At 36.5% G+C, this 72,089-nt stretch overlaps 3 protein-coding genes across 4 annotated transcripts in view; all 3 read right to left on the bottom strand.

Moving 5' to 3' along the window:
* The window catches only part of LOC148940629 (facilitated trehalose transporter Tret1-like), a 54,486-nt gene extending 45,221 nt beyond the window's left edge, over positions 1 to 9,265 (bottom strand). The window contains exon 1 of one of the 2 annotated variants that reach the window (XM_089105195.1): positions 9,003 to 9,265. In XM_089105195.1, coding sequence (XP_088961321.1) covers positions 9,003 to 9,222 — 220 coding nt within the window. In that variant the 5' untranslated portion in view covers positions 9,223 to 9,265. The remainder of the gene's footprint in view (positions 1 to 9,002) is intronic. The other variant, XM_089105194.1, reaches the window with a different exon arrangement.
* Positions 9,266 to 22,325: 13,060 nt separating this feature from the next.
* LOC148940628 (uncharacterized) lies at positions 22,326 to 23,622 on the bottom strand. The gene is made up of 2 exons (XM_089105028.1): positions 23,437 to 23,622; positions 22,326 to 22,871 (listed from the first exon to the last, which is right to left on the bottom strand). The coding sequence occupies exons 1-2, from the start codon at positions 23,620 to 23,622 to the stop codon at positions 22,326 to 22,328; spliced, it is 732 nt and encodes a 243-aa protein (XP_088961154.1).
* An 18,928-nt stretch (positions 23,623 to 42,550) lies between these two features.
* Positions 42,551 to 67,833, bottom strand: LOC148940627 (trehalose transporter 1-like protein). The gene is made up of 3 exons (XM_089104795.1): positions 67,437 to 67,833; positions 51,588 to 51,830; positions 42,551 to 43,798 (listed from the first exon to the last, which is right to left on the bottom strand). The coding sequence occupies exons 1-3, from the start codon at positions 67,831 to 67,833 to the stop codon at positions 42,852 to 42,854; spliced, it is 1,587 nt and encodes a 528-aa protein (XP_088960921.1). The 3' UTR covers positions 42,551 to 42,851.
* Between the last annotated feature and the right edge of the window lie 4,256 nt (positions 67,834 to 72,089).

Here is a 72,089-nt window from a genome sequence, read left to right as displayed (position 1 = left end):
ACGTAGGGTGAGGAAACAGTTCTTATCACATTCTTTTAAGCATGTTATGAAATGTTTTGGTGACATGTTTCCCAACTGTATCTACATTCTCCTTCACAGAGCTAACTCAGATTGCAAGCTTCCCCTATGGCTGACTGCATCAAGACACAAAAAATTAGTCAGAGTATCCGAAATATCCTTTGCTTTTTCTTCGTTGAGGGAAATACAGTGCTGAGGAAGTAGGTATTGCAGTGTTTCCAGCGGCTTTCGGTGACTAAGGAATCTCTGACGCAGCTGCTGCAGAAAGTAGTCAATAAGTGGGATAAGCGGTAATACGTTTTAGGGTCCTTTTAAGCTCTTCTGTAATTATCCCTATACGTTGTTTTGCACCGAAATATATTCTTTTGACTGTTCACTTCTTTCTGTCCACTGGCTGAAATTACCTTTGTTGTCTTAGTCTATTTTTTAGTTGTATTTTCTCATACTTTGTTTCTTTCTGTCATACGTTATGTATAGCTAGTGTGGTCTTAAAACGTATTTACGTGATAAACAGGGGCGAATCTCCAGCATTTTTATTGGGAGGGGGAGGCCAAGAGGGGTCCATATTCAGATGGTCAGGAGCATGGAATATATAAAAAAATTATGCATATTTTTTTTTGGGGGGGGGGGGAACTTACCGCCCCCCTTGCCCCCGCCCCCCAAATGCTAACCTGGTGATAAAGACCAAGACTGCGCAAGGAGTTCTCGATATATATCTTTGAAGGCAATGAAGATGGTTCTTAGTCACATGCTTATCTAATAATCCGTCTACCCATTCCCAACCTCCCCACTGGTTGTTTATATAAATATGGTGTACCTCTTTCCACTTATGCTGGTTCAGGGATTATTTAGGGAAAAGTCCTAAAGTGTGATGTGTTAATCATTAGAAATCATTAAGATCCCAGTGCAGATGTGAAAATTAAAACCCCCTCTGTACACACTTTTACAAATTGTTCTTGATCAAACAGTTCGTGGTAAGGAACTGTAAGTAAGGAGCGACCCGGCTCAATGGTAACCGAAACTCTAAAAAACAGAATTTTGATACCAATAGATAAATCAAAAGAATTAGATTTTAATTCCGATTTCAAATATATAAGTTTCATCAAGTTTAATTTTACCTATCAAAAGTTAAGCACCGGAGAAAATTTGGCTGATTTTCGAAAAAAGGGGTAAAGACCCCCTAAAAGTTATAGAACCTTAATGAAAATCACACCATCATATTCAGCGTATCAGAGAACCCTACTGTAGAGGTTTCAAACTCCTATCTACAAAAATGTGGAATTTTCCATTTTTTGCCAGAAAGATCACGGATGCGTGTTTATTTTTTTTTTTGTTTTTTTGTTTGTTTTTTTTCCAGGGGTGATCGTATCGACCCAGTGGTCCTAGAATATCGTGGGAGGGCTCATTGGAACAGAAATTAAAAGTTCTAGTGCCCTTTTTAAGTGACCTAAGAAATGGAGGGCAACTAGGCCCCCTCCCACGCTCATTTGTTTCCCAAAGTCATCTGATCAAAATTTTGTGATAACCATTTTGTTCAGCATGGTCGAAAATATTATAAGTATGTCTTTTAGGATGACTTAATCCCCTGAAGGTCCCGGGAGGAGGGCTGAAAGTTATGAACTTTAACCAATGTTAACATATAGTATTGGTTATTGGGAAGTATACAGTACAGACGTTTTCAGGGGAGATTTTTCATGGTAGTGGGGGGGGGTGTCGGGCAGGGAAGTACGCAGGGGGGCCTCCGGGGCCTCCCCCCCTCCCTTAAAACTCACGATTTTTTTCATTGTCCCATAATTTTCTGATTTTTCTCACAAATTATTGGTTTGAAACTATTTGGCCCCCCCCCGAACCACAGTCTTGCGTACAGGACTGAGCCCGGGGGTTCGGGGGGTGACGCTGTTTCGGAAGGAATTTTTAATGGAGGAATGGGTATTTCTATGAAGGGGATGCCAGACTTCCCAGCATTATTTAAAAAAGATCAGAAATTAAATATATAAAAACAAGTTTTTCAACTGCAACAGCAGCAACATCAAAACTTTAAACGAACAGAAAATATTACATAAATGATTGGGTTCACCCACTTGTCACTACCTCAGTCTTTAAGCCAGAGATGTTTTAGTACTTTCATAAGAGCTATTTATTCTAATTAACGGCCTTTGTGATTAAGCAGTCAGTTTTAAAGAATTGGAACAAAATTTGAACTTTCGCTTAAAGAGCAAGGTATTGACTAGGGGGCGAACCCCCTAATATATATATTAAAAATATATGAATATAGAAGTTCGTTACGTAAGTTAATTCGTAAGTTACGTATATTTAATACTAATAAAAACCTTCGTAAATAAAATGAAAATTTTGTTTTAATTATTCATGTACTGTGAGCCAAGATCAAAACCTGCATTTATTCAAAAATGTTCAAAAATTAAATAAAAAAACAAGTTTTTTTAACTGAAAGTAATGAACGACATTAAAACTTAAAACGAACAGAAATTATTCCGTATATGAAAGGGGCTGTCCCCTCCTCAACGCCTTGTTCTTTACGCTAAAGTTTGACTTTCTCACAACTCTATTTTTTTTAAACAATAAAAAACTTTAGCGAAAAGAGAGAGGTGTTGAGGAAGGGGCAGCCCTCTTATATACAGAATAATTTCTGTTCGTTTTAAGTTTTAATGTCGCTCCTTACTTTCAGTTAAAAAAACTTGTTTTTTTTATTTAATTTCTACCAAAGCTGATATAAAAGAGTTACTGAGCTTGACCTTTACTTTCATTTGAAAAAAAATGTCTTTTTCTATTTAGTAAATAAAAAAATTAAATTTTCTATGAAATTAAAAAAATAACTTGAAAACTCAAAACGAAAATAAATTTGATCATTTAAAGGTGTGCAGCCTAAAGCAAGCAAAAATTATTATGAATGATCATGCGGCCTGTGAAATTAATTTGAAAATACTGCAGAGTCATTTCACACTTGCCAGCCCCTTTGACATTTGGCTTAAAATGCCACTAAGTCAACTAATAGGAATTCAGATAATGAATATTGTTTAATTTTCAGTCTAATTTATTAATTTCATATTTGGAGCTAAAAATTACTGGGATTGGAGGAATTATCTTAGGCAGCGCAATCGCGCTGCTGGACAATGTTGACAATGTTCCAAGAACAATGTTGGAACAATGTATTATTTATCTATTTTTTTATTTTTTCTTTAGACCAGGGCACTTTGTATCGATGGAGTTGTCGTAGAAACTTTGAAAAGGGTTCATTCGATTGGAAAATGGAGTGGCTTATGCCCTTTTTATAGTCAAAAGTGATTAGAAGGCAGCTCACACTCCTTCCATCCCCACTATTTTCCCACACACTCTAAACCAAAATTTTGAGACAGCTCTTTTGTTCAGTACAATTGATTTCCATATAAAAATTATGGTTTTGAGAAGGACACTCCCCCACGGCCCCAAGAAGAGGGGTCTGAAGTAATGCTCTGGGGATAGGCAAGATTTTTATAGAAAACGTTGTAGTAGAAACTTCAAAAAGGGCTCATTTGATTGGAAATTAAAATGGCTAGTGCCCTTTTTAATAGTCAAAAGTGATTGAAAGGCAACTAACACCCCCTACACGCCCACCGTTTATCCATACACATCCAATCAAAATTTTGAGATAGCCATTTTGTTCAAAGTAGTTGAAAGGTCCGGAAATTAAATCTTTGAAGATGACACCCCCTCCCCCACAGCCCTTACGGTAAGGGTCGTAAGTTATGCCCCGGGGGCATATAAGGTTCTTATTGAAAGCGTTGTCGTAGAAACTTGAAAAGGGGCTGATTTGATTGGAAATTCAAAGGGCTAGTGCCCTTTTTAATAGTCGAAAGTGGTTGGAGGGCAATTAACCCCCCTCTCACGCCAACCTTTTTCCCAAACCCATCCAATTAAATTTTTTATATAGCCATTTTGTTCAACATAGTTAAATGTTTGAGAAATTAGGTCTTTGAGGAGGATAACCCCCTCAGAGCCCTCGGGGCAAGGGTTGTAAGTGATGCTTTGGGGGCATATAAGGTTTTTATAGATAGTGATGCTGTAGAAACTTCAAAAAGGACTCATTCGATTGGAAGTTATGAGCGCTTGTGCCCTTTTTAATAGTCGAAAGGGATTGGAGGACAACTAAGACCCTTCTCACACCCACCATTTCCCCAAACACGTCCAATCAAAATTTTGAGATAGCCCTTTTGTTTGACGTAGTTAAAAAGTCCGGAAATTATATTTTTGAGGATGAAACTCCCGCAACAGCCCTCAGGGCAAGGGTTGTAAGTTATGCCCTGGGGGCATATAAGGTTTTTATTGAAAGCTTTGTCGTAGAAACTTGAAAAAGGGCTCGTTCGATTGGAAATTGAAACGGTCAGTGCACTTTTTAATAGTCGGAAGTGATTGGAGGGCTAGTAACCCCCCTCTAACGCCCACCATTTCCCCAAACACATTTAATCAAAATTTTGATACAGTTATTTTGTTCAACGTAGTTAAAAGTTCTTGAACTTAGTTCTTTGAGGATGACAACCCCTCCCCCCAGCCCTCAGGGCAAGGGATGTAAGTTATGCCCTGGGGGCATATAAGTTTTTTATTGAAAGCGTCGTCGTAGAAACTTCAAAAGGCCTCATTCGACTGAAAATTGAAAGGGCTGGTGCCTTTTTTAATAGTTGAAAGTGATTGGAGAGCAACTAACGGCCCTCTCACGCCCACCATTTCCCCAAACATGGTCCAATTAAAATTTTAAGATAGCCATTTTGTTTAAGGTAGTTGAAAGTTCTGGAAAGTACGTCTTTGAGTATGACAACCCCCTCACAGCCCTCAGTTCAAGGGTTGCAATTTATGCCCTGGGAGCATATAAGGTGTTTATAGAAAGCGCGGTCGTAGAAACTCAAAAAGGGCTCATTCGATTGGAAATTGAATAGTCGAGTTGAGACCCTTTTTAGTAGTCGCCCACCATTTCCCTTTTTAATAGGAGATTGAGACCCTTTTTAACAGTCGAAAGTGATTGGAAGGCTTGACATTTTTATAGTAAAGATAGATGTAGGTACAATGTATTTTTTTTTTGTTTTTGCTTAAATCAAAGTACCTCTTATTAAAAGAGTTTTTTGAGGAACTTCAAAAGGAACTTACTTGGTTGAAAGTTAGAAACACTAAGGTTTTTTTTAATCGCTAAACGGGACGAAAGTTCAACCAGTCCATCATCTATGTCCACTCTTCTCTTGGTCCCTTATTTTTGAGATTTAAATATTCCCTTGATATCAAATCAAAATGCATTGTGTTAATGCTAATTCCCAATAATTATCAGCAGTATTCCAAAAACGACTGAGGGTATTATGTTCAAACTTTTGGGGCTACTTCTGCTCTTAAAATTTAACCAAATCAAAATAGCGTAAGTGTATCCAAGCTATCCAATAAAGTAAACAGATTTGTTTTGCGAACGGTATCAAATTTTCTATTTCAGGGCAACTAGAGGAGGTATAAAGTAAATTAAAAACTACTATTTGTTTCCAAATTTTTAAAAGGGTGTATGTTGTTGAAAATTGCTGAAAATTTTTCTCCAGCATACAAATAGCAGGTCAAATTAGAGAGTCTTAAAAAACCAAAAGATTTAAAGAATTATTTTCTTTTTCCCTGAAAAGATTATGTCAATATAAAACGAAAAGAAATTAATAAAAAAAATTTCCACAAAATAAGTTTTTCAAAGAAAATTAAAGAACTCCATTAAACCAAAAATGATCAAAAATAAAATAAAATAATCTACTATGCGTGAAACTACCACAAATCAGCATCGATAAATAAATTAAACCCAAAACAAACAGAAATTACAATAAATAACCGAGTCAAACTGAAAACGAGCAGAAAGTAACATGAGTAAGGCTCAAAACCCTTATGTCTTCCCAAGGCCAGAACATAATTTGCACCCAACTGAAAAAAATACAAATGAATGTGCATTGGCAGTTTAATATACATATACTGATATGCAGTAATCAAAATGTTAATATTATTTAACTTATTAAAGTCATAAAAGTAAAGACATTTATATCAAACATTTATATAAAAAATACCCCCTGAAAACTTCTGTATGCTTCCCAATAGCCAATACTATATGTAAACATTGGGCAGAGTTCATAACTTGCAGACCTTCCCCCGGGGAATCCGAGGGATTAAGTCATCCTCAAAGACATGGTTATTCTATTTGTCGACCGTGCTGAACAAAATGGCTATCTCAAAATTTTGATCGGGTGACTTTGGGAAAAAATGAGAGCGGGAGAGGGCTTAGTTGCCCTCCATTTTTTGGTCACTTAAAAACGACACTAGAACTTTTAATTTTCGTTTGAATGAGCCCTCCCACGATATTCTAGGACCACTGGTTCGTTACAATCACCCCTGGGGAAAAAAACAACAACAAATAAACACGCATCCGTGATCTTTCTTCTGGTAAAAAATGCAAAATTCCACATTTTTGCAGATAGGAGCTTGAAACTTCTATAGTAGGGTTCTCTGATACGCTGAATCTGATGGTGTGATTTCCATTCAGGTTCTATAGCTTTTAGGGGGTATTTGTCCCTTTTTTCGATTGAGGTCTAGGGGGTGTTTTCCTCTTTTTTCAAAAATCAGGTAAATTTTCTCAGTCACGTAACTTTGGGTACTGATGCGTAACTGATGGGTACGATTACACTTGATAAAACTTATATATTTGAAATAAACATAAAAATCTGATTCTTTTGATGTATCTATTGGTATCAAAATTCAGTTTTTTAGAGTTTCGGTTACTATTGAGCCGGGTCGCTCCTTACTTACAATTTGTTATCACGAACTGTTTGATTCCTAATATGTATAATTAATTGAGTTCAATATTATTCATAAAGAGCTAAGAGCCTGAGAATATTTTCCTGATTTTCAAAAAAGGTTGGAAAGGAATCTTAAAGAGAATCGCACCATCAGATTCAGTATATCAGAAAACCACACAATAGAGGTTTCAAACTCCCATCTGCAAAAATATTGAATTTTGTAATTTTTGCAAGAAGAAAGATTACGAGTGCGTGCTCATTTGTTTGTTACTTTTTTGTTTTTGTTCTTTGTTTTCCGCAGGGGTGATTTTACAGAACCAATGGTTGCTCCAGAGGATCGGGAGAGGGCTAAATCGAGCGGAAATTAAAAGTTCTAGCACCCTTTTTCAGTAACCAATAAGATTGGAGGGCAACAAACCCCCTCTCACTTCTCTTTTTCATCCAAAATCATCTGATCAAAAATTTTAGACATCCATTTTGTCCAGAATAGTTGAAAAGTCTGATAATACGCCTTTGGGGATAACCTGACCCCTCCCCTCCCATAGCACCTGGAGAAAAGGCTGTAAGTGATAAAATTTGCCCATTGTTTTTATGCAATATTTGGCATTGGGATGTATATAGACATTTTTCAAGGGAGGGGAGAATTTTTAGTTCGGGGGGATTTTCCACGGGGAGGATTTTTCGTGGGAATGGTAGATTCTGGGGGTGAACCTTCCAGGGAAAATTGTACACGGATAGAATTGGTCAGAATTCCTAAGCAAAATTCTTTTTATTTATCTTACTTTGTCTTTAGCGACTAAATTTCGTATGTGAAGTTGTTGGGCAAAAATTGTCCCGGGAAGACTCTCAGCGGGGTTGGATTTGCCTGGGGATTTTCCGCAGAGAGGGGGGATTTTTCGCGGGAAAAATTTCCATTGAGGGAAGGGGACCCCGGGAAAATTTTACACGGAGGAGGAGATTTCCGGCATGATTTGCAAAAAAAAACAAAAAAAACAAGTCTCTTTTCAAATGAATGTAGGTTAAGGAGAACCTTCCAGGCGGAATTATCCGCAGGGGAAATTTTCAGTAGGGATAGAATTATCCAGGGGGTTTTAAGCAGGAACAACCTTCCACGGAGAATTTTTTCATCCTGGGGGAGTTTTCCATGGAAAAAGGTGGTGGATTCCCACGTATTGTTGAAAAATGAACAGAGATTGATTAAAAAAAACAACCTGTTTTCCATCTGAAAATAAGGAGCAACATTAAAATTTAAGACAAACAAAAATTATTCCAACACCCCCTCCACGCCCCTCCACGTCCCTCACTTTTTAATTTAAAGTTAACAATGTCCCATTTTTTTTTTAAGAACGACTCCTAAATATAAGAACGGTTTAATTAAAATAAAAACTTCTTAAAATACAAAGAAACTTGAACATGAAGAGTGAGGGGTTAAGGAGGAGATATCACCTTCATATATGGAATAATTTCTGTTTGTCTTCTGTTTTAATCCAGCTCCTGGCTTTCAGTTGATTTTTTTTTAATTAACGCTAAAATTGAGCTGGGTTTTATAGCTGGGTATAAAGTAGGAAGAAAGGGACTTAAGCGAAGGGGCTCATGCTAACGCCCAAAAAAAATACCATCACAGAACACCTAGTAATGACTTTCTTTTAATGCTAAACTGCGTTAATAATCTCTTCAGTATAATGAATCAGATTTAATTAAGGGTGATACCAAAGCACTGTTCTGACAATTCTGAGACAACCTCTATTTACCAACTCTTGTAATTTCTCAGACTATATGGTTTTCTCGAAAGTCCAGTTTAAAAATAATGTAGAAATATAATCAAAAAGCTGCCCTAGCCGAATGGTTGGTACACTGGACATCCAATCCCTTATCCATTGGATGAGGTGATCAAGTCCCGAGGGCGCTGATTATATATGTTAGCGACAAGGGTCACCCATTTAACTTTACTCATGGGTTGACTTAGCCAGAGTCGACCTAGCTACGAATGGGTGCTTGGAGAAGTCTGGGAGAGAAATATATATATATATATATATATATATATATATATATATATATATATATATATATATATATATATATATATATATATGTAAAGATGCACTTCAAAAAGAATAATAATCATATGGTACCCATAATTAGGTATTGCGTTAACGTAAAAAGAAAAAGTGTAAATATAGATCTTACCAAATTTATCCATACATGGTCCTGCCAAAAGAGCGCCAGGAATTGCTCCAAGTGGCGACAAGCTGCTAATGATGGCAACCTCTGATTGGTTAATTACATTGTTACTCAGCAACGAGGGCACTGCGGGGGAGCTCCAACTCCGCACAGCTCCAAATGATAAAAATGAAAAAGATGCTGCTATAGCGACACCAAGTTGGAGATAAAATGGCTTTCTTAGCATTATATTCCTAACGAAACTATTTGGTCTCTCGCTTTTATGTTACTGATTTAGCCGACGATGCTGAAGCAGTTTGACCTCCAAAAAGAGTGTTTCACTGATGGTGACTAAGCTCTGGGCACAATACCTCCATGAATTGCAATTTTAGAATGCCATAAAAAACAATTAATTATTTTTCCAAAACGTCATTTAGTTTCTGTCAGTTTCTCTTTGTTTTTCTCATCGTTACAGAATTGTTTAATATTATAATTGCTTCTCTAGGACTTCAACTGATTATATTAATGTCACGGAGCGTCAATAACGGATGGAGAGTCACGCTAAATTTTGGGGTAGAGGAGCACTTGAAAGGAGGTGTTTCCAGATTGGGAGCGTAACAATTGTTACTGGGCTAATAAATACTGCTTTTTACTTTTGATGATTTTGCTAAAATAAAAAGCACTACTCGGAAAACAAATTCATAAAAAAAAAGAATTGTGTAAAGAGAAATTTTACATTTAACTGTAATATTAGGCAATCAAAATACCACAGTTCCAATGTTTATTCCAATGTTTATTCCAAAGACCTCCCTTCTAGTTTATTCCAATGTTGCCCACTCACCCTGAAATGTAGTCCCAAAATAAATTATCACATACGTGATGGTGGAGATGCATTTTCTCGCTTTAAGATTTAAGAAACGACGGAACAATTGATTAAACTTTACTCTTATGTGGGACAACAAACCTTTTCTCATAGACTAATAAACATTCAGCAGTAAGCCATTTAGTAAGCCATTACTACATTGCAGCATCAAGCTGCTGAAGCCAACACATTTGTCGCACACTCCATCTCTGCTCCAATCTGATTAAAGCTTCAACTACTAAACTAATTACATAGAAATACACCGGTGTCTAATGTGAGTGAAGTTATGCAATGAGTATATTATCATACATTTTTGTGAATCCTATCATTTGAATGTTCTGAGTTCAATCAAAATGTAGGGTATGATTTCAGGCATAATATTTCTTAGAGAATAAATAAGTAACATAATTATTAAGCTTTCCATACAATCATGGATAAAATTTACTATTCTTCTTGGATTGATCTATATTTTTTCTATAGTTCCTTTGTTGATGGTTTTTTTTTAGAAATAAGTCTATAAAAATTTATCACTTATTTACAAAATTATAATCCAATTGACTAGTTATCCCCGTGTTCAACAGAGCTTATTGCAATTGATAGCAATTACTTATTAAATCATCGTAATTACTGTGCTCAATGAACGCTGTCTGAACGTCAAAATAAATCTCCTACAAAAAAATAGAAAAAAAAATCATGCAAACCCATCAAACCTTTGAAAATAACCAAAGTATTGTTAGCATAAACATTCCAAGAAGTGTCAATCAGAGGCATTTATAGCAAAGAGTGGCCGGCGTGTACCCCCCCCCCCCCGACGACTAACCCCCCGGAAAATACCCCCCGAAAAATACCCCCCCTCCGCGGAAAATACCCCTTGTAATAAACCCTCCCCCCCGGTAAATACCCCAGGAAAATACCCCCACCCCCCTCCCCGTAGAAAATAAGGCTTTCCAAATTTGAGAGTTTTATTTGAGTTTTTTTTTATTTCCGTAGGGGGAAGAAATTTTGGTACCTGTGTATTATGCGCCACTCACTCAAGTTTACGCTGTGTAAAATTCGAGAACTCACCAGTTTTTTCGTTAGTTTCTTCGTTAATTTAAAAATAAATTTTGGCCTTATATTTGCATATTAAATTTGCATATTTGCAAATTTGAGGAGTTTATTTGAGTTTTCTTTTGATTTCTGTAGGGGAAAGGAGTTTTGGTACTTGTGTGTTATGGGCAACTCACTCAAGTTTCCGCTGTGTAAAACTCGAGAAAAAACCGGTTTTTTCGTTAGTTTTTTTTTCAGCTTAGCGCGAGACTAGTCAAAGACAAGTGACAGAATATATGGCAAGTATATAATTTGGGCTATATATTTGCACATAACGGGGGGGGGGGGGGTAAAGTATTTGGTAAGTTTGATGTCATAATACAATTCTTTCTAAGTATGGCCACTGAGAAATTACAGAAGAATAGCTAGGAATCTGGAACTTTTGTTAACTAAAAAAAAAAAAAAAAAAAAAAAAAAAAATCCCAGTATAAAGTAATTGTAATGTTTCATTTAAGTGTTTTATGATAATCGCTGATCAAAGTTTATCTTATTTTTGCCTTTCATTTATGTTATTTTACTATGTTCATGGCCGTATATTTGGCTTTAAAATGTAGGCTATTTCTCTATCTATCTATCTAATATAAAAATAATATTACCAAAAAAATTCAAAAAAAAAAAAAAAAAATAAATTGTAAAAAAACTGGTGTGTTCTCGAATTTTACACAGCTTAAACTTCAGAGAGTGGCGCATAATAAACAAGTACGAAATTTCCTTCCTCCTACGGATTAAAAAAAAAATAAAACCCAAATAAAATTCTCAAATTTGGAAAGCCTTATTTTCCATGGGGGTATTTTCTGGGGGGGGTATTTTCCATAAAATCCGGGGGTATTTTATGGGGGTATTTCCACGGGGGATAATTTTCCGGGGGTTATTTTTTTTGGGGGGGGGGTGTTTCGGCAGGGGATATTTTCCGGGGGATAATCGCCACGAGAGGCGTGTGGGGGGGGGGGTAAACGCCTAGAACAATAGTAAAGAGCCATAAAACTTCAACGTTTTATCATTATTTATTTATCTTTTCCCTGAGCCCCTTCATATGGAATGGATAATCACATAAGCTTCAGAGGGGGCTCATTCGATTGGAAACCGCAAGATCTAGTGCCCATTTTAAAAGTCAAAAGTGAGGGCAACTAGCCTCCACGCCTTCTTTTCCCCAAATGCCTCCGGGGTTGCCTCCATTTTTTGACAAAATCCCTTACAGCCCAGGGGCAAGGGTTGTAAGTTATGCAAGTTTCCCATTGTCAACACATAAGGTTTTTATGAAAGGGATGGTCTTATAAACTTTGAAGGGGACTTATTGGATTGGAAATCGAAAGCTCTAGATCCCTTTTTAAGAGTAAAAAGTGATCGGAGGACAAGCTGCCCCCCACGCACTCTTTCCCCTCCAAATGGAATCATTAAAATTTTTGAAATAGCCATTTTGCTGGCAAGCGCTGTAAGTTATTCAAGTTACCCATTGTAAGTTGCCACTATTAATATATAAGGTTTTTATGGAAAAAGTGGTTTTGGAGGAGGCTATTTTAAGAACTACTGAGGGTGTTAAATTGAAACTTTCTGGACATGTTGAGGGGGATATTTTAAAGCAGTTGAAGGGCTGACAGCCCCCTCCAATGCTCTTTTTAGCTGATCTCACTCCAAACACTCAATCGCAATTTTGAAATAGCTATCTTACACAAAATAGTTTAAAGATTAAATAATTATGCCTATGGGAATAAGATGACCCTCCACAACTTTGAAGATGAATGCCGAGCATAATCAAAACATACTGTGCATGCTGTTTGTCAAAAGGGCGTATTAGCAATATCTAAGGAACATGGGCGCCCATAAGATGAATTTTAGGGGAGGGGGGCTTACTTGGTCTAATCGGCACTTCCAATGCTGTATAATAGAAATAAAAAAACAAATAGGTAGCGCAATAACGCTGCCTAAGTAAAGCACGATGTGGGCGTAATGTTTTTTTTTTTACCAGGGCACTTCTTATAGAAAGAAATGTCTTAGAAATTTCAAATAGAGCTCATTCGATTTGAAATTGCGAGGGCTGGTGCCCTTTTAATGCCCAAAAGTTATTGGAGGGCAACCAGCACCAATCCCCCGCGCCATCATTTCACGATTCACATCCAAACAAAATTTTGAGATAACCATTATGTTCAGCATAGTTTAAAGGTCCGGAAATTATGACTTTGAGGATGACAACTCTTCCTCCACAACCCTCAGGGCAAGTGTTGTAATTTTTTCCCTGGGGCATATAAGGTTTTTATAGAAAGGGTGCGGTCGTAAAAACATAGGAGGGCGCTTATTTGATTGGTACTCAGAAGTTCTAGTGGCCTTTTTAACAGTCAAAAGTAATTGGAGGTCAACCAGACCCCTTGCCCCTCTATTCCGACCATTTTCCAAACACATCCAATCAAAATTTTGAGATAGACATTGTGTTCAACATAGTTGAAAGGTCCAGAAATTATGTCCTGGAGGATGAAATCCCCCCCCCCCCCCATAGCCCTCAGGACAAGGGTTGTAAGTTAAGCCCTGAGGACGTATAAGGTCTTTACAGAGAGGTTGGTCGTATAAACTTCGGAGGGGGCTCATTGGATTGTAGTCAGAAGTTATAGTGCTCTTTTTAAGAGTCAATGTAATCAGAAGGCAAATATCCCCCCCACACACACGTCGTATTTTCCAGAAACGCATCTGATAGAAATTTTAAGATGGTAATTTGTTGTCGTAAAAACTTCAAAAAGTGCTCTTTCGGTTGACAATTGAAAGGGCTAGTGCCCTCTTTAATAACGAACGATGTTGGCACAATGTATTATTTATTTATTTTTGGTTTGCTTCTTTTAGACCAGGGCACTTTGTATCGAAGGAGCTGTCGTAGAAACTTTAAAAAGGGCTCAGTCGATCAGAAAATTGGAGGGGCTTGTGCTCTTTTAATAGCCAAAAGTGATTGGAAGACAACTAACACCCCTACCACGCCCACCATTTTCCCAAACACAATTAATCAAAATTTTGAGACAACCCTTTTGTTTAACGTAGTACAAAGATATGGAAATCATGTCTTTGAGGAGGACACTTCCCCAGAGCCCTCAGGGCAAGGGTTGTAAGTTATGCCCCGGGGGTATATAAGGTTTGTATAATAATTGTTGTTGTAGAAACTTCAAAAAGGGCTCATTTAATTAGAAATTGAAAGGGCTAGTGCCCTCTGTAATAGTCGTAAGTGATTGGAGGGCAACTAACACCCTCTCATGCCCACTATTTCCCCAAACACATCCAATCAAAATTTTGAGATAGACATTTTTTCAACGTAGTTGAAAATTCTAAAAATTAAGTCTTTGAGGATGACACCCCCCCAAGAGCCCTCGGGGTAAGGGTTGTAAGTTATTCCGTGGGGGTATATAATATTTTTACGGAAAGCGTTGTTAAAGAAACTTCAAAAAGGCTCATTCAATTGGAAATTGAAAGGGCTAGTGCCCTTTTTAATAGTCGGAAGTAATTGAAGGACAACTAACCCCTCTCACGACCACCATTTCCCCAAAAATGTCCAATCAAAATCTTGAGATAGTTACTTTCTTCAAATTAGTTTCAAATTCTGGAAAATATGTCTTTGAGGATGAAAACCCTTCCCCCCCCCAGCCGTCAGGGTAAGGGTTGTACGTTATGCCCTAGGGATATATAAGGTTTTCATAGAAATTGCTGTTGTAGAAACTTCAAAAAGTGCTCATTCGATTGGAAATTGAAAGGGCTATTGCCCTTTTTAATAGTCATAAGTGATTGGAGGGCAAGTAACCCCCCTCTCTACGCCCATTATTTCCCCAAACACGTCAAATCAAAATTTTGGGATAGCCATTTTTTCAACGTAGTTGAAAATTCTAAAATTAGGTCTTTGAGGATGACAACCCTCCCCCAGAGCCCTCAGGATAAGGGTTGTAAGTTATGCCCTTTGGGCATACAAGATTTTTACGGAAAGTGTTGTTAAAGAAACTTCAAAAAGGGTCATTCGATTGGAAATTCAAAAGACGAGTGCCCTTTTTAGTAGTTGAAAGTGATTAGAGGGCAACTAACCCCCCTCTCACGCCCACTATTTCCCCGAACACGTTCAATCAAAATTTTGAGATAGCCATTTTGCTCAATGTAGTTGAAAGGTCCAGAAATTATGTCTTTGAGGAAGACAGCCACCCCCCATCCTCCAGGGCAAAGGCTGTAAGCTATGCCCTGGGGGGCATATAAGGTTTTTATAGAAAGCGTTATCGTAGAAGCTTCAAATAGGGCTCATTCGATTAGGAATTGAGAGGGCTAGTGCCCTTATTAATAGTCGAAAGCGATCGGAAGGCGGATGCCCCCCCCACGCCCATTATTTACCAAAACTTTCGATCAACATTTTTATATAGCCATTTTGTTATACGTAGATGAAGGGTCCGGAAATTAAGTCTTTGAGTATGACAAGCCCAGGGCTAAGGTTGTAATTGATACCCTTTGCGCATATACGGTTTTTATTGAAACTGTTGTCACAAAAACTTCATGCTCATTTGATTAGAAATTGAGAGGGCTATTATCCTTTTTAATATTCGAAAGTAATCTGAGGGAGTATCACCCCTCACCCCCATCATTTCCCCAAACATTTCCGATCAAAATTTTGATATGGCCATTTTGTTCAGTGTAGTTTAAAGCTCTGGAAATTATTTCTTTGAGGATGATAACCCCCCCCCCCCCCATAGTCGTCAGGACAAGGGTAGTAAGTTATGCCCTTGGGCATGTAAGGTTCTTATAGAAAGTTTTGTCATAGAAGCTTCAAAAAGAGCTCATTCGATTGGAAATTGAGAGGACTAGTGCATTTTTCATTAGTCAAAAGTGATCAAAGGGCAAATGCACCCCCCCCTCTACACCCATCATTTCCCCAAACACTTCCAATCAAATTTTGAGATAGCCATTTGTTTCAACGTATTTGAAAGGTCTGAAAATTATGTCTTTGAGGATAACAAATCACCCATTCCTCAGGGCAAGGGTTGAAAGTTATGTCCTGGGGGCATATAAGGTTTTTAATAGAAAGCATGGTCATATAGACTTCGGAGGACGCACATTGGATTGGCAATCAGACGTTCTAGTGCTCTTTTTAAGAGTCAAAGTGATGGGAGGGCAGGTACCCCCCCCCCGTCACACAGACGCACACACACGTCGTACTGTCCCGAAATGCATCTAATAGAAGTTTTGAGATAGTCTTACTTTAGACCTTAGATCCTCCTGTGCCTCCATAGGCATTTAGGGCATTCAAGAGGAGTCGTCAGTCATCTCTTATGCGGTATGGCCACCCAGACATCTTCCCATTCACGTGGACGTCTTCCCATCAGGAGACATCTTCTCATCAGGTGAGATAGCCATTCTATTCAAAATAGTCTAAATATCATATAAAATGGCTTTTGGGGTTGAAACAAATCCCAGAGATTAGGGGCAAGGGTTCTAAGTTATGCCCAGGGGTTATTTAAGGTTTTTATGGAAGGGATGATTGTTTAACTTTAGAAGAGGCACAGTCTTTTTCCCTGAAAAAGACTTTGTCAATATAAAACAAACAGAAATCAATTTATAAAAAAATTTCAACAAAATAAGTTTTTCAAAAAAAATTAATGAACTTCATTAAAACAAAAATGAACAAAAATAGAATCAAATAACCTACAAAGCATACAACTACCACAAATCAGTATCAATAAATAAATGAAACCCAAAACAAACAGAAATTAAAATAAATAACAGAGTCAAACTCAAAACGAGCAAAAATTAACTTGAGTAGGCTTCTAAACCCATATGATTTCTAAAAGCCAGAATATAATTTGTACTTTACTGAAAATTTTTTTTAAATGTTTTCATTTTTATAACTTTAAGGAATAAAAATTAATTAAGAATTTAAGGAATAAATATAAGGATATGTAGGCCTATATTAAACTGACAATGCACATTTTTTTCATTAAATTCATTTGGATTTTTTTCAGTAAAGTACAAATTATATTCTGGCTTTTAGAAAGCCTAGGGGCTTAGAACCCTACTCATATTAATTTCTGCTCGTTTTGAGTTTGACTCTGTTATCTATTTTTATTTCTGTTTGTTTGGGTTTCATTTATTTATTGATACTAATTTGTGGTAGTTGTATGCTTGGTAGATAATTTGATTCTATCTTTGTTCATTTTTGGTTTAATGGAGTTCTTCACTTTTTTTTCTGAAAAACTTATTTGTGAAAAAGTTTTTTTTTTAATTAATAATAGTCAAAAGTGATTGGAGGGCAACCAGTCCTCCCCCCACGCCCATCATTTCCCGAAACACTTCCAATCCAAATTTTGATATAGCTATTTTGTTTGACATACGGTACTTTAAAAGTCCAGAAAATATGTCTGTCAGGATGAGACCCCCCTCTCCCCCAGAGCCTTCAGGGCAAGGTTTGTAAGTTATGCCCCGAGGGAATATAAGGGTTTTTATGGAAAGTGTGGCTATATAAACTTTGAAGAGGGATCATTGGATTGGAAATCGGAAGTTTAAGTGCTCTTTTAAGAGTCGAATTTATCGGAGGGAAGCAACCCCCCCCCACCCACCCAAGATTGGTCAGTGTCAACTCGTTCCGGGGACAGAATCTGGACTTGAGCAAGGTGATAAAGGAGGTTAAAAAATGCTTTCGCTCGAGATAATTTAAAAATTATTAAAAAAAGGGGAATAATATGGAAATTATGCTTTAATTACTAAGGTCTACCCGCATCTGACATCACAGTATCCCTGTTTCTAGCGCTCAGCTAGCAAGATTCCCACCCCTGGCAGCCCACCCGGGATTCCAGGCGTTCTATTATTTCTTCTATATTGGCATGATTCCTAGCCATTTTACTACATTGTTTTTCTGGAAGATCCCCCGGATTTCCGTGACCAAGTCTAATATGAATGACGCCAGTGTATCTCACAAGCTAGATGAAAAGGACCCCATGGGGGAATCCCCCGAGCATGGCACACACACACGGGTGCTGCCTAATAACGGAAGGGCTTATCTTAAGCAACAAAACCTAATGGGAGAGGTTTGAGGACAAGTAGCTCATCTTGCGAGAAGAGTAGGTGCCCAAACCGTTAAAAAGTATAATTATAGCCCACAGTGGAATGGCACTGCCAGACTGTTTTCACACTGGCACCAGCCCTCATCATCCCCCAATCATCCATATGGTACTAGCCCTCACCCCCCCCCCCCTAAGGCATTTTCAATCTTCTCACTCCGAAATCAAACTACGGGAATCATATTAAACATTATATTTTTGAAACAGAGAACTCACCCCCCTTGCTTTGCTAGTGTTTGATACTCTAAGCATTTCACATCACAATTTCAGACTATTACTGCCTCTGTGACACACCACTGACATCGCCCCATCTCCCAGAAAAAACTTTTCAGACATTTCTTTTTCAAAGTTTTACTTCAACTCATTCATTCGGGTTTTCGCAAGAAATTCAGGCCACAATACCACACTCTAACTACTTTCTAGCACCCCTATGACACCCATCATCATCATTGTAAGCGTCTTCAAACATTTGAAGCACACACACTCAAACATACACACACACAAAAAAAACACAAACACACACACAAAAACACACACACAAACACAAAAAACACACACTCTAACACACATACACACACACACAAAAACACACACAAAAAAAACACACACACAAACACACACACACACAAAAACAGACATTCACACACAACTACACACACACACACAAATAAACACACACACACACAAAAACAGACACGCACACAAAACACACACGAACACAAATATACACACACATAATACCAAGCCATTGGAATTTTTTCGTTGAACTGTATGACTTGGAATATTTTTATAGTGTTATATCATGATTTACCTTGTCACTTTTACACTCTCTTGATGTTTCAAAGTTCATTTTGGAATTTTTTGTTGAAATGTAAGGCTTGGAATATTTGTATATTGTTGTGTCGGAGCTTACCTTGTCTGTGCTACATTCTGTTGATGCTTCAAGGTTCATTTTAGGATTTTTTTTCATTGAAATGTAACACTTGGAATATTTTCATAGCGTTGTGTCTTGTCACCGTTACATTCTGTAGATGTTTCAAAGTTGAGTTTGGAATTTTTTTGTTGAAATGTAAGACTTGGAATATTTTTATACTGTTGTGTCGTGGCTTACCTTGTCAGTGCTATATTTTGTCGTTGTTTCAAAGTTCATTTCAGGATTTGTTCATTGAAATGTAACACTTGGAATATTTTTGTACCATTGTGGTTTGTCAACGTTATATTCTGTAGATGTTTCAAAGTTCAGTTTGGAATTTTTTTGTTGAAATGTAAGACTTAGAATATTTTTATACTGTTGTGTCGTGGCTTACCTTGTCACCATTACATATTGTCAATGTTTCAAAGTTCATTATAGAATTTTTGTATCGAAATGTAAGACTTGAAATATTTTTGTACTGTTGTCTCGTGGTTCACCATGTCAGCGCTACATTCTGCTGAAGTTTCAAAGCTCATTCCCGGATTTTTTCGCTGAAATGTAAGATTTGGAATATTTTTGTACTGGTCTACCTAGTCAGTGTTACATTCAGCTGATGTTTCAACATTCATTTGGGATTTTCTCCTTGAAATGCAAGTTGGGAATATTTTTCGTAGCGTTATTTCATGATTTACCTTGTCACAGTTACACTCTCTTGTGGTTTAAAAGTTTATTTTCGAATTTTTTCATTGAAATGTAAGACTTGGAATATTTTGTAGTTTTGTGTTGAGGTTTGCCTTGTCACTCCTACATTCTGTCGGTGTTTCAAAGTTCAATTCAGGATCTTTTTCGTTGAAAATTAACACTTGGAATGTTTTCGTAGCGTTATTTTTTGTCAACGTTACATTCTGTAAATGTTTCAAAGTCCAGTTCGAAATTTTTTCGTTGAAATGTAAGACTTGAAATATTTTTGTAGTATTATCTCATGACTACTTTGTCACTTGATGTTTCAAAGTTGATTTTGGAATTTTTATCTCGAAATGTAGAACCGACTGACGGAGATACTAGTGACTCAGATGAATATTACTTACAGTTACAGGAGCAATTAGACAGGGTCCAAGGTCGGAATATGATGTTCTTACTGGGAGATTTTAACGTCCAGGTTGGTAGAAAAAGGGACAGATAGTGCCCTAGCCTTGGTAAATTTGTTGTAGAAAAGAAAACAGTAATGGATACAGACTTTTGCAATTTTGTAGGTATAACAATCTAGTTATAACCAATACGGTGTTTGGTTAAAATGGCTCATAAGTTAAAATGGTATTCACGTGATAGTAAGACAGCAAACCTTATTGATTATGTTATAGTAGACCGAAGACTGGCAGGATCAATACAAGATACTAGGGTGTATAGGAGTGCCGTTATTGATGTTAAGAGTAAAGATCACCATCTAGTAGTGTCAAGGGTTAATTTAAAGCTGAAATATCGGAAGGGTAACTACCTCCCGGGAAGTTATGATGTAGGTAGACTCCAGGATAAGAATTTGAGAGAATTTTTCCAGGAACAGTTGAATACTAAACTTGAGAGTTTAAAATTTGATAATGTGGAAGATGGTTGGAAGAATTTTGGAAATATAATTTGTGAAGTTGCTGAAGGTGTCTTAGGGAAGAAACCTAGAACTGCAGCTAAGAATATTAGTGAAAAAGCTTTATGTTTGATTGAAAGGAGAAAGGGCTTGTACAAGAATTATCTCAGTGATAGAGCGTATGAAAACAAAAGGAATGTAAAGAAAGTGGAGAAAGCATTAAAATATGAACTAAGGAGATGTGAAATGGAGGCCATGGATAAAATTGCTGATGATCTGGAAGATGCAGCTAGACGGCATAATAGTAAAATATTGTGCTGGCATGTTAACAAATTGAGAGGGAGTATTCAATGCGGACTTGGCCCAGTTAAAGATAGGAATGGGGCTGCAATTAGGGATAAGAAAAATAATAAAGAGAGATGGGCCGAACATTTTGAGAATTTGCTTAACCGAGATAGAGTTGAAGGAAGAGATATAGAGGAAAATGAAAAATTTTATAATACCTTGGATGTGAAGGAAGATTTATTTTGTGAGGAGGAATTAGCGACACTACTAAAAGGACTAAAAAATAATAAGGTTCCAAGTGCTGATAGGGTGGTAAATGAGTTTCTTAAATATGGTGGCTCTGAGGTTAGAAATAAGTTACTGAAGATTATGAATATGATTTTTGAAAAAGGGGAAGTACCTAATGATTTTAGGAAAACTTTAATTACGCCACTTTATAACTAAGGTGATAAAAGTGAGTGTGGTAATTATGCATTTTGATTTAATTTTAAAATCATATTTAGTTTTTAAACATAATGGGCAAAAGGGAGGGTGGGCTTATGAGGGGGGCCAGTTGCCCTCCAATCACTTTCGACTATTAAAAAGGGCATTAGCCCTTTCTATTTTCAATCGAATGAGCCCTTTCAAAGTTCCTACAACAATTCCTTCGATACGAAGGGCCCTGATCTAAAAAAAATAATAATAATTGCTGTCTCAAAATTTGATTGGATGTGTTTAGGGAAATGGTGGGCGTGAAAGGGGGGTTATTTGCCCTCTAATCACTTCCAACTATTTAAAAGGGCACTAGCCTTTCAATTTCCAATCGAATGAGCCCTTCTTGAAGTTTCTACGACAACCCTTTCTATAAAAAACCTAATATGCCCCAGGGCATAATATACATTCCTTGCGCTGAGGGCTGTGAGGGGGTTGTCATCCTCCAAGTATAGTTTCCGGACCTTTTAACTACGTTGAACAAAATCATTGATTAACGCTCTTGCTCAGCAGGGTCGCCAGCGTAGAGGGAACTGGTTGACAGCGTTGTTAGTGTTCTCCACGCAGCCCTGTCCAGGACTAAGGATGGGGCCTCATTTGGGTTGATGTTGTGGTTGAACAGGCGTTGATGGCATCAGCCCAACTGGTGAGTGGCCTCCTTTGAGGACGTTTTCAGACAATCGAGCGATTGAAGTCTGATATGATCCTTGCAGGGGTAGTTGTCAGGAGGCGGAGCAATTGGCCATACCATCTTAGAGAACGAGCTTCTATTTGAGTGGAGAGGTTCGCTAACTTGAAGTCCTCAGGATCTCATTATTGCGGATCTTGTCATACCATTTGAAGCCTTCAACTCGATTCAGGTGTCTAGTTTGGATGGAATCGACCTTTTTAACTGTGTTTGGGTTTTCGGCCATGTCTCAGAAGAGTACAGCATGGTGCTTGAGACTGTGGCATTGTAAATACGGGCTTTTCTAAGGCTTCTAATTTGCGGTTTGTGGAAGACTGGTCTCAGGAGCCGTCCAAATACAGAGTTTGCCTTGGCTGATCTGGCTCAGATTTCAGCGTCAATTGTGCAATTTGATGATATATTTCATCCGAGATAAGTGAACTGCCATACCAAGTCAACAGCTTGGCCGTTGCTAGCAACAGTTAAGGGTGATGCCGATGCGGTATTTTCTATGGGCATGATTTTCGTTTTCTTCCAGTTGAGTTGCAGCCCAACTACAGAGGCAGTGGGGGAGAGCGTCTCGAGTGCACACTTAAGTTGGTCGAGATTTTCTCTAGGGACGGCTACATAGTCGGCAAAGTCGACATCAGACAAAGTCCTCCCAGCAGAACTTATCCCAAATAGGTAGTCAATATACGTCTCGTTCAAAATGCGGTCGATGACGCAGTTAAACAACTCAGGTGCAGCAACGCAACCATGCCGTACACCATTTTTGATCGGGAAGGAAAAAGAAAGCTTCCCGTTAACAAGGACGGCGCTTTCTGTGCTGCTGTAGAGTTCTTTAAAGTTGCCGGCTATCTTTGTTGGTAGGCCCGCAGCTTTCAAGATTAGCCAAAGGGAGTACCTGTCGACAGTGTGAAAGCTATGTAAGCTTTCTTCTTGAATTCCAGTGTCTTCCCAACGATCTGTCTGACCGTAAGAATATTTTCAGTTGTTAATCTTCATGGCAGGAATCTGGCTTGTTTGGGGTGGCGCAAAGCATTAAAGATAATTATTGCATTTTCCAACAGGAGTATTGCAAGCAGTTTTCCTGGAACAGAGAGTAGGAACTACCGTATTCCACGGTAGTTGCTACAATCCCTTTTGATACCCTTGCGCTTAAACACTGGCACAATGATTCCTTTCTTTCAGTCTGCCGGTATAACTTCAGTGCACCAGATTGCACACTGAACAGTTTACACTGTACCAGTGCACACTGAACACCATCTCCAACCAAAGTATCATTGCAGCGCCGACCGTAGTAAGTAGCTCTGGAGCGATGCCACAGGTGCCAGCTGTTTTATTGCTTTTTAGTTTCCTCACTGCCGATTTAATCTCCTCAGGAGAAAATTCAGCGTCGTCGTGGGTAAGGGTAGCTTCTGGCAACACGCCCTGGGTCACTGCAGTCGGGTGGATCTGAATTTAGCAGCTTATTAAAGTATTTTTCGCAGAGACGAACACATTGAGACTGATCCTATATAGTTCCTCCATTCACTGCTTTCAGGCTTGTGGACGTCATGGCGTGTTGGCCAGTCAGCTCACGCAGGATCTTGAATGTTGCACCTATGTCTTTCCCTTGGGCAGCTTGCTCGAGCTCAGCGGCTTTACCCGCAATGAAGTCTTTCTTGTTCTTGTGAAGCAAGGAGTTACATTGCTTGTTGAGCTGTCTGTAGAGTGTCATATCTCGTCGTAATCTCGCTCACCGTCTCTGCTCAATTATTTCAAACGTCTGGTTGCTAATCCACTTTTTCTTCTTTCGCCGCTTCGAGGCCACAACTTCGGTAGCTGCTCTGAGAGTATTGTCTTTGAAAGTGGTCCATGCTTACTCGTCTTCTGAACACAACTGGAGAGTCTCGAAGCGGTTAGAGACTTCAACCGTAAACCGCTTGCGGACCGAGAGATCTTGTTTCAGCCGAGAGGTATCAACCTTGTTGGTTGATAAGAAGTTACTCCTAATGACGTTCAGCCGGAGTTTTATCCTTGCACAGAAGAGACGACGGTCGGCACTGCCGAGCTCGGCACCTCTGTATGAGCGACAGTTCTGGACAGACGAAATCCAGCATCGTCGAACAATGATGTAATCAAGCATTTTTTTTTCATGCCATCATTGCTGTACCATGTGTACTTTGCAATGTCTTTTCTCACAAACCAGGTATTTGTGACTGATAGAGCTTGGGTGATGCAGCAATTAAGCAGCCGCTCACCATTATCATTCAGAACGTCAACTGTCACAGGTCCAACAGCAGCATCGTACAGACCAGAGCTGTTAGCTACACCAGCGTTAAAATCTCCTAGGACTAGGAGGTAGTCGTGTGGAGGTACGGAGGAGAGCTCGGATGGCAGTACCGCATAGAAGTCGTCCTTATCTTCATCTTGGACCTCGTTTGTCGGTGCATAGCAGGTAAGAATAGTTATCTTCACGTGCTTGCCGTCGATTCTCGCTCTCAGTAGACGTGGTGAGATAGGCGTAAATAACAATAGGGCTTACAGAGCGAAATTGTTGAGAACAAGGCCGACTCCCTCTCTTCTTTGGGGTCCACCAGACCAAAGCAGTGTCCGTCCTTCTCCAATATCTTCTTCGCCGCTTCCTGTAAGGTGAGTTTCTTTTATTCCTGCGATTGACACTTCGTATCTTCTTAGTTCTTTGTCTAAAGAAGCCTAGAGCCAGGTTGGTACAGCGTCAGGACATTCCAGGTCGTAACATTAAAGCCACCTTGGTCAACGATGTTCAAAGCGGTACGTCCTTTGGCAGGCATGGGTCCAATTGGGATAGTAGACGGGGCATCTGAGGCTGTATATCAAGTTCCTTTCGTAGCAAGTAATTTCAGGAAGAGGATTGCTAACCCAGCCGTCCCTAGTTGCATTTAGTTCTCCGGTGGCTTGCCGGATATCCAGCGGCACTTGACGACAGCTCTGCTTTCTCCATGACTTCCTGGGAGCAGACTTTGGACGAGCCCCTTTACCTCCAACAAAATTGCTTGAACAAAATGGCTATCTCAAAATTTTGATTGGATGTGTTTGGGGACATTTTCAGCGTGAGAGGGGGGTACTTGCCCTCTAATCACTTTCGACTATTAAAAAGAGCACTAGCCGTTTCAATTTCCAATCGAATGAGGCCTTTTTGAAGTTTCTATGACAAAGCTTTCAATAAAAACCTTATATGCCCCAAGGGTATAAATTACAACCCTTGCCCTGAGGGCTGTGGGGAGAGTGTCATCTTCAAAGATATAATTTCCGGACTTTTCATTTACTTTGAACCAAATGATTATCTCAAAATCTTGATTGGATGTATTTGGATAAATGGTGGGCGTGGAAGGGTGTTAGGTGCCTTCCAATCACTTTCGACTATTAAAAAGGGCACTAGCCATTTCAATTTCCAATCAAAAGAGCCTTTTTTGAAGTTTCCACGACAACGCTTTCTGTGTGTTTGGGGAAAAGGTGGGCGTGAGAGGGGGGTTAGTTGCCCTCCGATCACTTTCAATTATTAAAAAGGGCACAAGCCCTTTGAATATCCAATCGAATGACCCTTTTTTGAATTTTCTACAACGACATTTTCTATAAAAACCTTATATGCCCCCAGGGCATAACTTACAACCCTTTCCTTGAGGGCTCTGTGGGAATGTCCTCCTCAAAAACATAATTTTTATCTAGGAATTAACTACGTGAACAAAATGGCTATCTCAAAATTTTATTGGATGTGTTTGGGGAAAAGGAGGGCGTGAGAGGGGGTTAATTGCCCTCCAATCACTTTCGATTATTAAAAAGGGCACAAGCCCTTTGAATTTCGAATCAAATGAGCCTTTTTTGAAGTTTCTACGACTACACTTTCTATAAAAAACCTAATATGCCCCCAGGGCATAACTTACAACCCTTGCCCTGAGGGCTGTGGGGAGTGTCCTCCTCCAAAACATAGTTTCTATCTAGGAATTAACTACGCTGAACAAAACGGCTATCTCAAAATTTTAATTGGATGTGTTTAGGGAAATGGTGGGCGTGGAAGGGGTGTTGCCTTCCAATCACTTTCGACTATTATAAAGAACATAAGCCACTCCAATTTCCAATCGAATGAGCCCTTTTCGAAGTTTCTACGACAACTTTTTCGATACGAAGTGCCCAGATCTAAAGAGAGAGAAAAATAATACATTGTGCCAACATCGTTCTTTACTTAGGCAGCGCTATTGTGCTGCCTATGATATTGCATATAATTTGAAACTGTGGTGCAAATAGCCTCTTTTGGATTTACTCAGCTATGCGTATGTTTCCAAGGTATACGGTTTTGAGGGTAAGGTTGAGCTGAAACCATACTCATTAAACCTTTCTAGTTTCGACGTTTCAATACAAACTGGCTAGCACGAAAGTTTGATCACAAATCCCGAAGGTTACGGGAGGATTGCAAGACAGGGCATGGGAGAGAGGCTAGTTGACCCCAATCACTTTTCAGCGTTATAAAAGGAAATAAAAATTTTAATTTACAATCGAATGAATCTCATCCCTATTTTATACGACCACCCCTTCCATACAACGTGGCCAGGAGCTTTTTAGCCTTTCCTGACCTAGTATGGGGCCCCGTTATTGATAGAATCCATGTTTTTTTTCTATTTTTCCCTCTGCAATGGAGATCCCTTAACCTACGAATAATTTTTGCGTTGATAGGTAGAATAGGCTTAAGTATTATCTACAGCCTCTTTTGTTTGTAGTTTTCTGTGGGAGGGGGCAGATACGAATCTTTGTGCATTAGCCTCCTCTTTTTTCACGTACTTACGGCTGTAAATTTTAAACTAATCAGGGACAATTTTTTTTTACCCCTATCCGGACCCCTAACCCCTCCCTCTTACTACAAAAGACGCAATCGTATTGACCCAGAGAATAATACCTGGAAGTTTCGTGGCATTAAACACTCAAAATCAAACATAACCATTCTACCCACATAAAGCCTATTTATAAGCGATTGGCAATTTGTACAATTTATAGTTCTTGCCCCCTGGGCTGAGGGGATCATGTCAATCCTATGGGCCTATGTAGGACTTTTGAACTATTCTGAATAGCTATCCATATTGCGATCATATGTCTTAAGGGCTACGGGGAGGGGAAAGGTGTCGAAAAGATCGTATGAGGGAGATGTTTTGGTTGCCCTCCAATGACTTTGACCCTTGAAAAAGGCACTGAGGATCTCAATTTTCAGTTTGGTGAGCCTCCTTGGAAGTTTCTAAACCGCATCTTCCATACGGAGTGTCTGGAGAAAACAACAAGAGAAAAAAAATAAATGAACGCACTACAGCGCCAGCTCTGAGACAAGATCACAATTTAGTATTGAAACTGAATGGTTTTATGTTCGTATTCTATGATCGTCATCAAATAAACATAATAAACATAAAAAGAAGTAAAAAAAAACAACAACAAAAATAAGACAAATAAATGGTTTTCCTTGCTGAGATCACAAAAATGCGCAGAATAACAGAAATCTGTATCTTTAATTCCTTTTTTTTTTCAATCATATACCTGATGTCAGTAGAGTGCTTATATTGAATTTGCGTACAGCACTAGGAATTACCATGCTATTTGCGTACAGCACGTTCCTTAGTACCTCGCCATGCTATTTGCGTACAGCACTAGGAATTACCATGCTATTTGTGTGAAGCTATAGGAAAGCATTTCCAGAGCATGTACTTATGGATTTGGGTGAATTATGTTCCCTCCCATGCTATTCTAAGGGTTTATGTTCTCCCCATGCTATTCTATAGCGCTATGTTCCTTCCTATGCTATTATAAGGGCTTATGTTCCTTCCTATGCTATTCTAAGGGTTTATGTTCCCTCCCATGCTATTCTATAGCACTATGTTCCTTCCTATGCTATTATAAGGGCTTATGTTCCCTCCCATGCTATTCTATAGCACCATGTTCCTTCCTGTGCTATTTGGTTAGATTACGTTCCTTGACACCTTTTCAGGGTATGTACTTATGGATTTGGGTGGATTATGTTCCTTCCTGTGCTATTTGGGGAGATTACGTTCCTTGACACTTTTTCAAGGCATGTACTTATGGATTTGGGTGGATTATGTTCCTTCCTATACTATTCTATAGCGCTTATGTTCCTTCCTATGCTATTATAAGGGTTTATGTTCCCTCCCGTGCTATTCTATAGCGCTATGTTCCTTCCTATGCTATTATAAGGGCTTATGTTCCCTCCCATGCTATTCTATAGCCTTATGTTCCTTCCTATGTTATTCTATGGGACCTCTACACGTGATTAAACACGTTTTGCTTGCCTTTCATTGGTACCTTTCCAAGCGAGCGGGGATTCCCCTCCAGTTCCTACACACTGCGAAAATCAAGATATTTATTATAAATTCGGAACAATTGTCACATTCGGAATGGCGTGTTATTTTTATTTTTTTTTTTTTGGCAATTGACGTTTTTTCTGATTGGAACAATATCAATTTTTGGAAATGGTTAACGAAAACAAACATGTTTTCGACCAGATGGATTTTTGAAAGCACATTCAGCATGGCATGCGCTATTTTTTTTTTTTTTTTTATATTTTTTTTTGGCATTTTTGTCTGATAACAGGTACCATTAGTTGCGTTCATAGCTCTAAAAAAAGGAGGGATTGGGGTGGGGTGTCTTAGAGTACTTGATTCAAACTTTTACCTTGAGCATCGATGTTGTTAGCAAAATTTCAAAAGGATCGTTTATGAGTGCTGGCGTATCTGATGAAATAATTTAGGTCGTATGAAAAATTTAATTTTGTTTTTTTTAATGCAGAAGTTTTTCAGTAAGGACACTCGATATCCTAAAAGTGTATGATTCAAACTTTTACCTTGAGCATCGATGTTTTTAGCAGAATCAAACAGTTCATGGTAACGAACAGTAAGTAAGGAGCGACCCGGCTCAATGGTAACCGAAACTCTAAAAAACGAAATTATGATACCAATAGATACATCAAAAGAATCAGATTTTAATTCTGATTTCAAATAATAAGTTTCATCAAAGCCTGAGAAAATTTGGCTGATTTTCGAAAAAAGGGGGAAAGACCCCCTAAAAACTATAGAACCTTAATGAAAATCACACCATCATATTCAGCGTATCAGAGAACCCAACTGTAGAGGTTTCAAGCTCCTATCTACAAAATGTGGAATTTTCCATTTTTTGCCAGAAGAAAGATCACGGATGCGTGTTTATTTGTTTTTTTTGTTTTGTTTTTTTTCCCCAGGAGTGATCGTATCGACCCAGTGGTCCTAGAATATATTGGAACGGAAATTAAAAGTTCTAGTGCCCTTTTTAAGTGACCAAAAAAAATGGAGGGCAACTAGGCCCCCTCCCACGCTCATTTTTTTCCCAAAGTCACCCGATCAAAATTTTGAGATAGCCATTTCGTTCAGCATGGTCGAAAATATTATAACTATGTCTTTAGGATGATTTAATCCCTCGAAGCCCCCAGGAGGAGGGCTGAAAGTTATGAACTTTACCCAATGTTAATATAGTATTGGTTATTGGGACCCGGCTCAATGGTAACCGAAACTCTAGAAAACGGTATTTTGATACAAATAGATACATCAAAAGAATTGGATCTTAATGTTGATTTCAAATATATAGGCTTAATCAAGTTTAATATTACCAATCAAAAGTTACGCACTTGCGAATATTTGGCTGATTTTCGGAAAAAAGGGAAACTACCCCCTGAAAACAATAGAACCTGAATGACAATCATACCATCATATCCAGCGTATAACAAAACCCTCCTTTAGAGGTTTCAAGCTCCTATCTACAAAAATATGGAATTTTGTATTTTTTGCCAGAATAAAGATCACGGTTATGTGTCAATTTATTTTTTTTTTCCCCAGGGGTTGATCGTATCGACCCAGTGGTCCTAGAATATTGTGGGAGGGCTCATTGGAAGGGAAATTAAAAGTTCTAGTGCCCTTTTTAAGTGACCAAAAAAATGGAGGGCAACTAGGCCCCCTCCCACGCTCATTTTTTTCCCAAAGTCACCTGATCAAAATTTTGAGATAGCCATTTTGTTTAGCTTGTTCGAAAATATTATAAGTATGTCTTTTAGGATGACTTAATCCCCCGAAGTACCCGGGAGGAGGGCTGAAAGTTATGAACTTTACCCAATGTTAACTTATAGTATTGGTTATTGGGAAGTATACAGTACAGACGTTTTCAGGAGATATTTTTCCTGGTAGTGGGGGGGGGGGTCGGGCAGGGACGTACGCAGGGGGGAGAGCTCTGCCCCCCCCCCTCCTCCAAAATCTCACGATTTTTTTCATTTTCCCATAATTTTCTGATTTTTCGCACAGAATAATGGGTTTGAAGGATTTGCCACCCCCAAAAAAATTGCCCCCCCCGAAACAAATTCCTGCGTACGTGCCTGGGGGCGGGGGTTATGTAGGAGGATCTTTCCATGAAGGAAGTTTTCATGGGGGAAGGGACATTGCTATGAAGGGGACGCCGAACTTCCCAGCATTATTTAAAAAAAAGATCAGAAACTAAATAAAAAAAACAAGTTTTTCAGCTGCAACAGCAGCAACATCAAAACTTTAAACGAACAGAAAATATTACATATATGATTGGTTTCACCCCCTAGTAAATAACTAACTCTTTAAGCCAGAGATTTTTTATTAAATTCATAAGAGCTATTTATTATAATTAACGGCCTTTGTAGTGAAGCGGTCATTTTTAAAGAATTTGGACAAAATTTGAACTTTCGCTTAAAGAGCAAGGTATTGACAAGGGGGTGAACCCCCTAATATACGTATTAAAAATATATGAATATAGAAGTTCGTTACGTAAGTTAATTCGTAAGTTACGTATATTTATTACTAATAAAAACGTTCGTAAATAAAATTAAACAAGTTTCGAGAAAGCCATTTAACCAATTAAAAGTAAATTAATATGAAAATTTTGTTTTAATTATTCATGTACGGTGAGCCACGATCAAAACCTGCATTTCTTCAAAAACTTTCAAAAATTAAATTAAAAAAACAAGTTTTTTTAACTGAAAGTAAGGAGCGACATTAAAACTTAAAACGAACAGAAATTATTCCGTATATGAAAGGGGCTGTCCCCTCCTCAACGCCTCGCTCTTTACGCTAAAGTTTTTCATTGTTTAAAAAAAATAGAGTTGTGAGAAAGTCAAACTTTAAAGTTTGACGCTAAAGTTTGACTTTCTCGCAACTCTATTTTTTTAAACAATAAAAAAATTTAGCATTAAGAGCGAGGCGTTGAGGAGGTGACACCCCCTTTCATATACGGAATAATTTCTGTTCGTTTTAAGTTTTAACGTCGCTCCTTACTTTCATTTAAAAAAATTTGTTTTGTTTATTTAATTTCAAAAGGATCGTTCATAAGTGCTGGCGTATCTGATGAAATAATTTAGATTTATGATAAATTTAATTTTTTTTTTAATGCAGTAGTTATTTAATAAGCACACTCGATATCCTATAAATGTTTGATTCAATTTTTACCTTGAGCATCGAAGTTTTTAGTAGAATTTCAAAAGGATCGCTTATGAGTGCTGACCTGTCTTTGATGAACTAATTCATGTCGCATGATAATTTTTTTTTAATACAGTAGTTATTCAATAAGGACACTCGATATCCTAAAAGTGTTTGATTCAAACTTTTAACTTGAGCATCGATGTTGTTAGCAGAATTTCCAAAGGATCGTTTATGAGTGCTGGCGTATCTGATGAAATAATTTAGGTCGTATGATAAATTTAATTTATTTTTTTAATGAAAAAGTTTTTCAGTAAGGACACTTGATATCCTAAAAGTGTCTGATTCAAACTTTTACCTTGAACATCGATGTTGTTAGCAGAATTTTTCAAGGATCGTTTATGATTGCTAGCGTATCTAATGAAATAATTTAGATCGTATGATAAATTTAATTTATTTGTTTTTTAATGCAGTAGTTTTTCAGTAAGGACACTCGATATCCTAAAAGTGTTTGATTCAAACTTTTACCTTGAGAATCGATGTTGTTAGCAGAATTTCAAAATGACCGTTTATGAGTGCTGGCGTATCTGATGAAATAATTTAGGTTGTATGATAAATTTAATTTATTTTTTTAATGCAATAGTTTTTCAGTAAGGACACTCGATATGCTAAAAGTGTTTGATTCAAACCTTTACCTTGAGCATCGATGCTGACACGGAGACGAAACAGGCACAGAGACGACACACACACAGAGACGACACACGCTCAGAGAAGACACACGCACAGAGATTATACACACACACAGAGACAACACACACAGAGACGACACACACACACATAGCGACGACAACACACAGAGAGACGACACACACACAGAGACGACACACACATACAGAGAAGACACACGCACAGAGACGACACACACACAGAGACAAAACACACACACAGACGACACACACATAGCGACGACACACGCACAGAGACGACAAACACACAGAGACGACACACACACACACACAGAGAAGACACATGCACAGAGACGACAACCACACACAGAAACGACACACACATAGAGACAACACACACACAGAGACGACACACATATAGCGACGACACACACACACATAGCGACGACACACACAGACACGACACACACACACAGAGAGAGAAGACATACACACAGAGACGACACACACACAGAGACGACACACACAGAGAGACGACACACACACACAGAGACGACAAACATACAGAGAAGACACGCCCAGAGAGACGACACACACACAGATACTAAACACATATAGAGACGACACACACACATAGAGACAGCACACACACAGAGACGACACCCACAAAGAGACGACACACAAAGAGACGACACACACAAAGTGACGACTTACACATAGAGACGACACACACACAGAGATGACACACATAGAGGGACAACACACACACACACACAGAGACAACACACACAAAGAGACGACACACATAGATACGAAACATACAAAGAGACGACACACGCACAGAGACGACACACACAAAGAGCCGACTCACACACAGAGAGGACAAACACACTGAGACGACAGACACAAGCACACAGAGATGACAGACACAAAGAGACGACTCACACACAGAGAGGACAAACACACAGAAACAACACGCACACACACAGAGACGACACACACATAGAGACAACGCAGACAAAGAGACGACACAAACACAGAGACAAAACACACACAGAGACGACACATACACAGAGACGACACATACACAGAGACGACACACACGCACACAGAGACGACAAACATACAGAGAAGACACAAAAACAGAGACGACACACCCACAGAGATGACACACACATAGAGACGACACACAGAGACACGACAAACAAAGAGAGTCATAGTGAGAGAGATATCCAAAAAGTTGGGTTGATCTAGGTTCACTTAGAGTGGCGCACCACTCTAAGTGAGCGCCACTCTAAGTGAGTGTCGTCTCTATAAGTAAGTCGTCACTTTGTGTGTGTCGGTTCTGTGTGTGTTTGTCGTCTCTGTGTGGGGGTCGTCTCTCTGTGTGTTTCGTATCTGTGTGCGCGTCGTCTCTGTGGGTGTGTGGTCTCTGTTTTTGTGTCTTCTCTGTATCTTTGTCGTTTCTGTGTGTGTGTGTCACCTCTGTGTATGTCTAGTATCTGTGTGTTTCTTCCTTGTTTGTGTATTGTCTATGTGTATGTGTTGTCTATGTTTGTGTCGTCTCTCTGTGTGTGTGTCGTTTCTGTGTGTTTATACTCTCTGTGTATGAGTCTTCTCTTTGTGTCTCTCGTTTCTGTGTGTTTGTCCTCTCTGTGTGTGAGTCCACTCTGTGTGTTTGTCGCCTGTGTGCGATTGTTTTCTCTTAGTGTTTTCCTTACCCGTGTGTGTGTCATCTCTGTTCGTGTGTTGTCTTTTTGTTTGTGTCGTCTCTGTGTGTGTGTGTCATCCCTCTATTTGTGTTTTCTCTGTGTGTGTGTTGTGTCTGTGCGATTGTGTATCTTCTGTAAGTGTCAGTCGTCACTGTGAGCGTGTCGTCTCTGTGTGTGTCTGGTCTGTGTGTGTGTGTGTCGTCTCTGTGTGGGTGTTGTCTCTGTGTGTGTGTTGTCTCTATGCTTGTGTCGTCTCTATATGTGTTTCGTATCTGTGTGTGTGTGTGTCGTCTCTTTGTGTGTTTCTCGTCTCTGTGTATGTGTTGTCTCTGTGTGTGTATCGTCTCTGTGAGTGTGTCGTCTCTATGGGTGTTTCATCTCTGTGTGTGTGTCATCTCTGTGTGTTTGTCGTCTGTGTGTGTGTGTGTCGTCTCTGCGCGTGTGTCTTCTCTCTGTGTGTGTTTGTGTGTGTGTGTGTGTCGTCTCTGTGTGTGTGTGCCGTTTCTGTGTGTTTGTCCTCTCTGTGTGTGAGTCCTCTCTTTGTGTCCGTCGTCTCTGTGTGTGTGTCATCTCTGTGTGTGTGTCGTCTCTGTGTGTTGTGTGTTGTCTCTGTGCGTGTGTCTTCTCTCTGTGTGTGCGTCGTCTGTTTGTGTGTCGTCTCTGTGCGTGTGTGTGTCGTCTCTGTGTGTGTGTTGTCTCTGTGTGTGTGTTTCGTCTCTGTGCGTGTGTCTTCTCTCTGTGTGTGTGTGTCGTCTCTGTGTGTGTGTGCGTGTCGTCTCTGTGCGTGTGTCGTCACTTTGTGTGTGTCGTCTCTGTGTGTGTGTTGTCTCTGTGTGTGTATCGTCTCTGTGCGTGTGTTGTCTCTATGTGTGTTTCGTCTCTGTGTGTTTGTCATCTCTGTGTTTGTGTCGTCTCTGTGTGTGTATCGTCTCTGTGTGTGTTTTTTTCTGTGTGTGTGTGTCGTCTCTGTGCGTGTGTCGTCGCTCTGTGTGTGTCGTCTCTGTGTGTGTGTTGTCTCTGTGTGAGTGTTGTCTCTGTGATTGTTGTCTGTGTGTGTGTGTCGTCTCTGTGCGTGTATCTTCTCTATGTGTGTGTCGTCTCTGTGTGTGTTTCGTATCTGTGTGTGTGTCGTCTCTTTGTGTGTGTCGTCTCTATGTGTGTTTGTCGTTTCTGTGTGTGTGTCCCGTCTCTCTGTGTTTGTTGTCTCTGTGTGTGTATCGTCTCTGCGTGTGTGTGTCGTCTCTATGTGTGTGTGTCGTCTCTGTGTATGTGTGTCGTCTCTGTGTGTGTGTCATCTCTGTGTGTGTGTCGTCTCTGTGTGTGTGTGTCGTCTCTGTGTGTGTGCCTTCTCTGTGCGTGTGTCGTCTCTATATGTGTGTGTTGTCTCTCTGTGTGTGTGTCTTTTCTGTGAGTGTGGCTTATCTGTGTGTGTGTGTCGTCTCTGTGTGTGTGTTGTCTCTGTGTGTGTGTTGTCGCTATGTGTGTGTGTGTCGTCTCTCTGTGTGTGTTGTCTCTGAGTGTGTGTCTTGTCTCTGTGGGTGTGTCGTCTCTATGTGTGTTTATTCTCTGTGTGTGTGTGTCATCTCTGTGTGTGTGTCGTCTCTGTGTGTGTGTGTGAGCATCGATGCTCAATTTAAAAGTTTGAATCTCACACTTTTAGCATATCGAGTCTCCTTACTAAAAAACAACTGTATTAAAAAAATAAATTATCTATAGCATACGACCTAAATTATATCATCAGATACGACAGCACTCGTGAGTAATCCTTTTAAAATGCTTCTAACAACATCGATGCATAAGATAAAAGTAGAAAATAGGTATATTTAGGAAATATATTGCCATCGCAGAAAAACTACTGCATTAAAAATAAAAATTAAATTTATCATACGACATAAATTATTTCATCAGATATACCAGCACTCATAAACGATCCTTATGAAATTCTGCTAACAACATCGATGTTCAAGGTAAAAGTTTGAATCAGACACTTTTAGGATATCGAGTGTCCTTACTGAAAAACTATTGCATTAAAATAGTAAATTAAATTTATCATACGACCTAAATTATTTCATCAGATACGCCAGCACACATAAACGATCCTTTTGAAATTCTGCTAACAACATAGATTCTCATGGTAAAAGTTTGAATCAAACACTTTTAGGATATCGAGTGTCCTTACTGAAAAACTACTGCATTAAAAAAAAATTTTTATTTATCATACGACCTAAATTATTCATCAGATACGCCAGCACTCATAAGCGATCCTTTTGAAATTCTGCTAACAAAATCGATTCTCAAGGTAAAAGTTTGAATCAAACACTTTTAGTATATCGAGTGTCCTTACTGAAAAACTACTGCATTAAAAAAAAAATTAAATTTATCATACGACCTAAATTATTTCATCAGATACGCCAGCACTCATAAACGGTCCTTTTGAAATTCTGCTAACAACATCGATTTTACAGGTAAAAGTTTGAATCAAACACTTTTAGGATATCGAGTGTCCTTACTGAAAAACTACTGCATTAAAAAAAAATAAATTAAATTTATCATACGACCTAAATTATTTCATTAGGTACGCCAGCACTCATAACTGATCCTTTTGAAATTCTGCTAACAACATCGATTCTCAAGGTAAAAGTTTGAATCAAACACTTTTAGTATATCGAGTGTCCTTACTGAAAAACTACTGCATTAAAAAAAAAAAATTATCATACGACCTAAATTATTTCATCAGATACGCCAGCACTCATAAGCCATCCTTTTGAAATTCTGCTAACAACATTGATTCTCAAGGTAAAAGTTGGAATCAAACACTTTTAGCATATCGAGTGTTCTTACTAAAAAACTACTGCATTAAAAAAAATTAAATTTATCATTCGACCTAAATTATTTCATCAGATACGCCAGCACTCATAACTGATCCCTTTGAAATTCTGCTAACAACATCGATTCTCAAGGTAAAAGTTTGAATCAAACACTTTTAGGATATCGAGTGTCCTTACTAAAAAAGTACTGCATTAAAAAAATTTAAATTGATCATACGACCTAAATTATTTCATCAGATATGCCAGCACTCATAAACGATCCTTTTGAAATTCTGCTAACAACATCGATGCTCAAGGTAAAAGTTTGAATCAGACACTTTTAGGATATCGAGTGTGCTTACTGAAAAACTACTGCATTAAAAAATAATTATCATGCGACATGAATTAGTTCATCAAAGACAGGTCAGCACTCATAAACGATCCTTTTGAAATTCTGCTAACAACATCGATTCTCAAGGTAAAAGTTTGAATCAAACACTTTTAGGATATCGAGTGTCCTTACTAAAAAACTACTGCATTAAAAAAAAAAGTTAAATTGATCATAACGACCTAAATTATTTCATCAGATATGCCAGCACTCATAAACGATCCTTTTGAAATTCTTCTAACAACATCGATTCTCAAGGTAAAAGTTTAAATCAAACACTTTTAGGATATCGAGTGTCCTTATTGAATAACTACTGTATTAAAAAAAAATTATCATACGACATGAATTAGTTTTTGATTCAAACACTATTCATATCGAGTGTCCTTACTGAAAAACTTCTGCCTTAAGAAAAAATAAATTAAATTTATCATACGACCTAAATTATTTCATCAGATACGCCAGCACTCATAAACGATCCTTTTGAAATTCTGCTAACAACATCGATGCTCAAGTTAAAATTTTGAATGAAGTACTCTAAGACACCCCACTCCCAGCCCTCCTTTTTTTAGAGCTATGATCGCATTTAATGGTACCTGTTATCAGACAAAAATGCCAATTGCCAAAAAAAAAAAAAAACGCACGCCATGCTGAATGTGCTTTCAAAAACCCATCTGGTTGAAAACATGTTTTTTATCTTTAACCATTTCCAAATATTTATATTTTTCAAATAATAAAAAACGTCAATTGCCAAAAAAAAAAAAAAAAAATAACACACGTCATGCTGAATGTGACAATTGTTCCAAATTTATAATAAATATCTTGCTTTTTGCAGTGTGTAGGAACCGGAGGGGAATCCCCGCTCGCTTGGAAAGGTAAAAAAAATTATCATGCGACATGAATTAGTTCATCAAAGACAGGTCAGCACTCATAAACGATCCTTTTGATATTCTGCTAAAAACTTCGATGCTCAAGGTAAAAATTGAATCAAACATTTTTAGGATATCAAGTGTGCTTATTAAATAACTACTGCATTAAAAAAAATAAATTAAATTTATCATACAATCTAAATTATTTCATCAGATATACCAGTCCTCATAAACGATCCTTTTGAAATTCTGCTAACAACATCGATGCTCAAGGTAAAAGTTTGAATCAAGTACTCTAAGACACCCCGCTCCTATCCCTCCTTTTTTTTAGAGCTATGATCACAATGAATGGTACCTGTTATCAGACAAAAATCCCAATTGCCAAAAAAAAGGAAACAATAGCGCACGCCATGCTGAATGTGCTTTCAAAGACCCATCTGGTTTAAAACATATTTTTTATCGTTAACCATTTCCAAATTTTGATATTTTTCCAAACAGAAAAAACGTCAATTGCCAAAAAAAAAAAAAAAAAAAAATAAAACACCCCAGGCGGAATTTTAAAATTGTTCCAAATTTATAATAAATATCTTGCTTTTTGCAGTGTGTAGGAAACGGAGGGGAATCCCCGCTCGCTTGGAAAGGTACCAATGAAAGGCAAGCAAAACGTGTTTAAGCACGTGTAGAGATCCCATAGAATAACACAGGAAGGAACATAAGGCTATAGAATAGCATGGGAGGGAACATAAGCCCTTATAATAGCATAGGAAGGATAATAGCGCTATAGAATAGCATGGGAGGGAACATAAACCCTTAGAATAGCATAGGAAGGAACATAATCCCTTATAATAGAATAGGAAGGAACATAATCCACCCAAATCCATAAGTACATGCCCTGAAAAAGTGTCAAGGAACGTAATCTCCCCAAATAGCACAGGAAGGAACATAATCCACCCAAATCCATAAGTACATACCCTGAAAAGGTGTCAAGGAACGTAATCTCCCCAAATAGCACAGGAAAGAACATAGTGCTATAGAATAGCATGGGAGGGAACATAAGCTCTTATAATTGCATAGGAAGGAACATTGTGCTATAGAATAGCATGGGAGGGAACATAAGCCCTTAGAATAGCATAGGAAGGAACATAAACCCTTAGAATAGCATAGGAAAGAACATAGCGCTAGGATGGGGGAACATAAACCCTTAGAATAGCATGGGAGGGAACATAATCCACCCAAATCCATAAGTACATGCTCTGGAAATGTTTTCCTATAGCTTCACGCAAATAGCATGGTAATTCCTAGTGCTGTACGCAAATAGCATGGCGAGGTACTAAGGAACGTGCTGTACGCAAATAGCATGGTAATTCCTAGTGCTGTACGCAAATTCAATATAAGCACTCTACTGATGTCGATAAGAATACTTTTTTCGATTATTTTCTGATACGGTCCTTTGAACATATCGTTGAAATTAGAAAAAATATAATTTTGATTTAATACGGCGGCATCTTATGGGAGAGGTGCAGTGGGCAAAAAAACCCAACCTATATTTTTGATTTGTAGATAATCACTGCAAAAGACAGAATTCTAGAATATCATCCTAAAATCAAGACAACATCAAAATTTGTACCATTTATTATATTGTATTTAACATAATAAATAATATGATGTTTAACAGACAAAAAAGCAACTTTAAATAACTTTGCTACTAAAGTTAAAATATAGCTAGCTTCTTCTAAATAGTCTAGTCGCTTAGTCCACAAAACAGGATGGTTCGTGCAAATTTGGAAAAAAGTATGAAACATGGTTCACATTCGCAGTTTGATGTGGTCTTTCGAATGAGACTGGGATACAAACAATCCGACCACCCTAAGGGGGGGGGGAAACAGGGGTTAATAGTCACCCAAAGGTGGAAAATGCGAAAAAGTATCTTTTTGCCTATTTCTGCTTTTGATATGCTTTCAACCAGCAGGGGGAAATGGGAAATATTTGTTTTTGTAATTTTTAACATGACATTCAGTTTTTATTCCCGGACATTAGAAAGAAACAAAAAAGAAAAGAAAGTAAGGGAAATTTCACGGAATGCCCTAGTAACTTAAGGGGGGGGGGTAAAGGGGTAAAAATGGTCACGAAGGGTTTCGATTTTTATCTTTTCATTAAAAAAATTTTCCAGTATCCTTAAAAATTCCAAAAGAATTACTTACAATGCCAAAAAAATTGCGGCTATTTCTCCGTTCACCCATATTTATGAAGTCAGTAGCCCCTCGGTGCAACAGTCGATTAACCAAAAAAATTAGTCAGCGATGACTCATCGTTTAGTATGTAAACAAATCTGAACCGGATAATACGATGAAAAGGTAAGTGTTTACCCTGTATAGATTACCCTGTATAGCATATGATGAATATGCTGCTGAGAATGAAGAGAGTGACAATGAGGTGCTATCTTTCGATGAATGGTGTGAATCAAGAAAAGAATTCAGCGCTCAGGTTAGTTACTGGTTAACTGTACTTGATATTGAGCTGATTTTGTTGATGTTTGTACGATCCACCCGCCGGGCAGATTTTATGCTTTATGTCGATGCTCTGCAAAAGATTCTGCCGTGGATGCTCACTCTGGACCACATGAAGTACGCCAGATGGCTGTCGGTGCACGTTCGAGACATTATTGCCCTCAGTACCCAGAGCCCAGCTGTATTCTGTGAGTTTATGAAAGGAAACTTCACAGTTTGAAACACAAAACATACTTTTTTTTCCATGGCAATAGATCAAGCACATGAACAGATGAACGAGAAAATGAAAGGAACAGCCGGTTGGATTGGACTCACCGAAAACCCAGATGCTATGGTTCAATGGATCACATCAGGTCCCGATGTTCAAAGGGTCGCTAGGGAGTATGAAGAAAGTTTCACAGACCCTTCTTCTGAATAAGACCTGAAGCATCATGAGGACACGCCAAAATTACAGAAGCGATTCATGTGCCATGTTCAGGACTTTCTTCAAGTAATTGAAGGAACGGGCAATCCATTTGCTGAATCAGAAAACGATCTGCTTACCCTTGAAACGGGGAAGGTCATGCCCAGTAACGTATTACACAGTGCCAGGAACGCATACAAAATTGGGCTCGAACAATATAAGAAGTTTAACGAAGAGCGATTGACAATATGATCCATTCCAGTCACAGATGTTATTAAGAAAAATAATCTGCCACTATTAACAAGTATGATAGCCAAGAAACCGTCAAAGCTGAAATAAGAGATTTATAGTCTGAAAAACATTTGTTCTTCGTTTGGTAGATTGTACACTGCCCGCCAGTCTCGTGGCGGCGACATGGACGAGTTTTTATAAGCACGAGAACTAGCCCACTTTCCCTGCACTGTCCGACAGAGGATCCATTAGGAAAACTGCAAAATCTGACACCCGACTCCTGCAAATGTTTCAAAGATTACGCGGACACAGTTTTTCTACCGTACATTCATAGCCAACTAGAAACGGCCAGTCGCATCGACGTTATTTGTGACAGTTGTATAAAACGTAGCTTAAAGAAAGTATAAAGAGAAAGGAGAGTTTTTAGACAGCGAGTCAACATAAAAGACTCGACTTCTATCCCTCGGAACTGGACTGATTTTTTCTGGACCGAAAACAAAGAGCAAAAGTTCTTCCTGTTAGCAGATCACTTGGCAAGCATGAATTTGGTTGGAAAAGAAGTTTATAGCGCAAAATATTCATCTGTTGTGCCTTCGGTGTCAGATGCTCGAGATGATTTGGTCCCTTGCGATCATGAAGAGGCAGATACGCGAACTAATATACAGAAACAGACTAAATATGCAAAATTTAGAATAAGGAGGGGGGCATCTAGAATGGGTATATTTTAAGTGTTGGCTCTTAGCAGCCCTGTAAGTCCTTTATGACATAGAAGGAGAATGACAGGACTTAAATTTGAACAAACTTGGGAGTAGGACCAAGAATACAAACTCGTTTATGCTTGTAAAAACAGGAATATCTTTTAAAAGGATCTAGTATGATATGCAAAACACTTCCCTTCTAAAGCAAAATACATTTATCTGGAGTAAAGCCAAGATTAAATATCATTTCTACATATTTATTTCTGCATATTTCTACAGATTTTCTCAAATAGGTTTGAAAAGTTTACCCTTAGCGTTCGCAGTCAAAATCATAACTGCTAGGCCCTCTTGTGAGTTAAAGTAACGTCACCTAAGGCACTTAATTTCCATGTTTAAATTAATTTGTAATGTTTTGTCTATTTTTTTTTATTCTACATAGAAAGTACGAGTATTTCATTAAAGTTTTTGTTTGTATTAACTTAACTCCCAACAATTGGTGCGCAGTATTGAACTTTAGGGGAGAAGGGAGTAGATGATGTTTCCAAAGGATGTTTTATTTGGCCCATCTTTTGTCTTTTCCTAGAAGGATCCTTGAAGTCTATCTTGCTGGGAATTGAACCCTATCTGATCTATGGTTGAAAATTACATGGAGGTTCAAAGCACACGCAAAATACTGTTGGGGGTGGGGGTAACATAAGACGTACGGAATATTAGGATTCATAAGTGTTGAATTTGGGGTGAACTGAATTTGGGGTAAACCCAAACCGACTAGCCTTCGCCTATCTAAAAAAAAACAAAAAAAAAAAAAAAAAAAAAAAAAAAAAAAAAAAAAAAAAAACTGTGTATCTAGTATCCTGCCCACATGGACAGATATACTCCCATAAAACTCGAGGAAAAATAGAAGAAAAGAATATTTATGTAAAACAAAGACAAATCTTTATAGTGTTTGAAACAAAATATATCTAACTGCTTACAAAACTATACCAGATGGATATAACAAGAAGAGGGGTACTGGGCCCCTCTTTTTTCGGAAACCTCTTTAGATTTGTCTTTTGTTGAATAAATTTTGTCTTTTTGTAAATGCATGCGCTCTAGTTAATTTTTTAGTTTGATAAAGTTAAATCAGTTGTCAAATACTCTTTAACTTTTGAATCTTTCATTCATGATTTTCCAGTTCATACAGAACTGTCATTTACAAACCCCCTGTTGACACATTCCATCTTTTTCTTACTATGATTGCGAAACATTTTTTCCACTTCTTCAAGAGACTTACCCTTAGTTTCGGGCAGTAGATAATAAACTGAAGGTATGCTTATTAAGCAAACACCGGCATATAGCCAAAATACACCCTCTTCATTAATACAGTCAACCATGCTTGAATAAAAAAACACAACTAAAAATAAACAAAATAAATTAAAAGAAGAGGAAAGAGCACTGAAGATATTTCTAAAAGAGGGTGGAAATATTTCACTCATTATTAAAAATGGTATCGTATTGTAGCCAATAGAGTGGCCAATCATATACCCCACTACGCTAATTAACGGTATCCATTGAATATTTCCAACGTCAAAATTGTTATTTTTTAAATAGAAAAACATACCAAGAGGGAATAATGAAACAAACATGACAACAGAGGATAGTAAAAGCAGTATTCGTCTGCCACTTTTATCAACAATAATCATTGCTGCAGTCGTAAACCCAAATTGCACAGCTCCCACTACAATAGCTGAAATATTGTTATCAATAGAACTACCCGAAGCTTTGAATATAGTACCAGCATGAAATATTATAGCATTGATGCCGGAAAATTGCTGGAAGAACATTAGAATTAGCGATAAGAAAAGGGGTTTGAGGCTCTTAGCCATTTGTTCCAACTGCTTCATGACATTCACATCCTCTTGATGACTGACTGCTTCATTTATGCGATCTATTTCCTTAGTAATTTCATCATCTTCTGTATCTGGTAAGCCTCTTAGCCTACATATTGACCGACGAGCTTCTTCAATACGTTTTCTGTATACTAACCAGGAGGGGGATTCTGGGCAGAAATACATCCCCACGAGCATAAAAACGCTTGAACTGCTTATTATCCAAGCCAGAACATCACATTCGGTAAATTTTCCTGAAAAAAAAAGAGTTAAAGAACCAGAAAAGGTCCAAGAGCAATGATCAGCCTGTTTAAAATCTTTAAAGGACAAGCCTTGGGAAGCTCAAGTATCAATTTGACATCTCGTTTAAATGGTACTGGTGCATAATACGGACCATTATATATTGTACAAGGAAACGAGTCACGAAAAAAACGCCAAACAAGCTATTTTCAAGAGACCGCTATACATAATGACTGCAAAGCCGTGGTTTCTCAATGAGTTACAATATTAAACGATTGTTTTTTGGGGTTTAAGGGAGGAAAAGGCACCTAGGTTAGATTAGGTTACGTATTTAATATACGCTATGCTTTACCCTCTTCTTGTTCCATCCCTCTTTCTTTTCTGCTGATTGACAGCAACTCCGTCAACTCGGGGAAGCAGTTGCCACCCACTGCACCTGCTGTAAAGGCAACAGTAAGGCATGACCTTCTCAAACATTTATATAGGCTTACAATAATTTCCTATATTTTCTTCTAATGTTAATTGTCTTAAATCAAAATAAAAGTCGTAATGTATATTCCGTTCAGTAAACAAAATTTAAACATTTATTTTATTTTATGGTAAATGCGGCGTGTGCGAATAGCGTTTCTCTTTATTGTTGCATTACCTTTTATCATTATGATTTAGAGTAAGCAAGTTATTCAATTTGTATTGTCAATGATTGTTTTATTGACTTTTCTGAATTCAGGAATTAGCAATTGACATAATGACATAATGCAATGACATAATGTATAATGGTCATCTCTTTAACAATCATCATTTTTTCTCTCTTTCTAGCTTTCTACGTAACCATTCCACTAGAAATACTCATGAGGACAAGCCTCTTGTCTTATGAGCAGTGATTAAAAAGAAAGCTATTCATGTAACTCATTACGGACAAAAATGAAGCACGTTACCGTGTTGACCCGGTGTATCCAACTCAAGAGCGTATCCAGAATTTTTGTTCGGGGGGAAGATGGTTTACACAAAAACTTTAAATAACACATAAGATTTTTTTATATGTACTTTTGTCACGTTCTTGCAAGCTGAAAAAATTGGGAGGGGAGGGGGTTCAAACCCGTAGCCCCTGGAACCAACTTTAAATCTTTATCCCCACTGATGTATTTCCGAAGAAGCTTCCACTAGCAAAATGAAAAAGAGTGGTCTAGAAATGCATTTGTTCTTTGTTCAATGTCCCCCCTTTTCCTGCAGAAAAATCATGTTCCCCCTCGCCCAAGGAAAAGAGTTGCGTTTATTTATGTTTGCATGATTTGATATATCAATACAGATAGTCATTAGTGCAAGCCTCTTATGCCCCCGACTAAAAGGAAAGTTGTGCGTGTAACGTCGTCGCTCCCATGACGGAAACAAAATAAAAGGCGTTGTCGGGTAAGTCAGATGTATCGAAATTTCGCGTTTCATCCCCACTTGGGTATTTCCGAACAAGCCCCCATGAATAAATTGAAAGAGTCGTTTAAAAATGGGCTTCTGTACCAGCCACCCATCTCCCACGAAAAGGTCTCCCTCCACCCTCCTTAAGCTAAAGAGAAGGAGCTGCGTGCATTTATGTTAATAAGATTTTATATATCCCTAAAGCCAAACCCACAGTAATTACGAAGTCATGGAACAAGATATATTTTGATTCACAGCCTAATAACTTGAAATGAACGTTAGCAATGGCGTGGTCAGATTGACTGAAGCATGGGTCAAGATTTCCATAAAAGTGCAAATTTTGGAAAGTACCCATTTCTTAATGCAAAAAATAAAATAAAATATTGGCTAGAGCTTGAGCACAAGATAAGTTGAAACATTAAGAAGGACAATATTGGATACTATTAAGGGACTAGCCCCTCCCCTCTCCCCAAAAAGGGAATATGATGTCTCACAAAACTATTGCAGTTGCTTAGCAAATAAATCATGCTAATAGATGAGACTGTAATGGTGACAAGCAATATTTTTCAATGATGGCCAAGGGGAACTTTCTAATCAATACAAAGCAACCGCCACAGCGTCTTTCATAAAAGTTGAATAGCTTTCTAGCTGTTAGCTATCTTTCCATCCGTATATTTTTCTAAGTGTTGTTTTTTATTACCTTACTGTTTTTTTCATTCTGATGGTAACGAATAAACACACAAATACATCCAAGAACAAACACTGCATATAAGGTCTATATGGCTTAAAGTTTTTAAGTGAATTTTTTAAGTTTAAATATAATTTTAAATAATATTATTAAAATATTATGGCTTAAACTCTTATGTTAAACTTTTTAAAGCTGATTTTAGGCTTCAGGAAATATTTCAATAAAGAATTGCAATTTTTTCGTTTTGGAATCATTTGGATTTTGACATTTTTGCTTAAGGTAATTCCAGCAACAGTCCATGAAAGTTTATAACAATCTATGTATATGGACAAAAAAAGACTATATTTAATATTGTTAGCTTAGAAACAATTAAAAAATTATGTTCTGTAACCTTTTTCCGGTGAAACTGAAGTTGGTTCATTGGTGTATGAGTTGGTTCTCTTTGAATCTAAATTTGGGGCTGTGGCCTCCTAATTTTGTAAGAAATTCAAAGGTATCTAGGAACAAGGATGTCAATTGCTAATTCCTGAATTCAGAAAAGTCAATAAAACAATGTATATGATATCAAAGCGCCTCTACCTATGCAGGATACCCTTGGGGGTTTTACTTCCTAAAATCATTACACCAGGAAACCGAAATCAAAAGTAGATATAGAAAAAAAGTGGGAACACATACCTGCAAACATATTACCTCTTACTCACCCCTCCCCCCCTAAAGACACAAGATTAAAAAAAAATTATATAAAGCATAAATGGCTGCCATACCTTATGCACAGGGATGAACTGGCATTTCATCTGCTTTATTTAAAAGCTTTAAAAAAATTATATTTTTTTTAATGGTTTTCATCGGAATTAACAAGCTGCTATCCTAATTTTAAATCAAAGGAGCACCATGAAATTCCTATTCCCGAGTGCCATCCGGAAGGGACATGTAGGGGATCGTCCGAGCTAAGAAATAAATGCTCATTTTCGACGTCTATTTTTGCTTTGAATGCATAATTTATAAACATAATAAGTGTCTAATCACATTTGGAGATTTGATTTTGTAAAACTCAACCCTCGCTCTTTACAGTAAAGTCTTAAAGCTCTTTAAGAATACTTCTCTTTCAAAATCAGCATTCCTTGTGTTTGAGTAGTCTTTCCTAAGGAATTAGGGCAGAAGCCAAACTTTAGCATAAGAACCGAAGGTAATGGGATCTTTCAACTACTTAATTAAATGGATATTTAAAAATTCTCGCCAGATGTCTTTGGGGAAAAATGGGCGTTGAAGTGGGGCCAGGCCTCCTCCAATCTCTTTGGTCACTTAAAAAGGGCACTAGAACTGTTGAATTCTGTTTGAATGAACTATTTCTCGATCTTCTAGGTCCATTGGTTTGATACGCTCCACGAAAAAAACAACAACAATAAAACAAATAAGCTCGCATTTGTTATCTTTCTTTTTTCCAAAAATACAGAATTCCACATTTTTGAAGATAGCAGCTTGAAACCTCTACAGTAAAGCTCTCTGATATGCTGCATCTTATGGTGTAATTTTCGTTTAGATCCCTTAAGTTTTTGGGGATGTCTACCCCCCTTTTCGAGAGTTAGGCAAATTTTCTCGGGCTCGTAGCTATTGATGGGTAACAGTAAACTTGATGAATCTTGTATATTTGGAATCAGCATAATAAGCTGAATCTTCTGATGTATCTACTGATATTAAAATTCTGTTTTTAGAGTTTGGTTACACATTGGACCGAGTTGCTCCTTACTTACAGTTCGTGAGCCTGACCTGTTTGAAAGGCTACCTTACGCAGTCTTGACATCAGAATTATGACGATTTTCATAACTCTGATATCAGAGTAGAGAAGCCGGGCACATTCTCCCTCAAAATCTCCCTGTTATATTTTATTGGTTTTGCTTATTATTTTTTTTTAATCTTGTACTTCAGAATTGCACATTTAGTTTTATTTTATGGTCCGTCAAAGAATGGGACCCTAAACTATAGCTTGTTCAGCCTCTAAGCTAAATATGGGGCTGATTTACGAACTTCATGGAATTAAAATTTTTGGTATCATTAAAATGTCTGTTAAATGAGCTTCGTTTACTAATCAATATCAGACTAATTCAATGTAGGAACATCTTCTTTTTGGACCAGTGAGTTAGGTGGGAAACACAGACAGCTGTTGAAGGAGTCGTAGCCTTACTGGAGAAAAACAAATTACAATTCATTTACAATTGAAGAATACAAAACGGACGAGGATGACACAAATTGATTATGGTTAGGTTGGTGGTTATCCACTATTAAATATAAATTAAACGGAGCTTCTCCATGAAAATTAATGAATAAATTTAATAAATTTAATACGATCAATTTGCTATGAGTGATGAAATGTAACTTGAACAGAAATTAAAATAAACAATAATGTCAAACTCAAAATAAAAACTGATTACCAAAAATAAGATTGGAGCTCCCGTCTTCTCCGCCCCCGTAAAGACTTCAACTATTCTCTCGATTGTCTTACCTAGAATCTAAGTACATATATTGAATAAATGCTTCGTTTTAGGGAATTGTTTTTCTGAATATTTAAAAGGGATAGACAAAACAGGTAGAAAACACTACCGGAAATGAAATCTTTTCATAGCAGAAAACTAAATGAATTGTCACAAATGTGTTATGTTTTGAAATTTTTACTTTAAATAAGTGTGATTTATTCCCCCCTACAACCTCACCCTTGGTATAGTTGACTAGGGGGAGGATTCAGGGCAGGGGCATAATTTTACATGGGGCAAGGGGGGCAACCACCCCCAGCATCGCAGTTTGACCCCCCAGACCCCAGTTTGCCCCCCCCCTCCCTTTCTGAAATTTCGTTTCTTCAAAAATCTTGTAAAAAATAAGATAAGCCCGCATAATTCAAGCATCCACAGAAATGGGTCAGTTTTCTTTAGTATATCAGTAGTACCCCCATAAAAGGTCCGAGCGCATGCCCTCCCCGGTTTCAAGCGCATGCTCTCTCTTTTCTTATAGGATTCAAGCGCAGCCCTCTGTCGTCACGACAGCCATAGGGAAAATAACATTGGATTTCTACCGGAGCCCTCTGACGTCACGCGAAACACCTGTTTCTAGGCGACATTCCTGCCTTTGGCAAGAGTTCAAAGGTTAGGTCAGGTTACTTGAATTTTTATGACAGACCTTGGCAGGAGTTCAATGGTTGGGTTAGGTCAGCTGTATCTAGGCTACGACTGGCAAGATTTAAAGGATTTCAGTTTTATATTATATGATTACTTGGAATGTGGTCCGTATAATCCACGAAAAAGAAAATGTCTTGAGGGTTTTCGGCGAAAAATGTCAAAACGGTATTATGTGGCAGTGATGGATGCGCAATCATTACGTAAAATTTGTACCGTCATTAAGTTAATGAAAAAAAGTTTTATTTGACATTGTTGCACAATCATTACGTAAGGTGTGAGCTACAAGCGGGGATTCCCCCTCGGGCTCCTTAGGGTTACGCAAAATTGTGTCAAGCATATTAGACCTGTCTGTTTGAAACGGGGTAAGTCGTTTGACGTCATTGGAGTCCAGAGGGGTGTGTCACGGAATCTTTGCAAGTGCATTCCCTTTAATAGAACATATGACTGCTCTCTGCTGGCTCGAGGAGTTGGTAGCTCCACTTATCTGGGCCCTTTTAGGGCAATGGGTGTGTCGCTAGGTGTAACATGCGCTAGAAACAGGGATAAGGGGCTAGGAAATTTATTATTAAAAACTTGTGTATTGTATGGACCACATTCCAAGTAATCATATAATATAAAAATGAAATCCTTTAAATCTTTCCAGCCGTCACCTAGAAACAGCTGGCCTAAATCAACCATTGAACTCTTGCCAAGGGCTGTCATAGAAATTCAAGTAACCTGACCTAACCTTTGAACTCTTGCCAAGGGCGGGAATTTCACCTAGAAACAGGTGTGTCGCGTGGCGTCAGAGGGCTCCAGCAAACTTTGCCCCCCACCCAGGATTTTGACGAAATTACGCCACTGGTTAAGGGGGTTTTTATCCCATATATCTTCAAAAATAGCCTTTTATCTTTTCATTGAAAATTTCCTTTATTTGGTATTTTCATTGAAAAATTGAAAAAAAAGCATAGCACCCTCCTAAGTTTTCAAAAATACATTTTGCCCCTCCCCCTAAAATATCGCGAATTGCTGCCATTCCCCGTACCCTCAAGCACAGAAAGACATTTTTGATCTAATGAAAACTAAACAAAAAGTCTAAATTGGAAGTCCCATTTAGCTAATTAATTTCTATATACTTGAAATAAATAAGCTTAAAAGGAAGAAAAGACATGGAAAGGAATAGCCTTTTTTTCTATTTTCATCGAAAATTCCATTTATTTGGTATTTTGAATGACAAATCGAAAAAACACATTGTCTCCCTCCCTAGATTTCAAAAACGTATTTGACCCCTTCCCTTATATTTTTATGAATTGCTGCCATTCCCCGCACCCTGAAGCATGGGCGCCCATATGCTGAATTCCAGGGGGGCAAACCTCGTCTAATTGGCAATTTTAATGCTATATAGTAGAAATCTCAGAACAAAAATATAAAAATAAGGCAGCATCATTCAGCCAGGGTAGGGGGGTCAGGAGCCCCCCCCCTGCACCCCCCCTATATGGGTGCCCATGCCCTGAAGCAAAGGGACATTTCTTCTCTACTTAAAATTAAATAAACAGCCCAAATTGAAAGTCCCATTTAGCCAATTAATTTCTATATATTTGAAATAAATCAGCTTAAAAGGAAGAAAATATGTGAAAAGCAAGAAAAAATTAACTCTTTTTTTTAGATGCTAGCCACTTGAAACGGAATTGATTTCAAACAAACTGATATCGATAACAAAAATTTATGGTAGTTTGAGTTGTGTTGAATTTTGTAAATTAATAAAAAAATGCAATAACTATATTACAGATATACCTATTTTTTAGGAAAATATCCAATGTTCTTTGGTAAACTCTGGTCGCAATTAAGGGATTGCCAACTCTCCGCCATCAGTTATAAATTATGGAGAGCCTCTTGCTGTGTAACGCAAGGTACTCTTCTGTCACACCATGCCACTTCACACTGCGCTTAGCATGATTTGTGCCCCACTTGGCTTTCAAAATTATTAGTTTGGACATTAGTAGTGTGAGTTCTGACACAAATAGTCGATTGAGTACTAAGTTGAAAAAAGTTGTAATTTGCTACCAGCCTTTTGGTTACGTCTTGTTCGTGCTTTGACTTTGAAACACGAAACCACGGGCAAAAATGGTCAAGTAATAGGACTTGTGGACCTGTATTTTGGTAGTTTATAAATTAAAGCGTGTTCATTAATAATTTTAATATATTTTTAGATTGATCAACCTAGAATAAAATGGAATTTTAAACATTGTCTCAAAAAATAAAGTTTGCTTAGTGTAGCAGACAAACAAAAATTCCTAAAATATTGATAGGTCTAGCCCCTTCTTGCCCCTTTAACGGCTGTGCATCACATATTCCAATATCCTTCCAAAATACTTACCTATAGCATACAAAGAATTTAAGAAAAAAAAAAACGAGTGTAATTTACATCAAACAGTGAAATAATCAGAGTGCCTAAAACAATGGCTCTTTTTTGTTCCAGTGTTTCATTTCAACTATAGCCGTTTTTTCTCTTTTAAATTCTGTAAATGGAAAAGAAGTGTGGTCTAAGAAATTATTTACCTATAACATACGTGACAAGAATACCGAGAGCCATTAGTGTAGCAGTTAGTGAGCCTAAAATTCCTCGGATTTTCGGTTCTACACACTCTGCAATGTAGAGTTGAGCAGCTGGTGATGTTACTCCAACCATGAATCCCATAGCGATTCGGGCAAAAAATACTGCTGATCGTGATGGCGCAATTCCAAGTAAAATAAATGAGGCAGACCAGGGCAAAGCAGCAATCAGAAGGGTACGTCGTCGACCTAAAATGTTTCTTTCATAAGTTTGTGAATCTAAGATAGGGTAAGCCTTTACTTCCCGGACACTTTAAAAATATGTTAAGATATTATTAGATACTTTAATGGATATTTTAAAGAAACTGATACATCAAGGGGAATGAAATATTCAGGGGCTAGATGAAATACCCATTCCTAAAAAAATATCTTGAATTTTCACTCACCAGGTTAGTAGAATGCTTATATTGAATTTGCATACAGGTATAGGAATTACCATGCTATTCTACGACTTTATGTTCCTTCCCGTGCTATTTGGGTGGATTACGTTCCTTGGCACCTTTTCAGAGCATGTACTTATGGATACCTTTCCAAGCAACGTGATGAAACACGCTTTTACAAACGGAATTGTTTGATTGACATTTGCAAAAAGGGATAAGGAATTCGCAAATTTGACTCTATGAACGATATTAATTAATGTTTGAATAATAGGAGTGTGATTGATTCTAATTAGTGATTGGATAATTTTTTAACAAGAAATCTCTGAATAAAATACTTTTTGAGGGATGGGAGCGAGGTGTCTTAGAGTACTTATAATGGTGTTATTAGGGGAGATTACGTTCCTTGGCACCTTTTCAGAGCATCTACTTATGGATACCTTTCCAAGCAACGTGATTAAACACGCTTTTACAATCGGAATTGTTTGATCGACATTTGCAAAAAGGGATAAGGAATTCACAAATTGGACTCTATGAACGATATTAATTAATGTTTGAATGATAGGAGTGTAATTGATTCTAATTAGTGATTGGATAATTTTCTAACAAGAAATCTTTGAATAAAATATTTTTGGAGGGATGGGAGCGAGGTGTCTTAGTGTACTTATAATGGTGTTATTTAGGGAGATTACGTTCCTTGGCACCTTCTCAGAGCATGTACTTATGGATACCTTTCCAAGCAACGTGATTAAACACGCTTTTACAATCGGAATTGTCTGATTGACATTTGCAAAAAAGGGATAAGGAATTCGCAAATTGGACTCTATGAACGATATTAATTAATGTTTGAATAATAGGAGTGTGATTGATTCTAATTAGTGATTGGATAATTTTTTAACAAGAAATCTCTGAATAAAATATTTTTGGAGGGATGGGAGCGAGGTTTCTTAGAGTACTTATAATGGTGTTATTTGGGTAGATCACGTTCCTTGGCACCTTTTCAGAGCATGTACTTATGGAAACCTTTCCCAGCAACATGATTAAACACGCTTTTACAATCGGAATTGTTTGATTGACATTTGCAAAAAGGGATAAGGAATTCGCAAATTGGACTCTATGAACGATATTAATTAATGTTTGAATAATAGGAGTGTGATTGATTCTAATTAGTGATTGGATAATTTTTTAACAAGAAATCTCTGAATAAAATATTTTTGGAGGCATGGGAGCGAGGTGTCTTAGAGTACTGATAGTGGTGTTATTTGGGGAGATTACGTTCCTTGGCAACTTTTCAGAGCATGCACTTGTGGATACCTTTCCAAGCAACATGATTAAACACGCTTTTACAATCGGAATTGTTTGATTGACATTTGCAAAAAGGGATAAAGAATTCGCAAATTGGACTCTATGAACGATATTAATTAATGTTTGAATAACAGGAGTGTGATTGATTCTAATTAGTGATTGGATAATTTTTTAACAAGAAATCTCTGAATAAAATATTTTTGGAGGGATGGGAGCGAGGTGTCTTAGAGTACTTATAATGGTGTTATTTGGGGAGATTACGTTCCTTGGCACCTTTCCAGAGCATGTACTTATGGATTCTAGCCGACTATGTTCCTTCCTGTGCTATTTGGGGAGATTACGTTCCTTGACACCTTTTCAGGGCATTTACTTATGGATTTGGGTGGATTATGGCGTTTTTCCATAGGGGGATTTCCACTAGGTATGTTAAGATTCAAGCTAATTCTTGTAGGCTACCTTTTAAAATAGCTTTACGGGGGGAGGGAGATACACAATACACTCTGCTCATAAATTTGACATCGTGTCTGAGCTTTTTCTGAAAAACTTTAGACTACTGTAATTATTTAAAAGGTATGGTTTATTTATTCTAAAGATAATGACTTAGGCCTCAACGGCAAATCATTTTAATACTTTTCCACAGGGGGATTTCCACTAGGTATGTTAAGATTCAAGCTAATTCTTATAGGCTACCTTTTAAAATAGCTTCACGGGGGGAGGGAGATGCACAATACACTCTGCTCATAAATTTGACATCGTGTCTGAGCTTTTTCTGAAAGACTTTAGACTACTGTAATTATTTAAAAGGTATAGTTTATTTATTCTAAAGACAATGACTTATGCCTCAACGGCAAATCATTTTAATACTTTTCCAAGGGGGGATTTCCACTAGGTATGTTATTCAAACTAATTCTTGTAGTCTACCTTTTAAAATAGCTTTACAGGGTTTGAGAGTGTTGTCTTATTCTGTGTGTTTTTTTCTTTACTTGGTGGTCATTCAAAAAGCAAGGATTTTTGTTAAATAAATAATTCTTGTACCTTTTAAAATAGCTTTATGGAGTTTGAGAGACTCTTTTGTCTTATTCTGTGTGTTTTTTTTCTTTACTAGGTGGTAATTCGGAAGCGAGGATTTGTGTTAAATAAATAATTCTTGTACCTTTTAAAATATCATTACGGGGGGGAGGGATAAGCACAATACACTCTTCTCATAAATAGTACATAGTGTCGGCGCTTTGTCTGAAAGACTTTAGACTACTGTAATTATTAATAAGGCATAGTTTATTAATTCTAGAGACAATGACTTAGGCATCTATGGCTAATCATTTTAATACTTTTCCACAGCGGGATTTCCAAAAGGTGTGTTATTCAAGCTAATTCTTGTAGGCTACCTTTTAAAATAGCTTTACGGGGTTTGAGAGTGTTGTCTTATTCTATGTGTTTTTTTTATTTACTTGATGGTCATTCAAAAGCGAGGATTTGCGTTAAATAAATAATTCTTGTACCTTTTAAAATAGCTTTACGGGGTTTGAGAGACTCTGTTGTCTTATTTTGTGTGGTTTTTTTCTTTACTTGGTAGTCATTCAAAAAGCGAGAAGTTTTGTTAAATAAATAATTCTTGCACATAGCTTTACGGGGCTTGAGAGACTCTGTTGTCTCATTCTGTTTGTCTTTTTTTTCTTTACTTGGTGATCATTCAAAAATCGAGGATTTGTGTTAAATAAATAATTCTTGTACATAGCTTTACGGGGTTTGAGAGAGTCTGTTGTCTTATTCTGTGTGTTTTTTTCTTTACTTGGTGGTCATTCAAAAGCGAGGATTTGTGTTAAATAAATAATTCTTGTACCTTTTAAAATAGCTTTATGGGGTTTGAGAGACTCTGTTGTCTTATTCTGTGTGTTTTTTTCTTTACTTGGTGGTTATTCAAAAAGCGAGGATTTTTTTTAAATAAATAATTATTTTACCTTTTAAAATATCTTTAGGGGGTTTGAAAGACTCTTTTTTATTATTCCGTGTGATTTTTCTTTATTTAGCGGTTATTCAAAAGCGATGACTTGTGTTAAATAAATAATTCATGGACCTTTTTAAAGTATCCTTACGGGGGTTGAGAGACTCAGTTTTATTATTCTGTGTGTTTTTTTTCCTTACTTAGTGGTCATTCAAAAAGTGAGTATTTTTGTTAAATAAATAATTCTTGTACCTTTTAAAATAGCCTTAAGGGGTTTGAGAGACTCTGTTGTCTTATTCTGTGTGTTTTTTTTTCTTTACTTGGTGGTCATTCAAAAGCGGTTTTTTGTGTGTGTGTAAGTTTTTGTGTGTGTGTAATTTTTTTTTGTGTGTGTAAGTTTTTTTTTGCGTTTGATAGTTTTTGTGTGTGTGTAAGTTTTTTTGTGTGTGTAAGTTTTTGTGTGTGTTTGTAAGTTTTTGTGTGTGTGTTAGTTTTTTTGTGTGTGTGTTAGTTTTTGTGTGTGTGTAAGTTTCTGTGTGTGTAAGTTTTTGTTTGTGTTTGTAAGTTTTTGTGTGTGTGTGTAAGTTTTTATGTGTGTGTAAGTTTGTTTGTGTGTTTTAGTTTTTGTGTGTGTAAGTTTTTTGTGTGTGTTTAATTTAGTGTGTGTGTGCGATTTTTGATTTTTGTGAGTAAGTTTTTGCGTTTGTGTAATTTTTTGTGTGTGTGTAATTTTTTGTGTGTGTTTTAGTTTTTTTGTGTGTGTAAGTTTTTTTGTTTGTGTGTTTAAATTTTTTTGTGTGTGTAAGGTTTTGTGTGTTTTTAAGTTTTGTTGTGTGTGTAAGTTTTTGTGTGTGTGTTAGTTTTTGTGTGTTTGTGTTAGTTTTTTTGTGTTTGTTTAATTTTTTGTGTGTGTTTTAGTTTTTGTGTGTGTGTAAGTTTGTGTGTGTGTGTAAGTTTTTGTGTGTGTGTAAGTTTTTTTTTGTGTGTAAGTTTTTGTGTGTGTGTAATATTTTGTGTGTGTGTGTAAGTTTGTTTGTGTATCTAAGTTTTTTTGTGTGTGTTATTTTTTTTTTGTGTGTTAGTTTTTGTGTGTGCTTTTAAGTTTTTGTGTGTGTGTAATTTTTTTTTAGTGTTTAATATTTTGTGTGTTTATAATTTTTTGTATGTGTGTAAGTTTTTTTGTGTGTGTGTAAGTTTTTGTGTGTAAGTAAGTTTTTTTTGTATGTGTGTAAGTTTTTGTGTATATGAAAGTTTTTGTGTTTGTGTGTAAGTTTTTTTGTGTGTGTAAGTTTTTGTTTTTTTGTAATTGTGTTTTTTTGTTTTTAATTTTCTTTATGTTTTTAATGTTATGTGTGTTTGATTTTTTGTGTTTTTTTGTTAGTATTTTTGTGTTTTTGTGTTATTTTTTTTGTTTTTGTAAGTTTTTTTGTGTGTGTAAGTTTTTGTGTGTGTGTAAGTTTTTATGTGTATGTTAGTTTTTGTGTGTGTGTGTTTGTGTGTGTGTGTTATTTTTTTTGTGTGTGTGTAAGTTTTTTTGTGTTTGTAAGTTTTTGTGTGTGTGTAATTTTTTATGTGTGTTCTATTTTTTTTGTGTGTGTAATTTTTTTTTTGTGTGTATGTTTTTGTGTGTGTGTGTGTAAGTTTTTGTGTGTAAGTAAGTTTTTTTTGTATGTGTGTAAGTTTCTGTGTGTGTGTAAGTTTTTGTGTGCGTGTAAGTTTTTGTGTGTGTAAGTTTTTTTGTGTGTGTAAGTTTTTGTGTGTTTGTAAGTTTTTGTGTGTGTGTAAGGTTTTGTGTGTTTGTAAGTTTTTGTGTGTGTGTAAGTTTTTTTTTGTGTTTGTTTTATTTTTTGTGTGTGTGTAATTTTTTTTGTGTGTGATAGTTTTTGTGTGTGTGTAATTTTTTGTGTGTGTGTAATTTTTTTTGTGTGTCTAAATTTTTGTTTGTGTGTAAGTTTTTGTGTGTGTGTTTTAGTTTTTTTGTGTTTTTAAGTTTTTTTGTGTGTGTTTTAGTTTTTTTGTGTGTGTAAGTTTTTGTGTGTGTGTGTGTGTAAGTTTTTGTGTGTGTTTAAGTTTTTGTGTGTGTGTAAGTGTTTGTGTGTGTAAGTTTTTTGTGTGTGTGTAAGTTTTTGTGTGTGTGTAAGTTTTTGTGTGTGTGTAAGTTTGTGTGTGTGTGTGTGTGTGTTAAGTTTGTGTGTGTGTGTGTAAGTTTTTGTGTTTGCCCATTTTGAAGTTAGAACATATTAAATGTGAATTTTTTTTTTGTTTTAAGTGTGTTTCATGACATTCTAAGAGATGTAAAACAAATTGAAAAAAAGTTAAAAAAAAGTTAAAAAAAAGCAAACTCTTTCTTGAATTCACCTCTTGGATACACAATACAGAAATTTAATTCAGGAAATTTTGAAAAATAAAAATTAGACGGGGTTACGTGCGCGCACGTAAATAAATAATTCTTGTACCTTTTAAAATAGCCTTACGGGGTTTGAGAGACTCTGTTGTCTTATTCTGTGTGTTTTTTTTTCTTTACTTGGTGGTCATTCAAAAGTGTTTTTTTGTGTGTGTGTAAGTTTTTGTGTGTGTAAGTATTTTTGTTTGTGTAATTTTTTGTTTGTTTGTAAGTTTTTGTGTGTGTGTAAGTTTTTATGTGTGTGTAAGTTTTTGTGTGTGTGTAAGTTTTTCTGTGTGTAAGTTTTTTGTGTGTGTGTAAGTTTTTGTGTGTGTGTAAGTTTTTTTGCATCTGTGTGTGTAAGTTTTTTTGTGTGTTTAAGTTTTTGTGTGTGTGTAAATTTTTGTGTTTTTGTAAATTTTTGTTTGTGTGTAAGTTTTTATTTTTGTGTAAGTTTTTGGTTGTGTTTAAGTTTTTTTGTTTGTGCTTTAGTTTATTTGTGTTTGTAATTTTTTGTGTGTTTGTAAGTTTTTGTGTGTGTGTAAGTTTTTTTGTGTGTGTGTAAGTTTTTGTGTAAATTTTTGTGTGTGTGTCAGTTTATGTGTGTGTGTAAGTTTTTGTCGGTGTGTGTAATTTTTTTTGTGTGTGTAAATTTTTGTGTGTGTGTAAGTTTTTGTGTGTGTGTGTAAGTTTTTTTATGTTTGTCTGTATTTTTGTGTGCGTATAAGTTTTTGTGTGTGTGTGTGTTAGTTTTTGTGTGTTTGTAAGTTTGTTTGTGTTTTTACGTTTTTGTGTGTGTGTTAGTTTTTGTGTGTTTGTTAGTTTTTTTGTGAGTTTTATTTTTTTTGTGTTTGTTAGTTTGTGTGTGTTTGTAAGTTTTTGTGTGTTTGTGTTATTTTGTGTGTGTTTGTTAGTTTTTTTTTGTATGTGTGTAAGTTTTTGTGTGTGTGTAATTTTTTGTGTGTGTGTAATTTTTTTTGTTTGTGTAAGTTTTTTTTGTGTATGTTTTAGTTTTTGTTTGTGTTTAATTTTTTTTGTGTGTGTAAGTTTTTGTATGTGTGTAAGTTTTTTTTGTGTGTGTGTAAGTTTTTGTGTGTGTGTAAGTTTTTGTGTGTGTGTAAGTTTTTGTGTGTGTGTATGTTTTTGTGGGTGTGTAATTTTTTGTGTGTGTGTTAGTTTGTGTGTGTGTGTAAGTTTGTGTGTGTGTGTAAGTTTGTGTGTGTGTGTTAGTTTTCGTGTGTGTGTGTAAGTTTTTGTGTTTGTGTTTTTTTGTGTGTGTGTGTAAGTTTGTGTTTGTTTTTGTTTTTTTTTGCTTTTTTCTAATTTTTTGTGTGTGTGTGTTATTTTTTTTGTGTGCGTGTTAGTTTGTTTTTTTTTGTATTTTTTTGTGTGTGTGTAAGTTTCTGTGTGTGTGTAAGTTTTTGTGTGTGTAATTTTTTTTTGTGTTTGTAAGTTTTTGTGTGTGTAAGTTTTTGTGTGTGTGTGTCTGTGTAAGTTTGTGTTTGTGTGTGTGTAAGTTTTTGTGTTTGCACATTTTGAAGTTAGAACATATTAAATGTGAATTTCTTATGTTTTAAGTTTGTTTCATGACATTATAATAGATGTAAAAAAAAAAGTTGAAAAAAAAGTTAAAAAAAAAAGTTAAAAAAAAGCAAATTCACACACACACAAAAAATTACACACACACACACAAAAAATTACACACACACAAAAAATTACACACACACACAAAAACTTACACTCAAACACTTAATTACACACACACAAAAAACTTAAAAAAACAAAAACTTAAACAAAAAAAAAAAAATACACACACACAAAAACTTACACAGACACACAAAAACTTACACACACACACAAAAACATACACACACACAAAAACTTACACACACACAACAACATACACACACAAAAAAATTTACACACACACACAAAAAATTACACACACACAAAAACTTACACACACACAATAACTTACACACACACAAAAACTTACACACACAAAAAAAAACTTGCACACACACAAAAACTTACACACACACAAAAACTTACACACACATTCAAAAACTTACACTGACACACAAAAACTTACACACACACAAAAACTTATACACACACAAAAACTTACACACACAAAAAAACTTACAGAAAAAAACGAACTTTCACACACAAAAAAACTTTAACGAAAACAACTTCTTACAAATACACAAAAACATACACACACAAAAAAAACTTACACACACACAAAATCATACACACACACAAAAACATACACACACACAAAAGCAAACGAAAACACACAAAAAAATACACACACACAAAAACTTAAAAGAAAACAAAAACTTACACACACACAAAAACTTACACACATACAAAAAAAACTTAAACACACAAAAAAAATTACACACATACAAAAAAAAACTTACACACACACAAAAACTTACACACACACACAAAAACTTACACACACAAACAAAATTACAAAAACACAAAAAATAAAACACACACAAAAACTAACAAACACAAAAAAACAAAAACACACACAAAAAATAACACAAAAACAAAAAAAAACACACACACAAAAACTTACACACACACAAAAACTAACATACAAAAAAATTACACACACACAAAAAAAATTACACACACACAAAAAAATACACACACACATAAAATTAAAAACACACAAAAAATATTACAGACACAAACAAAAACTTACACACACACAAAAACTTACACAGACACAAAAACTTACACACACACGAAAAATTAGACACACACAAAAACTTACAAACACAAAAAAAATTACACACACACACAAAAACTTACACACACACAAAAACTAACACACACACAAAAACTTACACACACAAAAAATTAAACACACACAAAAAATTACACACACACAAAAAAACTTACACACACAAAAAAACATTAAAGAAAACAAAAAAATACAACAACAAACTCAAATACACACACACAAAAAATATCACACACACAAAAAAACATACACACACAAAAACTAACACACGAACAAAATATTAAAAACGCATAAAAAGTTAAACACAAAAAAAGTAAATTACACATACACAAAAACTTACACACACACAAAAACATAAACACACACACAGAAACTTACACGCACACAAAAACTTACACACACATAAAAACTTACACACTCACAAAAACTTACACAAACAAAAAAAATTACACACACACAAAAAACATACACACACACAAAAAAAACTTACACAAAAAAAAAAACTAAGACACAAATAAAAAAGAAAAAACACAAAAACTTACACACACACAAAAACATACACACACAAACAAAAACTTAAAAACAAACAAAAACTTAAACAAACACAAAAAATTAAACACACACACAAACTTACACACACAAAAAAAACTTAAACACACAAAAACTTAAACAAACACACAAAATTATACACACATAAAAACTTACACACACACAAAAAAACTTACACACACAAAAAAACTTACACACACACAAAAACTTACACACACACAATATATTACACACACACACACACAGAAACTTACACGCACACAAAAACTTACACACACATAAGAACTTACACATACACAAAAACTTACACACAAACAAAAACTTACACACACAAAAAAAAACTTACACAAACAAAAAAACGTACGCACACAGACACAAAAACTTACACACACACAAAAAAATCGCTTTTGAATGACCACCAAGTAAATAAAAAACACACAGAATAAGACAACAGAGTCTATCAAACCCCATGAGGCTATTTTAAAAGGTACAAGAATTAGTTTTTTAAAAAATAAACTAGCTTTTGATTGCACACCAAGTAAAGAAAAAAACACACATAATAAGAAATCACAGTCTCTTAAGCCCCATAAAGATATTTTAAAAGGTACAAGAATTATTTATTTAAAAAAATAGTCGCTTTTTGATTGACCAGCAATTAAAGAAAAAATCAAACGGAATAAGACAACAGAGTCTTTCAAACCCCTTAAAGCTATTTTAAAAGGTACAAGAATTATTTATTTAACAAAAATTCTCGCTTTTTGAATGACCACCAAGTAAAGAAAAAACACAAACAATAAGAAAACAGAGTCTTTCAAGCCCCATAAAGCTATTTTAAAAGGTACAAGAATTATTTATTTAACAAAAATCCTCGCTTTTGAATGACCACCAAGTAAAGAAAAAAAACACACAGAATAAGACAACAGAGTCTCTCAAACCCCGTAAAGCTATGTACAAGAATTATTTATTTAACAAAAATCCTCGCTTTTTGAATGACCACCAAGTAAAGAAAAAAAAAGTCACAGAATAAGACAACAGAGTCTCTCAAACCCCGTAAAGCTATGTGCAAGAATTCTTTATTTAACAAAAATCCTCGCTTTTTGAATGACCACCAAGTAAAGAAAAAAAAACGCACAGAATAAGACAACAGAGTCTCTCAAACCCCGTAAAGCTATTTTAAAAGGTGCAAGAATTATTTATTTAACAAATATCCTCGCTTTTTGAATGACCACCAAGTAAAGAATAAGACGACACTCTCAAACCCCGTAAAGCTATTTTAAAAGGTAGCCAACAAGAATTAGCTTGAATCTTAACATACCTAGTGGAAATCCCCCGGTGGAAAAGTATTAAAATGATTTGCCGTTGAGGCCTAAGTCATTATCTCTAGAATAAATAAACTATACCTTTTAAATAATTACAGTAGTCTAAAGTCTTTCAGAAAAAGCTCAGACACGATGTCAAATTTATGAGCAGAGTGTAGTGTGTATCTCCCTCCCCCCGTAAGGCTATTTTAAAAGTTGCAAGAATTATTTATTTAACACAAATCCTCGCTTCTGAATGACCACCAAGTAAAGAAGAAAAACATACAAAATTAGACAACAGAGTCTCTCGATCCCCATAAAGCTATTTTAAAAGGTAAAAGAATTATTTATCTAATACATATACTCGCTTTTGAATGGCCACCAAGTAAAGAAAAAAAACACACAGAATAAGACGACACTCTCAAACCCTGTAAAGCTATTTTAAAAGGTAGCCTACAAGAATTAGCTTGAATCTTAACATACCTAGTGGAAATCCCGCTGTGGAAAAGTATTAAAATGATTTGCCGTTTAGGCCTAAGTCATTATCTATAGAATAAATAAACTATACCTTTTAAATAATTACAGTAGTCTAAAGTCTTTCAGAAAAAGCTCAGACATGATGTCAAATTTATGAGCTGAGTGTAGTTTGTATCTCCCTCCCCCCGTGAAGCTATTTTAAAAGGTAGCCTACAAGAATTAGCTTGAATCTTAACATACCTAGTGGAAATCCCCCTGTGGACAAGTATTAAAATGATTTGCCGATGAGGCCTAAGTCATTATCTTTAGAATAAATAAACTATACCTTTTAAATAATTACAGTAGTCTAAAGTCTTTCAGAAAAAGCTGAGACACGATGTCAAATTTATGAGCAGAGTGTATGGTGTATCTCCCTCCCCCCGTAAAGCTATTTTAAAAGGTAGCCTACAAGAATTAGCTTGAATCTTAAAATACCTAGTGGAAATCCCCCTATGGAAAAACGCCATAATCCACCCAAATCCATAAGTACATGCCCTGAAAAGGTGTCAAGGAACGTAATCTCCCCAAATAGCACAGGAAGGAACATAGTCGGCTAGAATCCATAAGTACATGCTCTGGAAAGGTGCCAAGGAACGTAATCTCCCCAAATAACACCATTATAAGTACTCTAAGACACCTCGTTCCCATCCCTCCAAAAATATTTTATTCAGAAATATCTTGTTAAAAAATTATCCAATCGCTTATTATAATCAATCACGCTCCTATTATTCAAACATTAATTAATATCGTTCATAGAGTCCAATTTGCGAATTCCTTATCCCTATTTGCAAATGTCAATCAAACAATTCCGATTGTAAAAGCGTGTTTAATCATGTGGCTTGGAAAGGTATCCATAAGTATATGCTCTGAAAAGGTGCCAAGGAACGTAATCTCCCCAAATAACACCATTATAAGTACTCTAAGATACCTCGCTCCCATCCCTCCAAAAATATTTTATTCAGAGATTTCTTGTTAAAAAATTATCCAATCACCAATTAGAATCAATCACACTCCTATTATTCAAACATTAATTAATATCGTTCATAGAGTCCAATTTGCGAATTCCTTGTCCCTTTTGCAAATGTCAATCAAACAATTCCGATTGTAAAAGCGTGTTTAATCACGTTGCTTGGAAAGGTATCCATAAGTACATGCTCTGAAAAGGTGCCAAGGAACGTAATCTCCCCAAATAACACCATTATAAGTACACTAAGACACCTCGCTCCCATCCCTCCAAAAATATTTTATTCAGAGATTTCTTGTTAGAAAATTATCCAATCACTAATTAGAATCAATCACACTCCTATCATTCAAACATTAATTAATATCGTTCATAGAGTCCAATTTGCGAATTCCTTATCCCTTTTTGCAAATGTCGATCAAACAATTCCGATTGTAAAAGCGTGTTTAATCACGTTGCTTGGAAAGGTATCCATAAGTAGATGGTCTGAAAAGGTGCCAAGGAACATAATCTCCCCAAATAACACCATTATAAGTACTCTAAGACACCTCGCTCCCATCATCCCATCCCTCCAAAAATATTTTATTCAGAAATTTCTTGTTAAAAAATTATCCAATCACTAATTAGAATCAATCACACTCCTATTATTCAAACATTAATTAATATCGTTCATAGAGTCCAATTTGCGAATTCCTTATCCCTTTTGCAAATGTCAATCAAACAAATCCTAGTTTAAAAGCGTGTTTAATCTCGTTGCTTGGAAAGGTATCCAGAAGTACATGCTCTGAAAAGGTGCCATGGAACATAATCTCCACAAATAACACCATTGTAAGTACTCTAAGACACCTCGCTCCCATCCCTCCAAAAATATTTTATTCCGAGATTTCTTGTTAAAAAATTATCCAATCACTAATTAGAATCAATCACACTCCTATTATTCAAACCTTAATTAATATCGTTCATGGAGTCCAATTAGCGAATTCCTTATCCCTTTTTGCAAATGCCAATCAAACAATTCCGATTATAATAGCGTATTTAATCACGTTGCTTGGATAGGTATCCATAAGCAGATGCTCTGAAAAGGTGCCAAGGAACGTAATCTCCCCAAATAACACCATTATAAGTACTCTAAGACACCTCGCTCCCATTTCTCCAAAAATATTTTATTCAGAGCTTTCTTGTTTAAAAATTATCCAATCACTAATTAGAATCAATCACACTCATATTATTCAAACATTAATTAATATCGTTGATAGCGTCCAATTGGTGAATTTCTTATCCTTTTTTGCAAATATCAATCAAACAATTCCGTATTTAAAAGTGTGTTTAATCAAGTTGCTTGGAAGCGTAACCACAAGCACATGCTCTCAAAAGGTGCCATGGAATATAATCTACCCAAATAGCACGGGAAGGAACATTAAGTCGTAGAATAGCATGGTAATTCCTGTACCTGCATGCAAATTCAATATAAGCATTCTACTCAGGTTCAACTACTTAACCCCCCTCTCACGCCCACCCTTTCCCCAAACACATTCAATCAAAATTAACTGAAAATAAAACAAATGAATTTGCATTGTCAGTTTAATATACATAAAATGATATTTAGTAATAAAAATATTAATATTATTTGATTTATTAAAGTTATAAAAGTAAAAAAATTATATTTTTTCAGTAAAGAGCTAATTATGTTCTGACCTTGGGAATGCCCAGGGTTTTGAGCCCTACTTATGTTAATTTCTGCTAGTTTTGAGCTTTATTTGGTTATTTATTGTAATTTCTGTTCGTTTTGGGTTTCATTTATTTATCGATGCTGATTTGTGGTAGTTTCACCCTTGGTAGATTATTTGATTTTATTTTTGCTCATTGGTGGTTTAAGAGAGTTCTTTACTTTTCTTTGAAAAACTTATTTTGTGGAATAAGTTTTTTTTTATTGATCACTTAAAGAGGGCACTAAAATTTTCGATTTCTGTTTCAATGAGCCTCCTCCCGATCTTTTAGGACCTTGGATTCGATACGATCACCCTTTGGGAAAAAAAACAACAAAAAGACGTGCATTCGTGATCTTTTTTCTAGCAAAAATTACCAATTCCACATTCTTGTAGATAGGAGCTTGAAACCCCTGTAGTAGGGTTTTCTGAAATGCTAAATATAATATATAATATCCATTAAGATCAATTGACTTTTTGGAGGAGTGTCTTCTCTTTTTTGAAAATCAGGCAAATTTTTCCAGGCTCGTAGCTTCTGATGGGTAACATTCAGCTTAATGAATTTTATATGTTTGAATCAGCATAAAAATCCAATTCTTTTGATGTGTCAATTGTTATCAAAATTTTGTTTTTTAGAGTTTCTATTATTATTGGGCTGAGTTACTCCTTACTTACTGCTGGCTTTACGTGGAACCTGATAGAAAACTGAAGGAGTTGCTGAAAAGAAGTGTCATCAAATCAATTCAGCACAAATTTGAAAACCAATGACCACGAGACTTATAAAAAGTTGTTTTTGAAAAAGTTGTTTTGGCCGTCAGTTTTTTTTTTGGAGATAATGAAAAACTTTATGACTGCCACTGTCCTCAAAACAAAATGAAAGAGAAGAATAGTTCTTGGAAAGTATGCATGCATAGGTATAGGGCTTTGGATTCGGTTGCCCCCATAAGAAAAAATCAAGATTTTAACCATTTTCCAAGAAATTTTATATATTTCTTAAATAATTCCCCTTCTTTTTCCGAATTTTGCTTTGCCTAGCTCCTATTGGAATAAATAGTTACACATACTACTCGGCTCTTTGTTAGACTTTTTTACGATTGGGTGATTAGGTATGCGAAGCATTGAAATGGACTGTGATTATTCAACATATATTAAAAAAAATTAAATTTCTAAAGAACCTTTTTAGCTCTATTTTTATATACTATTTACGAAAATATTGAATGCAGAAGTTTGGAAAGAAAACATGAAATCGGTCTTAGAGTTTATTTCAAATTGCAGAGAAAACATGGGTCGGCCTTTTTTCTGAACAAAATATCCATCTCTCTCCCTTTCAAAAGCGAGGACAAAGATCAACAAAATCACTCTATTTGCAGTTTATCAACGACAAACTGCAAATTTCTTATAATAGGACAGACAGAAAATTTGCTTCGACAACTGTAGTGCCTCAAAGGATGTAGAGGATAAGTCACATTTTACGGAAACAAGAATTACTTATTACCCTACCCCCTATTAGTGTGTATGATATTTTTTTCGGGCATAGATATTTTGTTCAGATACTAAAGATGTAATAAGATCAAGGGTGTATCTAGAGTCTTTGTTCGGTGGATGGGGGCTTTGCAAAAAAACTTTAAAAACACACCAAAATTTTGTTTATATACATTTTTGTTATGTTTTTACGAGTCTGACACGAATTTCAGAGAGGGTTCAAACCCTGATCCCCCCCCCCCTGGATACGGCATTGAGTACGACGAATTTGGTATCAGAAGATTTTTCACTTGAATTATACGTCTGGATGCAAAAAATAAAGACGTAACCTCAATTTTCTCTGATGTAGAGGAGGCAAAACAAAAAAACTTTGTGTTTACGGGGAACTAAACAAAAGAAACGGAAAGTCACATAATTTTTGTGCAAACTTACTTGCTTAGCAACGAAATTTAGAAACGAGGACATCTGCTAGAAAAACAAAGAAAATATAAATCTTACTGCTTAGTATTACTTACCTAAAAATTGCAACATTGGACCTGAAACTAAAGCCCCTGTGAGGGCACCCGTGGGTGGCAAGCCACTAACAAATTTTGCGTCATCATGAGCTAACTTTCCTGTTTCTAACCATCTGGGTACACACGGTGAGCTCCAGCTACGAACTCCTCCATTGACAATGAATGAGCTCGAAGCAGCAATTGCTACGGCTATTTGAATTAGCAGCCATTTGTTGCGTTTTGGGCTTTGTGTTTCGGTCTTCCGCTCTTTATCCTTTTCCATGTGCTTTGCAATGTTTAATTCCGAGTAACTTTTTTGAATTGTTATCAAGTATAGACTCAGTGAGACTGCTGAGAGAAAACTAGAATAAGAGCTTGGGCGAGGATATTCATGAAGGTTAAAGTTCGTTTTATTCATTCATAGTGACTAAACGAAATAAATGCCCCAAAGTATCAACTTTTTTCTTATTTAGCTGGATTGATTGCATACAAATAGCAAGAACTAACTTTTAGAGCTCAATAAAGAGTGTAATTATAACTTCAACAAAGCAACTGTTCACTGTATTTTACGTGCTTGCCAAATCTAAAGGAATAAAAGAAATCCAAGGATAAAGGCATCAGTGTAGTAGCTTATGAGCCAACTCGGTTTCAAATCCTGGAGCAGTGGCACACACCACGACACACACAGCAGTTTAAAATATTAAGAATTTGGTACTGGTGGATCAAGCCCAGAAAAAGTTGTCTTTGAAGCTATCGAAATCGAATAAAAAATTTAAACTCTTATTTTTGGTAACAAGGGAAAACCAATAAACAATTGTACAGCCAATGAGCTATGATTGCCCTCTGAATTGTAAATTAGCGTAAAAGTAAGAAGACCTGGTTTGCTGCTGCCAGAAAATTCATATTTTTGAGAATTTAGCAACTGCTGAAATATGTCAGTCAAAGCATGAATTACATCTTTACTCATACACAGATAAAGATTGAACTTCAGTTTGGTTGGGGCATTGGTATCTTGAAAATAACAAGAAAAAAACAAACATCATTACCACGACGAACCTCCGCAAGGTCAAAAATCGCACTAATTACAGAGTCGGAGGGGTGTGGAATACTGATGGGGGATCCAAATTTTATCGGTGCTTCCCCTAAACATTAATTGGTTTTCGTATAAACTTCATATGGGGTTCATTTGATTTGAAACTGGAAGTTATAGTGCCCTTTTTAATAGTCAAAAGTGGTTTGAGAGTTACCAGCTCCCCCCCCCCCTTACCCATCATTTACCAAAAACAAACATCCGAACAAAGTTCAGAGACATCTATTTTTTCAGCATTGTTGAAAGGTTCAGTAAATAAAGGCAACGTCCACTAAAAGGAGGTAGATAAACAAGACAAGAAGAAGAAAAAAAGAGCTGAAAGAAAGAAAAAAGTTCATGCAATATTCAGTTCTTTTGTTTTGTTCAAATATGCTGTAATTAAAAGCTGAGCCTCTTTAACATACGAATTGACATCAATATTAAATATAAAAGAAGGTTCGGAACCATTTTCAATTAAAAAAAAAATTATTTAAAAATCTGATAAGAAAATCTATGTTTGACAATGATTTCTGTTCACTCTTCAATTAACCTAATGATTTTAAAAGGTAAAAGTTCTTCACTAAATGCAAACTTTTTGAAATAAGCCTTGTTCGAAAATAAACAGTTGGACATCTATCAATTAAATTTATTATTTTATTTGTCCAAACTGGCAGCTTTTAAAAAAATGGGGTCGACAGTGCCAAAAACGAAAGTTGTCTTGACCAAAAATTAAACCCTGAATTCAGTATTTCAGAGGTTTTAAGTCTTCATCTACAAAAACATGGATTTGTTCGAGTAAGATGGTCACAGATACTTGTTTATTCATTTTTTCCCAAGGGCCGATACTATCAAATCAATGGCCCTAGAATATCAGGAAAGGGCTGGTTCAAATTTACTTCCTAATAAGCCACCATTCTAAGGAATATTTCTCCCGGACTGAGCCTGTAATATGATTGCAGCGACAGCGAGAATAGAGCTCCCCTAGTATTGCAGAGCTATATTATGTGCAACATTAAAATTTACATTCATACACTTACTCTCTTGAGCGGATAGGGGTTAGAATTGCCGCCCTTATGAAAAAAAAATATTCAAAGAAACCAGCTCGGAAACTGTGACAAGGTGACTCTTTAATGGATTATTTATGTTTAAAAACTCCATACCGTGAGAAATATTTGAAGGGGTTCACATTTACTATCATTACTATCATTCCTGAAGCATTGTTAAGGGAATGGAAGCACTTCCTTCGAACGATAAAGGAGGAAATGATGGGCTTCCCCAGATTTAAGAATCTTGGATCAAGCAGTTCCTAGTAATAAACTGTAAACGAGGAAAGTCCCTTGTGAATAGAAAACGAAACATTAAAAAATAAGTTTCGATTGCAACATTTGTATCAGTAGAATTTAATACATATGGTCTTAACACAAAAAGTTAAGTTATTTTGAATGTATTCATCAAAAGCTATTAGCAATTGGAAATTTGTAGAATCTTAGAAAAAATGTTAAACGCCCCCAAAAAGTTGTACAATATTGATAAAAATCATGAAGTGTATTTCAACATGCATAAGAACTTTTAAGTCACCATCTACAAAAATATGAAAGTTCTTATTTTTCCAGAGAAAAATAGTCACACATAAGTTTTGCTTTTGTTCTGCCCCTAGGAGCAACTGTGTAGAACACTTAGTTGTAAATAATACAAATAGGGCCCTTACGACACAAATAAACAATCCAGTGCCCTTTTTAAGCACCGTAACGAAGATATTAACGCACTGCAAAGTGCTCATTCCTAGAAATTTACCCCGTAAAACAGCAAGTTTAGGCTAGGAAAGGGCCAATGTGTTAACGAACAAAACTTCTATAGACTATTGAAAGAGAATGAGTATTTTGTATAGCCTCCTATCTCATAATACAGGTGTACGATATACCATTAGTCACAAAACGTTTCCTACCGTCACTAAACGCAGTCCATGAGAATGCACCATTATTACAGGTGATTTATCCAACAAAACTAACGGTTATAGAATATCGCGTTGTTTCCCGCCAGGATTAAGGCCGATGTTTCCCGATGGGGATCGGGAGAGGATAATAAAACTTAAAGGTACTGGTGCATTTGATGGTCACTTCTAAAAAGTTAAATTTGGTTAATGCTAATGAAATAAAATAAAATAGGATGAATACATAAAAGTTTAGAAACAAATTTGGGCTATATGTTTGCACATTAGAGGGGGGGTGGGGGGAAACGCTTAGCATATATTAGATACGTAACCTAACCTAGGCACCTTTCCCCCTCCTAAATCCCAAAAAACAACAGTTTAAATATCGTAAACGAGATGAAAACTACTCTTTGCATTGCCTTACTCTATAGCGGTTTCTTGCAGTTAACCCGTCTGAGGGGTTTTTCGCGACTGGTTTCCTTACATAGTATATAAGAGTGACTATATAATGCACCAGTACCAGCTTAAAAATGCCTTTTTAAGACCACATCTTTAAACTTTCATTGAGAAGTACTTCAAATGAACTGAACGAATATTTAGTTGATTAGCGACCCTATGGTAAATTCCCCCCGCTGAGGATTTCCCCCGAAAATTCCCCCTCCCCGACGATTCCTCCCTGGAAAACTTTCCAATAAATAAAATGGAATAGCTAAAGGGAAGTCAAGAAAAATAAAAAGAATGGAGACAATGGTGGGTTATGGAAAGATTCCATAATACATCAAAAGAATTTGTTTGCGCTGATTCCCAATATATAAACTTCATTAAGTTTAATGTTGAACATAAAACGGCAAGAGCCTGAGAAAATTTGCTGAATTTTCAAAAACTGATGAAAACATCTCCAAAAAGACAAGTAGTCGTAATGAAAATCACACCATTAGATTGAGCATATTAGAACATCCTTTTGTGGAGGTCTCAAGCTCCTATTTACGAAAATTTGGAATTTGCATTTTTTCCCCGGAAAAGAAAGATCACGGATGTGCCTTTATTTGTTTTTTTATGAAGTAGTTTTAATACTAGTACCACCCAAATCAGTCGGTAGAATGATCAACCACTCAGTGAAATTTTGTGCCTCAACCCCTCCCCCCTCTCCAAAAATAGGCTAGTGACGCCTCTTGTAAGTGTGAGTAATGATAGGTCAATTAAAGAGAGAGGGGTAATAGGACATTACTGTGTCAATTAAGGAGATAGGGGTGGTAGCAAATTACTGTATCAATGATAGAGAGAGGGGTGGTAGCAAATTACTGTATCAATCTAAGAGACGGGGCAGGTGGGAGATTACTGTGTCAATCTAAGAGACGGGGCAGGTAGGAAATTACTGTGTCAATTAAAGAGACGGGGCAGGTAGGAAATTACTGTGTACAATTAAAGAGAGAAGACAGGTAGGAAATTACTACAGTGCAATGACCAGATTCAACCTACCATGAAAATTCGTGCTGTTCACGAAACCATGGTTTTGGAGTTAAATAACATGTTTTCTGATAGAGTCATGGCCGTTCACATATCTAATGTTAAACATGATTCTTCATTATGGTATGATTATAGGCGTTGACAGAAATGAAAATTGTAAACCATCTGAGGGAATACAAACTCCTATTCAGAGATACATATTTTTTTT

This window comes from Artemia sp. Qi Xiang Cuo, chromosome 19, assembly GCF_049724085.1.
Source record: "Artemia sp. Qi Xiang Cuo chromosome 19, ASM4972408v1, whole genome shotgun sequence".
NCBI lineage: Eukaryota > Metazoa > Arthropoda > Branchiopoda > Anostraca > Artemiidae > Artemia > Artemia sp. Qi Xiang Cuo.
The sequence above is the reverse complement of the archived record's forward strand: the minus strand, read 5'-3'. Positions and strand labels throughout refer to the sequence as shown.

Coding starts and splice junctions, on each gene's coding strand:
- LOC148940628 (XM_089105028.1), bottom strand. CDS start 23,622: ATGACACTCTACAGACAGCTCAACAAGCAATGTAACTCCTTGCTTCAC. Junction 22,872..23,436: donor CGTCCACAAGCCTGAAAGCA/GTGAATGGAGGA, acceptor TCTTACGGTCAG/ACAGATCGTTGGGAAGACAC.
- LOC148940627 (XM_089104795.1), bottom strand. CDS start 67,833: ATGAATAAAACGAACTTTAACCTTCATGAATATCCTCGCCCAAGCTCT. Junction 51,831..67,436: donor TCCAATGTTGCAATTTTTAG/GTAAGTAATACT, acceptor GAAACATTTTAG/GTCGACGACGTACCCTTCTG. Junction 43,799..51,587: donor TCTTGTCACGTATGTTATAG/GTAAATAATTTC, acceptor TTTTTTTTTCAG/GAAAATTTACCGAATGTGAT.